Source organism: Rattus rattus, chromosome 4 (genome assembly GCF_011064425.1).
Source record: "Rattus rattus isolate New Zealand chromosome 4, Rrattus_CSIRO_v1, whole genome shotgun sequence".
Classification (NCBI taxonomy): Eukaryota; Metazoa; Chordata; class Mammalia; order Rodentia; family Muridae; genus Rattus; species Rattus rattus.
Window position 1 is genome coordinate 151763009 of NC_046157.1, and position 72089 is coordinate 151835097.

The window sequence follows — 72089 nt, forward strand, 5'->3', positions numbered from 1 at the left end:
TCCCAGGAAGCCATTGCAGCCCTGAGGGCTGCGGGAGCAGCCGCAGTGCCCTGCCGTCCTGCTGAGGAATCCTGCAGAGAGAGCGCTGTGGAACCCACTACCGCAGTTCACACCGTGTGACCTGAGCCAAGGTATCTATGAATCCAGGCTTCGTGGATCCTAGCCTAAGAGAAAAGCTTAGTCGATGGCAGAGAACCGAAGCTCGTGGGGGAAAAGTCAAGAGCCTTTGCCCTTAGAAGGCAAAGGCTGACCGCTTTGCTCTCCCAGCTTCGAAGCAAACAGGCCTTTTCCTTCTGGCTTCCTCCCCCCAGACTCCCTTTGCTCTTGCTCTTCTACACAGTGGAACGTGAAAGGGCATGGATCTGGGAGCCAGCCTGTGCTACGGCTCTAAGGCTCGCCCCGGAAGTACAGGACCATAACGCTGCAACTCACGCTCAGGCTCACCTGCACCCCACTGGGATCAGTTTCTAGTCTCCAGGACAATCTGGAGACCACAAGGAGAAGGGATTTAGCCTGAAGTTTCCAGAGACATACTGAGGTTTAGTCAGGATGAACTGCTCTGGTTTCTTTTCTACCTGGTCCCCACGTCCTCTTCCTTGCTCTCTTTTCTCTATTCCTCCGGGCCCTTTCTGACTGATTTTTCCTGCCCACTAACCTCTTCTCCGGACTTACCCTTTGTTTGGGCCGTTGCAGGTCCCTAGTCAGGAAAGATGGGAAACCAGGCAAGTCACCCTTCATCCTGTTGTGCTAGCTTTTTGTGTACATGTGTGTGCATGTGGAGACCAGAGGTCAACCTCAGTCAGGTGCCACCCCTCAAGACGCAGTTGCACTTTTACCTGGAACCTCAACAATTAGGCAGGCTGCAGTGCACACTAGGGAACCATCTAGCTGTCTCCCCAGCACTGAGTTTACAGCCATGGGCCACTATGCTTGGCTTCTTCTTATGTGGATTCTGGGGATCCAACTCAGGTCTTTGTGCTTGCAGGGCAAGCTCTTTGTGCTGTGTCTCATGGTGCTTTGCTTGGTTAACTTCTGTGCTGACTATATACGGACCCCAGAAAAACTCATTGTCCCAGACCTGATCATCAACTACAAGCGTGTAAGCTTGAGAAAGCTGGGGACCAGATCCTCAGGTAGACGGCCAGAATAATAAAGGAATGACCTCTATCCTCACTGCCCTGTGGATACGTTTTAAACATGGAAATGTTCTCATATTAATGCTAATTTTTAGTACGGAAGCCAGGGCTTTGTACATGGTAAGCAAGTGTATTACCAGCTGATCTACCTCCCCGACCGGAACCATTTCTAAGAGTATGTTTTGGTGTCATTCCATTCGTTTGGGGAGAAGTCTGATGTAACTTGGGCTGGCTTTGAACTCAACTGCTGCAGATCACCCAGGGGAGTGTGTTAGCAGAGGGACCAAGGCTTGGATTTCAGGTAGAGAACGGATTCGGCGTGACAGACAGACACAAACTCGAAGTGTGTGCTGCTGTGAAAAGCTTTACTTCTTGGCACAGATTTAAGCAGTTAGAACAGGAACATCATAATCAGCAATCATCCAGCTCTTATTCATCACCCCACCAATGTCCCTTGCAGAGAGGAAAGCTGAACATACAGTCTAGGAAACTGTTCTCAGCCGCAAACAATAGTTTAGAAAACTGCAGTTATACTGCCAGACTTGTGGGCACCAGGTATGCATTCATCATTTACCTTTGTTTTAATAAAGTTTAAACTCTGTATTTATGGCCCCTCAGAATAATATGGAAACTTTTGTAACCATAGTTTACTCTTGATAAGTTTATTCAGCTTGTTGGAACTTGTCTATGATCTTTCTAAAAGAATCGTTACTGCTTTGAATCATGCTAAACAAAACTTATCCAAAAGGGGGGCAAGGCTTTTCTGGAACAGTCACGTTGTTAGTAACTGTAATTAATTTCTCTCCTATTTACTGGGAGCTAATGGGTACAGCAGTTGAGCTCATCGCAGCCGTTGAGTTCATCAGGATCATGATGGTGTGAGACGTTTCCGTCTCGGAACTTTCAGTTCCTGAGACATCTAAAGGTACATGACCATCTTCCCACACTGCTATGTTCTTAAAATCAGATATTGTTGACAGGCTTAAAGTTGCTAAGATCACCAAGGCTAGAACACAGAAGGCACCTCCACCGCAAGCATAGACCCTGGTCATCATCTATTTGTAGGGAGACTGCAGGGACCTCCAGGAGGCCAAGCCATTCCAGGCACAGGCCTCTGTTCTGGATAGAAACGAAGCACAAGAGCTTCAGGTCACAGAGACTCCACTGGAGTGGGTGTGGCACTCAACTACATAGCTGAGATTGACTCTGAGGACATGATCTTCCTGGTCCAGATCCAAGTGCTGGGATTACAGGACTATGCCCCATCACCTGACTTTGTTATTGTGTTTATATGTCTGCATGTCCATCTCCACCGTGGCTACTTTAGTTATGGTTCTATTGCTGCCACAAAACACTATGACCAAAAAGCATTGGAGATGGAAAAGTTTGTCTTATAAGTCCACATCACTGTTCACCACCAAAGGAAGTCAGGACAAGAACTCTAGAAGGGCAGGAACCCGGAGGCAGGAGCTAATGCAGAAGCCGTAAGAGCGTACCACTGACTGGCTTACTTCACATGGCTTGCTCTGCCTTCTATTTTATAGAACCCAGGACCACCAGCCCAGGATGGCATCCCCCACAATGCACTGGGCCCTCCCCCATTGAGAAATACTAATTGAGAAAATGCCTTACGGCTGGATCTCATGGTGACATTTCCTCAACTGAGGCTCCTTTGTCTGATGATTCCAGCTTGTGTCAAGTTAACACAAAACCTGCCAGTACGATGGCTAAAACACCCTCAGTACTCTAAACAGAAGCTATAACCAATAAGCAATAATGTCACATCCCTCCCTCTCATCCCCACCCTGCGGCAACCACTAGTCTGCTTAATGAACGTGACTCTATAGGTATGCCATATAGTCGGAACCTTACGCTATTGTCCTTTTGTTCTTGTGTTATTGATGCACTATCAAGAGCGTTCATCCACACTGCTGCTTATATCGGAGCTTCCTTTATGCGTGGCTATACCACATTTGTTCCGGGATCCGAGGAGCCATGGAGGTTACTTTCGTCTTTTGGTTAATCTGTTGAATGCTGCTGTATCACCCATCTCTAACCTCTGACCCCCGGTTGCCAGCACTAGTGCCTGCCACCACACTGGGTGTCCTAGTCAGGTGCTCATGTTTGCATAGCAGGCGATTTACCAACTGAGCCTTCTCCACAGCCTCGACCTGCAGCCTCGTAAGGGATCACAAACTACTTCCACAGTGGTCGTGTCATTTTACATCCCCACCCATAGACTTTAAAAACAAATAGCTATTTCTACCTTGCCTTTTTATTTGATTATTTCCCCCAGTTTTTCATAAGAAACAGATCCACCATTTTCACCTCAAAGGATCATCAGAAAAACTTGCTGGTTATTAGGCCTGCTGCAGGGAGTGGGGTGGGGATGGGGGTCTTGGAAAAGTCTCTGCAGGCAAAGGTCAAGGGAAGTTTTGTGGCATTTGAGGACACAGGCACAGGAGCCTGAAGCCGGGTCTAGGAAGCGGAGGGATTAGCTGGTACAGGGCAGAGTTTATGATCCATGGACCTGGTGGGTACAGGGAAGCAGGCGTTCCAAAGCTACTCCATGGGCAAGCAGTCAGTTTGTCTTTCTTTCCAGGAGCAAATGTTTACTTCCTGGAGCAAAGAGGTAGATTCCCTATGTCACTTAAAATAAGTACAATAGCCCAGTATTGTTTTACCCAGACACAAGACATAGCATGGGTTTCTATCCTCAGGCAAGAAAAATATGCCATTATTCCTATATCTACTTATTTATATTTGTTTTTAATTATTTTTATTTTCGGTGGTAGTGTGTATCTGTGTGTGTGTGTGTGTGTGTCTGTGTGTGTGTGTGTGTGTGTGTTTGTGTGTATGTGTGTTTTGGTGTGTGTGGCTGTGTGTGTGTCTATCTGTGTGTGTGTCTGTGTGTGTGTGTTTTGTGTGTGTGTCTGTGTATGTGTGTGTGTGTGTTTGTGTGTGTGTGTGTGTGTGTGTGTGTGTGTTTTGAAACAGGGCTCATGCAGAAGTCCGCCATGCATCCTTAGCCCCCCTGAATGCTAGCAATACAGGTATAAGCCACTATACCTGGCTTCTATCGTTGTTTTACTATCAGACATTCATAAAGGAGATCTGCAACAAGGCAGGGTAGCAGGACCACCCATGAAGGTCACGAGAGCGAATTGGATGAGAATTGTGGCCTTATGGTTCTCCCCTTACCCCACTGTGAACCTAGGCTGGCCTTGAACTCACAATCCTCCATCTCTCTCTCACGTAAGGATTATAGACATGGGCACCAGGTCCAGCTCTTCATTTAGACTCTAACTTGTGTATCTGTATTCCTCTCTATTTACAAGTTGTGTTGCCAGGGATTTCCCCAGTGTTTTTCACTCTTCTCAGGTTTGGAGGTAACAGAATTCTCTGTCTCTGTCTCTGTCTCTGTCTCTGTCTCTCTCTCTCTCTCTCTCTCGCACACACACACACACCACATACACACCATGCTTCCTCAATACCAGCACCTATTTATCCACATGCCATACATACTATAGACATGTGAAATGCACACACTCATGCATACATCTCCCTTTCCCTCCTCACATCTCCTTAACACACCCTCCCTTAGTCAAAACGTGACGAAGAGCAGTGAGGAAATCCAGGCCAGCATCATGAAACACTGCATTGTTTGGGAAAAGCAGGCGCAAACAGCCCATCCGTTCCCTTTAGTCTGATGTATATTCATGTGAGCTGCTCTTTCAATACAGTCTGTGTATTAAATTTTCTTATCTCTGAAAATCACATTTTTTGTCTATGACTGTAGTCCGTAGCTATTGTCTGTAAATAAAACTTCAAATTTTAACCCAATCAGTAGGAATGACCAAGAAGATGTTAGGGAAATTACTGAGCTTTCTTTGTGGAGTGCCTATTATTACTTTGAAAGAAATATCCAGAAATATGCATTTGAACTGAGAAGGTCAGATCTCAAGGTCATGAGTAAATAATGATATAATAATAATCTGTCTAGTGGAGTCTGAACATTGTTCCAGGAAAGCTCAGAGATGGGCTCTGTACATAGAAATGTCTGTATATGATCAGATGTCTCCTGCGTGTAAAATCACTCCCTGTTGAGAGCCACTGTGTTTTGCTTTTAGCCAAATCTACTTTTCTTTGTTTTCTTTTAACCTCTGAGAAAGTTTTTTTATTTTCTCAGAAAATGTATGCCTTTTAGATAAAATTTATTTGCCAGGAAGGACGATCCCAGCATACTTTTGCTATGACCAGTTCATGGCCTCCTGTTTGCTGAGATTCTGTGTTTGGTTCCAATACAGCCTGTCCTGTGCTTCTTGTATGTGATGCTGGAAACCGTCCTAGCCAGGACCACACAGAAGTTTAGGCTGTTCTCCTAATACTCTGGTCATATGTGATACCCAGGTCAATGGGGTCTTGGTTCTAAAACCCAAGTTGCCAGAATCTGAGAAGTTACTTTTCCATAAGTAACTTTTCTCCTGCACCTTCAGACTCCGGGATTTCTTGTGCCTCGGCTCTACTCACTGCAGTAATCATCGATTGTTCACTTCTGCTGCTGCCAAAGGGCCTGGCTGTGTATTTAGCCTTGGAATATACAGGTGCCTGACCTGGGAGCTGCTCTCCACTCTCCCACCTACAGATATTGATCAAGGCAGTGTGTGGATGAGAAGTTCCTTAATGGGGTTCTCCTTTCCACCTGATCCTGTGCCCAGAAAAAAGAAAAGTCAACGGCCAGCTACCCAGATGAATAGTATTCTTACAGTTGGATACTCTTTTTTTCTTTTTTAAAGATTTATTTATTTATTATATGTAATTACACTGTAGCTGTTTTCAGACACACCAGAAGAGGGCATCAGATCCCGTTACAGATGGTTGTGAGCCACCATGTGGTTGCTGGGATTTGAACTCAGGACCTCTGGAAGAGCAGTCAGTGCTCTTAACCACTGAGCCATGTCTCCAGCCCAAAGAGGATACTTTTACAGTAAGAAACTGCCCAGGAAACTACCCAGATAAAAGCTCTTAAAGTGGGAAATAGGAAGCTACTCAGATGAGTGCTCTTACAGTCGTAGTTAACAGGAAGCCACCAAGATGAATGATGCTCTAACAGAGGAAACAGGAAGCTTCCAAGACGAACGCTCTTACAGTAGGAAGTGCGAAGTGACTAGAGGCTTGGTGTTCAAGGACTTTACTCCTGTGTGACTACTGGTCACCTAAGTCACAGTCCTATCCACTCAAGTTTTTAACAACTTTGACATATTTTGCAAAAAGAAAAGTAGTAAAGACTCTGGTGTAGTGTGTAGTGGCACATACTTGAAATTCCAGCATTTATTGTGTGTAGGCAGGAGGATCAGAAGTTTGATGCCGTCTTGGGCTACATGAGGCCCTGTCCTATTTTTCAGGGGTGGAATGAGACAATGGTTTTCTGTGTATCCCTGGGTATCCTGGAACTTGTACTGTAGATTAGCCTGGGTTCAAACTCAGAGATTTGCTTGCCTCTGTCTCTTGAGTGCTGAGATTAAAGGCATGCAGTACCACAGGCTGAGACCCCGTCTTTAAAAGAGATTTCCAGCATGGATTGTTGCGGGACTCTCAAGGCCTCACCCCTAGCTGAGGATCTATCCAGAGGTGACGACTACTGGAGAAGTGATGTTACCCACCCTCCATGGTCCTGGGGTACAAGGTAAGCGGAAGCAGACTCCTTTATTGTAATAGTGGTGTGTGTGTGTGTGTGTGTGTGTGTGTGTGTGTGTGTGTGTGTGTGTGTGTGTGTGTGTGTGTGTGATGGATACCCGGGGACTCAAGTTACAGAAGGTTGTGTGTTAAGTTAAGGTTGGGATCATCCAGTGGGGCATGGGCAACCTACCATTGGCCATACCTGCAGTTAAAAGTGAATGTCACTTTGCGGGAGGAGTGAGTCAGCACACTCTGACTAGTGATCCGAAAATGGACCATGCATGGGCAGCAGGCCGCTTCTGCATTTACTAACCCCAGAATCACACACACACACACTCTCTCTCTCTCTCTCTCTCTCTCTCTCTCTCTCTCTCTCTCTCTCTCTCTCTCTCTGCTTTAACGTTCTTATAGAGGTTTTATATGAGAATTATCCTCTATAGGCTCTGGTATTGGAGAACTTCTTTCACATTGGGGGAGGGGTGAACTCAGAGAGCTAGAGAGCTTAAAGCCTCACCCTACTTTCAATGTGCTTCCTGCTTCATGACTGTAGTTGAAGTGTGAACTCTCGGCTTCTCTCCTGCTGCCTGCTGCCACACTTCTCTGCCACGATGGACTCCTATCCCCCTGGAACCGTCAGCCCAGATAAACCCTTTCTTTTAGAGGGTGCCTTTGTCAAGGTGTTTTAACAGCAACAGAAAATTCACTAATACGGTCCCATCCTGGAGTGCTGGGATCACGGGGCTTCGTCACTATGTGCTGAAGCTCTTTGCTTCATTTTCCCCTCGGGTTACCTCTTGTGCTTCTTTTTTCTTTTCCAAGTTGTGTAAGTTCCTTATGTATGTGGGCAATAGAACCTTTGTAAGATAAGCAGCTGGCAAATGGTTTCTCCCGTTCCCCTCGGGTTTCTGTTCCATTTCATTGTTGTGCATGTACACAGGAGCCTTAGGGTTTGGTAATGTTGGCTTATGCTGTTGTCCCTGCTTTTGATAACACAAAGCCAAAATGCTATTGCCAAAACCAGTCTGAAGAAGCTTGCCCCTGCTTGACTTTGCTGGGATACAGGTGTGTCACCACGCCTGCCTCTCTATTCTCTTGCATGTGGGTATCTAGTTTTCCCAACATGAAGTGTTGACAAGATTCTCTTTCCCCAGTGCGCTTGGCACTGGTCTTAAATGTTAGTGGCTCAGCCAGATGTGATAATACCTGTAATCTTGTTACACACAGTGTCGGAAAGAGGGGGCAGCCCAGTTGACTGTACTTGCATAGGCTTATTCTGAGCACTCTCTTTTATTCTATTGTTGGATGATCTGATTTCATGATACTTCCATACTGTTTTGATTACTATAGCTTTGTAATATTATTTGAAATAAAAAAAGAGTGATATTTCCAGCTTTGTTCTTTGTCAAATTTTCTCTGAATGTTTGGGATATTTTTGAGGCTTTGTATGTAGTTTTTGTTGGATTGTTTGTAACGAGGTGTCACTGCGACTTTTATAGGGATTGTATTGGAAGCTTTGTAACCTTGCACTCTATCACCTGACATAATACAATGAGAACATGCTCTTTCTTTCCAAGAAGGCAGACCCACAAGACTGGATTTAGTGATCACTGAGGGCTTTTATGAGGCAGGGAGCAAAAGGGGGTGAATTTTTACCAAGCAGCAGAAGTCACTGCCTTCTGTAAAGAAGACTCATAAAAAAAATTAAAATTGGAAGTGGGGAAATGGCTTGGAGGTTACGATCACTGGCTGAGGTCCTGGAGAGGTGGCTCAGTGGTTAAAAGCACATACAGCCCTTCCTGAGAGCCTGAGTTTGATTTTTAGCACTCACATCAGGCAGCTCACAACTGCTTGTCACCCCAGCTCCAGGCGGATCTGACACCTCTGACCTCCTTGGGCACTTGCATTTAGTTGCACTCCCACCCCCACCCTGTTCAACTCCTATGCTCACATAGCAGCTCACAACTGTCTCAAATTCCAATTTCAGGTGATCCAATACCGTCACACAGTTATACATATACATGCAGACAAAACACCAGCGCACACAAAACAAATATATTGAAATTAACATTAAATTCTGGAGTCATGTCAACAGAAGTGGAAGCTTGCTTCAAATAGCCATTGCCTATGTTAAAAGCCAAGGAAGTTAGAGGAAACTGTGCAGCTAAAATAATAGCAACTGGATTTGAAATGAATGTGGCTTTAAGATTTTATACTTTTTTTAAAAACAGGATCACAAGTGCTGCACTGTTAATGTCAGCTTCAGCACAAACTCAACACATGCAGGTTGCCTGCTGTGTGCTAAGCTCTGTAGGATCACATTGGAGGTAGCACCCATCATGTTGTAAGGGTCCAAAAATTGCTAAAAGAAGATGCCCAGGCTCAGATAATATGTAAAGACAAAGAGTGTTTATTAAACAACCAGCATGCAGGGGTCAACCATTCTCCAAAATGGCAACCCCAGACAAAGGCCTTCTTATACTGAACCAGGGGAACGCTATAGAAGGATGAGGTAATCTCTAATGTGATTGTCAGGGGCCAAAGTGGTGGCATTAGTATAACTTTGATTATTGGCTACAATGTTAGTTCTTTTATATTTAGAGAATAGATTAGGTGATCTTAAATTTTATAGGTGGGTGCTGGGGAACTCACAGGGGTCAGCTTCTGATTGGCATCTGGTGACATGTGGTGTCAAGGTTAAAACTTTTTTGGGGGGGAGGTCACATTTTGGCCCCCTGGATATCTCCAGAGAACATGTGGGACCCTGACCTCTGGATGTACCTTCTCTTCCTAGCCCGCAAGCCTGAGGTACAGTCTGGGATTACCCCTCCCTTGTTCTTTGTCTCCACCTTCCTTGTAGTCATTGCCAATCATAACTCTTCCCCAGAGGAAGTGCCAGGATCAGGCTAATATTCACCTTCATATTACTGACTTGGTCCCACTTTCTCTGGGCAAAGGGGATGACCTCAGTGATGAGGATGAGGGTACCTTTGCCCTAGCCCTCCAGCTGGCAGGCTCCAAGCCGTCCTCTAACCCTACTGTCCCAGGTTCCTCCCTCACAAGCTCTTTTGCTCCTGTCCCATCAGAGGTACCCCAACTTACCCCTAGTGTGATCTAGGGGGACTTTGCCTTCTGGTGGTCGCCCCTGTGATACCTGTCCCTTGTACTGGATTGCCTCTGCCCAGGGGCCTTATTCTCCTCAGGTATATCATGAGGCTTTTCTTGCCAATCTTGGCCCTAATGCTTTGGCAACTAGGCCCTGGATTCCCACTCCTCTGAACGACTTGACATTAATCAGAAAACTTGCCAACAATTCTGGCCTAGATTCCCCTTATTTTGAAAAGGTATTGAAGCAATGGGCCATGCACCGCCAGACCTCTTACTTCTGGTATAATCTCCTTAAGGCGGTTCTCAACCATACCATGTTTCGTGGTTGGAGGTTTCCATATCATGACTTGGCTGAAAATCAGGCTAGGATTAACCTGGAATATAACCTTAATGTTACCTTTGACACGCTCACTGGTTCCCAGGCATACATTAACCCTCTTACTCAGGCCACTATCGGACTGCATGCTTACTTTAACTGGGTGGATGATCTTGCCTTTAAAGCCCTTAAGCCTGCGTTCTTGAGACCCCTGTGCTTACTTTCTCAACCTTGTCCAGCAGTCTGTGGACCTCCTGTCTCGTGACTGAGACATTGGAAAGCTGGGTCTATGCTGGCCCAACCAGAGACATGTCCATCAAGCAGCTTGCCTGGGAGAGCCTTAACGCCCCCTTCACCATGCTGTGGCAGCCATAAGGAATGATGACATCTATAAATGGGTTTCTTCCACTCATGGATGTGTATAGAGGACACACCCTTCTCCTGAAGGACCCTCTGATTGCTCCCGTTGAGGCTGTAGCAAGCCTGGTCACCTCAGATGGGGCTGCCCCTCAGCTAGACCTGATACCAGATGTCCTTGTTATAATAAATGTTTCCACTGGGCTGAGGATTGCTGTTCTCAAAAGCAGGAAGACTATTTAAACTCCAAAAGGGGCACCTTTCAGTCCTACCAGTTAGAGGGAACCCTGCTTAGCCAGGAGTCCTTTGGATCTTGCCTGTGCTTCCTCGCTCCCTGATGATGACTGTACATTTAGAACTGTTAATGGGTTGGGTGACACAGGGGCACATGTCACTATAATAAAAATGAATCGTTGAGGTTCTCCCATTGGAGATTCCAACCTGGTCCCTCCATTTCGGGAGTTGGAGGCCATCCAGACACCAAAATGACTACCCACCCTGTCCGTTGGCAGGGTTTGTACTGCAATCATGCATCTTTTACATCTGTTGTGTCTGATGGTCCCCACAGCCTCTGGGGAAGAGTTATTTTAGTGCAGTCCTTACTACAGACGATCATGCCTTTTTTGATTACATTATACAACATGACTAACTGGGTCATACAGGTCAAAGAGTCAGGGATCAACCCCAATTCTAATGGCCACTGTCCACCCGGCGCCAACTGACATCATACCAGGCTGATACCACACCGGCTGTCTGAAGCTGATATCTCAGTGACCAGTGGCCCATTTTGGAACATAAGCTTTCTGCTCTCAAGGAACTGGCCTTGGGACAATTAGCTTTGTCATTTGGAACCCTTGACCAGCAGACATGACACTCCCATTTTTGTCACTGAAAAGAAGTCAGGGAAATATAGGGTTCTACAAGATCTGAGAACCATTAATGAACACATGGGAAAAAGGGGACCGCTTAAGCGAAACTGCTGTCTTAGTGCTATCTCACCCAGGTACCATGTGATACCTAGATAGTAAGGATTGCCTTTTCCAGATCCCTCTGTCTCCCCAGGGTAGATGCCATTTTGCCTTTACAGTATGGGAGCCTAATATATATAGACCAGCTAAAAGTTATCATTGGACAGTCCTGCCTCAGAGCATGAAATATAGACCTACCATTTGTCAACTGTATGTGGCTGAAGCCATACAGGGTGTCCCCAGGGATGTCCTTGGAGTCCATTACACAGATGATATTACCCTTGCACACCCTAGACTGACCTGTCTTGAAAGGGCATCCTCTCAATTGTTATTTAATTTACAAAACTTCAACTTGAAGGTTGCTCCCAAAAGGATTCAGAGAGTTCCCCTATATGCCTTCCTGGGCTTTCCTATTTCTGACAAGATTAAGCCCTGGCCGTCTCCATCATGGCAGAAGAGTCCTACTCCCTTTTGGAACTACGACAATTGTGTGGAGCTGTTAACTGACTCAAATCTTTCCCCTATATTCCTGACCAGGAGAGAGATCCTTCTTCACTCTCTTGGAGGGACCTAGCAGCCCTTCCACCAGGATTAAACTAACATCTGAGGATAGCAACCTATGACAGAAAGTTATGCCGTTCCTCTCTGAATCAACTCTGGAAAGGCGTGGTCCAGAGAAACCCCTCCTGGCCATAATTCTGTGGTCCCTTGAGGGGGTCCTAGGAGTGTTGTGGCAGAATGGGCCCCTTATGTGGTTGCACCCGGCTCACTCTGATTTACTTATGGTTACCTCAAAGTTTGAGATTGCCTTCCTCCTCACCCTTAAGACAAGAGGCTTAGCAAGGAGAATTTACAACAGAGAACCAGACAAAATGATTCTCCCATTCTCCTTAGGATATTCTCAACCATTGTGGGCAGATTCCATCAGCTTTCAAGAAATGGTGGCGGGGTTCAGAGGCTCGTTGGATAATCACCCGCCACCAGGCAAGCATCTTACTGCTTCGTCCCAGCTGCCAATTACAGTAAAACCCCATCGCATACCTAGCTCTTGCCCCATCCCCAAGGCAACCATGGCCTTTTCTGTTGCTAATAAAGACCAATATGGGGTGTGTGTGCGTATGCGTGTGTGCGTGCGTGTGTATGCATGTGCGTCATATGTATGCGTGTGTGTGTGTGTGTGTGTGTGTGTGTGTGTGTGTGTGTGTGTGTGTAGGACCCAATTCATGTTCTCCCTAATTTGGCTCAGTACAACTAAGTGAATTATTTGGCCTCCTGAAAATTTTTGAGTACTGCCAACAGGGGCCAGTTACTATTTTCTCAGATGGCCAATACACAGTACAGGCTATCCGCACCCTGTCCTTCTCCTATATTTAAGAACCAACAGCCCTGTTCATGTCTGCATGGGATCTATCCAAGAGGCTCTCGGGAACTGGGCACATCCCTGGTTCATCTCACACATAAGATCACACTCTAAACTCCCTGGCATAAAAAAAAAGGAAACGGGAGAGCTGATGCCCTGATTATGACTGTAGACATGCAGTTGCCAGAACAAGCCAGAATGTTACACCAGCAATTTCACCTTTTCCCCCAGAATTTTCATAAGCTCTTGCCCGAATTGCCTATGTCACAATGTAAACATCTCGCAAGGTCTTGTACAATGTGCATGTAACCTGCGCACCTCTTGCACCACTGCGGCCTTTTGGCAGAGTAGGTGTTAACCCTGGAGGTCCACTCCCCAATGCAATCTGGCAAATGGATGTCGCCCATTACCCAGCCTTTGTTAATCATGGATACATACATGTGGTAGAGACTTGCTCGGCCTTCTTACCCGTGGTGGCCATGGCAGGTGAAAAGCCCTCTCATGCTTTAAGGCCATGAAGTCAGCAATGCTAGTCATGGGAGAGCCTTGGACACTCAAGACTGACAATGGACCTGTCATTCATCTCAGCAGTTCAGCACCTTCATATCCTCAAGGAGGATCAGTCACTAAATCCTCAGGGCCAAGCAATTATAGAAAGAGCAAATCGCTCCTTGAAGGAAGAACTTACTGGGGTCACCTTCCCAGAATCTAAAAGAGATCCATACCTAGCATCTCAGGTGAACTTTCTCTTCTTCGATGAGAAAGGACTGAGCTTTGCTTACAAGCATTGGGCATTTTTGCCAAGGGACACTGCCCTCCCATTGGTTAGATGGAGGGATCCAATAACTAACCTCTTAATGGCAACTGTCCACTCTACTTCTGACGAGGGGCTGAGTTTATGTTTGTGTTTCCTCCCAGGATGCAACTGCACTGCACCAATATGGATGCCCTCAAGAGATGTTTGCCTGGCCACAGATCAGGGGGCAATGAAGGAGCCAGAAGAGGACCAGGACTATGAGATATGATATATACCGTGTGCCGCAGTCCACCCAGGGGAGTGTGTCAGCAGAGGGACCAAGGCTTGGATTTCAGGTAGAGAACAGATTCGGAGCGACAGACAGACACAAACTCAAGGTGTGTGCTGCTGTGAAAAGCTTTACTTCTTGGTGTATATTTAAGCAGTTAGAGGGGGTTGGGGATTTAGCTCAGTGGTAGAGTGCTTGCCTAGCAAGCACAAGGCCCTGGGTTCGGTCCCCAGCTCCGGAAAAAAAAAAAGAAAAGAAAAAAAAACAACAACAACAAAAACATATCCTTGGCTTTTGGGGTTGGGGATTTAGCTCAGTGGTAGAGCATTTGCCTAGCAAGCGCAAGGCCCTGGGTTCAGTCTCCAGCTCCGAAAAAAAAAAGAAAAGAAAAGAAAAGAAAAGAAAAGAAAAGAAAAGAAAAAGCAGTTAGAACAGGTACATCATAATTTGCAGCCATCCAGCTCTTATTCATCACCCCACCAAATGTCCCTTGCAAGGAGGAAAGCAGAACATACAGTCTAGGAAACAGTTCTCAGCCGCAAACAATAGTTTAGAAAAACTGCAGTTATACTGCCAGACTTGTGGGCACCAGGTATGCATTCATCATTTACCTTTGTCATAATAAAGTTTAAACTCTATATTTATGGTCCCTCAGATTAGTAAGGAAACTTTTGTAACCATAGTTAACTCTTGATAAGTTTATTCAGCTTATTGGAACTTGTCTATGATCTATCTAAAAGAATCGTTACTGTTTTGAATCATGCTAAACAAAACTTTTTCCAAAAGGAGGGAAAGGCTTTTCTGGAACAGTCACGTTGTTAGTAACTGCAATTAATTTCTCTCCTATTTACTGGGAGCTAATGGATACAGCAGTTGAGTTCATCGCAGCCGTTGAGTTTATCAGGATCATGATGCTGTGAGACGTTTCCGTCTCTGAACTTTCAGTTCCTGAGAAATCTAAAGGTACAAGACCATCTTCCACTCGGCTATGTTCTTAAAATCAGATACTGCTGACAGACTTAAAGTTGCTAAGATCACCAAGGCTAGAACACAGAAGGCCCCTCCACCGCAAGCATAGACCCTGGTCATCATCTATTTGTAGGGAGGCTGCAGGGACCTCCAGGAGGCCAAGCCATTCTAGGCACAGGCCTCTGTTCTGGATAGAAACGAAGCACAAGAGCTTCAGGTCACACAGGCTCCACTGGAGTGGGTGTGGCAACTGTGTTTATTAGTTTTTTTTCAGCCCTGGAGAGCCATTGAGCTCTGGGCTTTGGTGCCCTTGCTCCCATTCTTTTCCCTGTGGCAGTTAACTCCCCAGCCTACCCTGTTCTTTTCTCTTCCAATGTGATGTGTGCGTTAGCCCTTCATGGACTCAGTCACTACTACATGATGATTAGAAGGGACCTGGCCCACAGAGGAAATTCTCTGCTTTACCACCAATGTCTCCTTCATCGGCCCTTGTATCCAGCTACACACTGTGACCACAGGGGACTTCCATGGTAATCTAACCTGTGGCACCATGTTAGGCATGGAACTTCATGATCCCTTACTGATTACAAATCCCCAAAGGATCCCCCACTCATATCATGCCCACCCCTGCCTTGCAAGGGTCCCTCAAATGCCCACTTTCGTGGGACCTCCTATCTCTTGGGAGCACTGTCAGCCTGCGCTAGGTGTAAGATTTGCCAGGGACTACCCAATATTGTCATCTAAGCTCACACTTGTCATGTGGAGCTTCACCTCACAGGATGCTTCCAATATCACTCCCTATGTTAACAGGGATCCCAATAGATTCTGATATGGCCCCATTATGAACAATAGGGATTTACGTAGCCCCTCTAATTGGCTCGATTTACGTCCCCTTAGTCTCTTAAAAGGTGGATGTCTCTTTAATGGGACTTATTTCCATATAAACCAGTCAGCAAAAATGTGGACTGGGGCAACCCCCATGAATGTGGCAGCCAGGTTGGCTGGAAAGTCACCTCCGTCTGTATCCGGTTTCCCTTTTTACTTTCTGGTCATTAATACCTCCATTGTCAGAGACAGCCTTAACTGCTTTAATGAGAAATGTCTCCTGACTTTCTGCTGGTGAGATGCTTGTGGTAAATACCACTGACTTTCACGCTGTCACTCTGATGGCCCAGACTCACTCACAACCCCTACACCAGGGAAAGAGGGATCTTAGTATTACAGCTGCCATCACTGCAGCCATCACTGTAGGCATTGCAGGGCCAACAACAGCTGCTGTTGCCTTGACCCAGACAGCCACTATGGTGGAGACTGTCAATGCTGTAGTCTCTAAACTGAGGTGCTGCAGACACAGGAGGTACTAAATCAACCTCTTTATCAAGCCATCCACATTTTACAACAGATTGACTTACTGGCAGAAGAGTTGGCCCTTGTTAGGGACATGTCTCTATGGGCCTTCGACCCCAGGTTTCACTCAATCCTGCCTAATCCCTTACCAGGTAAATAACACCACTGAAGCCCAACAACAGTTGTCTCAGTATCTTGAAGGTACCTGGTCAGATAAATTCTTTAACTATTCTGTGCTGTTAAGGGAGAACATAGCCAATCTCGATGCAGCCAGGATATCTGTGTTCCCCCTAGATGCTGGATTCTTGGAGAAAGTGTGGGACAATATTAAGAGGCTGTTTGACACCTCGTGGATAGCCACTTATGCTGTGATGGGAGGAATTGTCATACAAATAATTATTTTGTTTAAGTGTCTCACACAGCATATTCCCAGGCAGTGCTCCATAAATAAGATGATCCTCCAGGTGCTGATGGCTCTCAAAACTCCTGATTGAGGTCCCCCAAAAAGTGATCAAAGCTTGGATGGCAAAGATGCATGAGACCACCACGTAGGCTGTTCCACATCTCCCCCTTGTGTAACATGCTTCCAGAGTGATATCTCTTTGAGAGCTGGCAGTTAATAACAGGTAAGATCCTAGAAGACAGGACAACCTAAGACAGGAACAGTCCTGTATTCTGGGAATCCTCTGAGGTGGGATCAACAATGTCAAGGCAATGGTACACTGGCCTGGCTCCCACCAGGCTGTCAAAATCTAAAAGCAAAAGGGTAGAAATGTAGGAGGAACAGTGGTGGCCACATCTGCATAAATGCTGGGGTCCCACAGCCACAAAGGCAACTCCTGCAGGAGGACCTAATTGAAGACTGCCTGAGAGACCAAGGATTGCTGACACAGACAATGCCAGCCAATCAGGAATTGCTGTTTGGAAGAGATGCTTGCTGGGAACCAATGGGACATGGGTGGGGTTTGCAGCAGTGTTCATAGGAAATTGCTGTGGCATTCTCACTTGTTCCTGGATTCTGTGCTGTTGATTCCGAGCGCCACCTCACCTCTAATCCCCAAAGGCAGGTAGTGTTAAGCAGTGGGCTGTCCAGGGCACAGGCAGCAGTGCTACGTCATGAACATTTAACCACAGGATGAGACAGGACTGCCCAGCACAGATGACCCATCCTGGGATAAGATATTTTCCCATTCTTGTGGTTATCCCCAGGCTGTTCTTTGGGAGGGGATTTTTTTATGACCTCGTTTCTGGATTTTATCGTCTTTTCCTTTAGCTGGTGCCTTATGACCTAGTTCCTGGGACTTGTGATCTGTTCCTGGAGCCTTATGACCTTTTCAAAACCAGGCTTCGTCCTTAAATGGAGAAAAATGGGGTTTGTGTGGTCCTTTCCACGTTGTTTGTGGACAAGTCAGAGGTGCTACCCACATATCTTCAGGAATTTTATAATTAGTTTCAATCACTAACTCACTACATTCCAGGATTGCCTAGAAAAAGACACATTCAACCAGGGACTATCTAGAACTCCCATGTCTGTGGGAGACTGTCTCCCTTACTCATTAATTGATGTAAAAAGACTCAGTCCACTGTGGGTAGCACCATTCCCTAGGCAGAGGATTCTGGACTATATTAGTATAGAGAGGGGGCCGAGCACAAGTGTGCATGCATGCATTGTCTCCTTGCTCTTGACTGTGACTAGCTGCTTTTGCCTTAACTTCCCTGGAATGACAGGCTGTACCTTGGAACCATAAAATTAAATTAAACCCTTTCTCCCCAAAGTTGCTTTTCATCAGAATTTCACAATAGAAATGAACCAAGAAAATGGGCTCTGCCAGAGATCTTCTCATTTAGTTCCAAATTTAATTTTCCAACATTTAGTACTAAGTTTGCCAAAAGGGTCTACAATGTTGACACAAGAATTAAATGTGACCTACTTAAGAGTTAGATTTCTCTTTTCTCTTAATCATGTTCCATGGAAATTCTTAAGAGTTTTCTTGGAGTGAGGCTCAACCAGGTAAATAAATAGTTTGTCTTGTCTTTAAAATAATCATATGGCTTTAGGTTAAAGAGGCAGAATCAAGGCCAGTGTATGCTGCCTGGCTACCCTATCCCAAACAGAAGGAGAGAGAGAGAGAGGTTTATTGGGCTCCCCCCTCAGCATCTCTTCTAGCTTGCTATCAGCATTATATAAGTAAAGAGGCTGCCCAGATCCCTGTCACTCAAAACATTACCACTAGCACACATGGCTTCTTGAACACAGGAAATGTACTAGTTCCATTTAGCTCTGTTGAGAGATGCTGCAAAATACTCATGGGGTTTTGGAGTCTTGCTAAAAAGTAGAAACTACAAAATTGCTCATTAGTTAAGAATTGACAATTGTATGCCAGAAGGGAAAAAACAAAATATTAATTCAAATTAATTTCATGCACTTCTTTTATTCTTGCTAGAGAAGACGAGTGGAAAATTTTAAATAATTTTAAATAAATACCCTGGTGGCTCACATTCTATTCTAAAGTATGCTGCTCTCTCAAGGCACGGGCTATTCTTAGCACCTCTCCTTTGTTGTTTCCTTCGGCAGATTAAGCTGCTATTTGGGGGTTTAGGGAGGATTTCCCAGCAGGATGGAGGAGGTGTCTCAGCAGGCCAGGGTGTTATACCCAAGCCTAATGCCAAAGACTTAACTGGGCTAATCTGTTTGAGCTGGAATTTAACCGCTTTGGTCATTAGCGGAGCCTTGGCCTTTGCAAACCCTACCTGTGTCTTTAGATTATATTTTAGGGAATTAAAAAAGGAGAATGAAAGACTGAAAGGAAGAAAACCAGATCCTCACTTCACATCCTGGGATGATGGTCCAGAGTTACAGGGTTCTAAATTTATCTTGAGTTTACCTGTAGCAAGCTGAGAGCTATTTCAGGGCTTGCCTTTGTCTATAATGGAACTGTCGGTGGCTACGAACGACCTTCTTTCTTTTTACAGCTACAGTTGAAAGGGCTGGAAAAGTACATTTGCTTTGGAGAGGTTGAGAGACAGATCGAAGCCCTGCGGGGAGTATCCAGTTACCTCCTCCAGCTGGGAAAAAGACTGCTGGTCCAGGATGGGATTTCAGCCCTTAAAGTTACATAAGCAAACAGCTGATCCATCCCATGCAATGATAATTATATGAAAGGGGCTAAATAGATCCAGGTCAGCTCCTTGCTAGAGATGGAGAGGCGGAGGCTGAGGTTGGGCTGAGAGAGGTCATTGTCCTTTGTCAGCAGTTGGTACAGTGGGACGAAACCTCACAGATTACCTAGCCCGGGGGTGGGGGGTTGGGGGGAGGCACTGTGCTCTGGATATTAGAATTACCTGGGGACTGTTAACGATCGCCAGGTTTAAAGCTGAACTCCAGACCAATGAAGTCATCGGCGTTTGGAAAGTTTCCCAGGTCATTCCAATGCTCAGCCAAGTTCATGAACCGCAGATCTAGGTCACCCCTTGTTTTTGTGACACAGAGATACAAAAGATCAGGGAACACAGCTTCAAGTTCCTCCAGCTGTCAAGTAGCAGAACAGGGACAACTCTCTTCTTTCCTCGGCTTTGACTTTATAGTCTCCTTTTCCCATGGTCTCAGCTCACCACTCTTCGGTGACATAGACCTTACCCTGCTTCCCTTCAAAATGGTTCCCCAGATCTTTGCAGAACTATCTCAGCTTCCACTCTTGAGGCCAAGGTCAGCTGCAAGCAATGTTTTAACAATCGAAAACACATTATTGTCTTTCTTTGGGGCACGTCTCACGCTCTCAAATCAAGGGGATGTGTCCTAGCTGCCATCCCACATCTTATTTACCAGGGTCTCTGCTCTCCTGGAAAGACCCATAAATATGCCTAGTCTGGGTGGGTTGATTCTTAGCAGTAACACTGAGTATCTTCAGGGCAGTATAGCTAGCCCTCTGTTATCCACAAGGTCTACTTCCACACAGCCAACTTACCTTGAAAATATTCAGAAAAAAATCAGGACCTGGTGGCTCACCTCTGCAATCCCAGCCCTTAGAAGACTAAATCAGGATAGTTACAGATAGGAAATTGAGGCTAGCCTGGGCTATATAGCAAGTCTAAGGCAAGTCTGGTCTATATATGCTTAGCTACATGCTGAATCACACAAACACATGCACACGCACACTAATCCCCCGTAAAAATAATTTCAAAATCTATCTGTATATAACATTTACAAACATTTTCCTCTTTTTCAAAAAATATGTGGAAGTATGTTGTGTATGTCGAATATATCTTCCCCATATCTACCGAATTCCCTCCCTTTCCTCTCCCCTCTCCCTCCCACTAGTCACATCTGTTGCCCTAGGTACTTTGCCTGGTCTTGTATTGTGCATGTACACATACAAGATTTCATGTATTTATATAAAATCAAGGAACCACAAATGAGGCTACTTTATACAACTCTCCCCAACCCCATTTACTTTCCTGCAAATGACATAATTTCTTTCTTCTTTATGACTTAAAAGAGTTCCAGTGTATATATCCAACCTTTTTTGTCATTATTCTAAGCAGCCTGGTTGAAACTCTTTTGTGACATTTACACTTACATTGTACAGGTACTTTAAGTACTCTGTGTGTGATCTAAAGGGAAGATGAGCATAAATCATATGCAAACAGTACCCATTTTTATATAGAGGACTTGAGCACAAACAAATTTGAGAACTCGCAGTCCTAAACTCAGTCATTCCCAGATACCAAGGGATGACTGTGGTCAACATTCATTAACTTTGAGAACTATGACTTCCAGTTCACTCTTGCAAACCACATCTGTTCTTCTTCTACACAGGGCTCATTGGCTGTAAGTTTGACTTCTGTACTATTTAAAGAGACGACAATTTCTGTCATGATTCAGAATGTCCTTGGATAGATGATATAGTGTGATTATATTAAGGAAGCATCCCAGCAAAAAAAAAAAAAAAAAAAAAAAAGCGTTAGCTGCCAATAAAAATCAAATTGCAATTGTTCTTGTAGCTGAAAAGATTAATGATTTGTTCATTAAAGAAAAGAATTCCCAAGTGAATGATATCACATATACAAATGAATAATATCACATATACAAATGAATGATATCACATATACAAATGAATGATATCACATATACAAATGAATGATATTGCATGTATAAATGAATGATATCGCATGTACAAATGAATGATATCGCATGTACAAATGAATGATATCGCATGTACAAATGAATGATATCGCATGTACAAATGAATGCAGCAGGAACTCCAGGCTAGGATTCTAGTGACCAGAGAATCTGTGGGTTTATATAAGAACTGACCCTGTAAATAGTCAGAAGTCATGGCAATTCTTAAGGGCCTGCATAGAATATCGTAATACACATATTCCTTATGAGATTCAGATCAGTACTGGCCGTGTGCAAGGATTAGAATCAGGGTTTTGGGGGATGTTTTCTGATGGGAATGTCTGTATTACCTGGAAGCTGAGACAAGGGCTAAGTTGCAGGTTCTGCAGCCCAGGCTTGCTACCAAAGCTTCACAGGAGTGAATCTGCATTTCAACAAGGTCCCTGGGGAATTCAAACGCACAACTTTTGAAGAATTGGTGTTGTCTTCAGTTTGCTATAGAGTGTCCGGAGACAAGAAAGTTCAGGAGCAGGTGTTTGTGCCTGCTAAGGACATCTTTGTTACATGCTGGGTGGCATTGGAAGGACAGGGAGGATCAGAGCACATGAGACAGTAGGGCTTGAGGCTTGACTCAGCCTATTATCAGAAGCCTGCTCCCGTGATAATTAGTGCCATGTGGATAGTGGCATGAATTCATCCATGAAAGCAGAACCTATTCACATATCCTGTTCACATCTTTAAGGTCCACTCGGTAGTGCTTCGTGTCAATTAAATTTTAATGTAAGTGTTGGGGATGTAGCTCAGTTAGAGTACCAGCCCACACACAAAACTTTTGTGTGTTTGACCTCTATTGCACACAAAGGAAGAGGGGCTGGCTGGTTCGTGCATGCTGGTAATCCCTACCTTTGGGTAGTGGGGATAGGAGGATCAGAAATCCAAGTTTATCCTTAGCTGATAGCAAGCTCAAGGCCAACCTGGGTTACTTGAGACCCAGTCTCAACAAACAAATGAATAACTCCGAACATACAATATTTTGACATAATTTGGAGGACAGATCATTGAAATCACAGCAGAGGGTCTAGCCTGAGACTAGATTTCTAGACGTGGGGTTCGCAAGTGAGGACAAATCAGGGGATTCAAAAGAGACTTCTCATCATATTCTGGTTTCTTTGCCTGGAATATGCGTTAAGTATACACAAGACAAGTTAACAGGAAAAGAGCCATAATTACATTTGTATGTATAGGAATTCCTGGAACCGGAAGGACTGCAGAAGGGCCAGGTGACTGAAGCTGAGACAGCTGGCTGAGACACACACACACACACACACACACACACACACACACACACACAAATACATACATATATATATGCATAGACAAAGGGAGAGGGGGCTTGCAGCTGGCTGAGACACACACACACACACACACACACAAATACATACATATATATATGCATAGACAAAGGGAGAGGGGGCTTGCAGCTGGCTGAGACACACACACACACACACACACACACACACACACACACAAAGGGGGAGGGAGCTTCTCGCAGTAGTCAATCTCTCTGTCTCCTGTGACCGGGTTGATTTCAGGATTCTGGAGTCTGACTACCCTTGAGTTCCTTTTGGAGTGTCCTCTTCAAGCAGGTGATGGGTGGAGCTTGGAGGAACCTTCCACTTCTTTGGTGCCCTCAATACCTACAAGCTGGCAGGCCCTAGCTGTATATTTTGGGGTGTCATTTCCTGGGTTCACATCACCCCCAGGCAAGGTTACAAACCTCTGCTCCCGAGGCCGCTCTAAACTCAGCCTGTTCTCAGAGCCTTATCTCTCCCTCAGCATGACGGTGGCTTGAATGAGAAACATTCCACCATAGCTCTACACACACCCTTCTAGTTTGGGTTACAAACCAATTGCTGTCATTTCCCCAGGATTGGACAGTCTGAGGGCAGGGAGGTATGACTTTCTTATCTGTTTGGTTTGTTTTGGGGGGGACAGAGTCTCACTGTGTAGCCAGGCTGGCCTTGACTTTACAACCTCAAGTGCTGGACTTATGGGCACGCACAAGGCACCACAAGTTGACAGGCTTTTCTTATTAGTGCTTGTTGCCTAATCTCTGACACGTGCTCCAGTGCTCAGATGGGAGACCATTACTAACCTGTCGAATTTGCTTCAACAACGAAAGCAGAAAACAAAGTGTAGTCTGTGGTGAAGACAGCCTAGAGCCTTGCAGGGCAGCGATTGCTGGTAGCCTGCCACACGCTGCTTTTTCTGAGTCACTTTGTGTCTCGTTATGCTCAGCGCTGTCCACTGTTCTTTGTTCCCGGGTGACTCAAGAGCTATGTTTTGATTGAAATCAAAATGACAGAGACCAGCGAATTGTCTCTTACGTTCAGGTTGTGAGGAATTGGCTCTGTGGGAAGGGTAGAAGGAGCAAAGGTGGCACAAATGTAGCAGCTTTGCCTTTTAACAAGGAAAACACACAACTGGAGTTGCCCTCCCCCGATCCCAGCGGTGGCATTTGGCAGGTAGATTTTTAACACTCTTGACTCTATCTGAGAGTCATGTTCTTCCTAGACTGTACAATAGGGTGGAGATAGGAGGATGTATAAGCTCGAAATGTGCTAACAATTACTTCACATAAAACATCAACAATGGGACTGGGGAGATGGCTCTCCAGATGGATAAGAACACTTGCTATGCAAGCAAGTGGACCTGAGTTTAAAGGACCTGAGTTCAAATCCCTAGCACCCATATAAAACTCAGACGTTGCAACTGTAGGTGCCTGTTACCCCAACACTGTAGGGTGGAGATCCCAGGAGCTCTCTGGTCAGTCAGCCTTTCTAAACACCAAGCTTCAGTTCAGTGACAGACTCTGTCTAGAAAAGCCAGACGAAAATGATGGGCCTCAGGGTGCACATGCACAGATGAGTTTACTTGCACACATGCACACACACCTCATACACAGATTCCACCCATACATGCATATACACATACATATACACATACATATACGCGCACATACATGTATACTCACACATGTATGTATGCATGGTAATACACACACATATGCATACACAGACATATATACATGTATATTTACACACGCAGGAATCAGCAGAAGTTCCATGCATTTGCTCATCTATTATCCAAACAGCATAATAAAACCCTGAATGGCAATCGTGGAAAATTAGTTTTTGAAATCAACTATTCAATCTGCTTAAACAAAGCAAATTTTAAAACACCAGGGGCACAAAAGAGGCGATTCACAACCTCAAAAGAGAAAGCAAACACTGAGTTCTGAGCAGGCGGTGTCCTCACCTGAACTCACCGTCCTTGTTGGCAGTTAGGATAGGGAGGCTGGTAACCCAAGCCTGCTCCTGCTTCCATCACATCTTATTCTCACGGGGACTCTGCACTCTTTGGGCGAGAGCTGTTTTCAACGGTCGGCAGACAATTGTTTGGCTCACAGGGAACTGGGTTTTAAAGAAACAATGAACCATTTCAGTTGCATTGCTACAAAAATGGGACAGTGCCGTTTGCCTCGGTCTCCAAGACAGACTTGAGGTGACACCATGACTCACACACAGTTGAGTGCAAGCTAAATGAAGCCCAGTGTTTGACTCTATCCTAGGAGAAGGTTGTTCCTCACCTCTGGAGTCGGACAGATCCCTTTATGTGGCCTCAATGAGGCTGCACCTTTCAGAGTCTTTGTCCCTTGTTCCACTAAATAAACCTTTTGCCGGTGTCGTGTTACACATGAACTGTTACATATAAACATGTAGCCGGCACATAGCAAGGTCTCAATAAACATTAGAATTATGACAGTTCCACATCACAATCTACGTGACAGTCCAGAGTATTCTGGATTTAGTGTGACCCTCACCCACAGGTAGACCCGCTTGATTCCTTTCTCATGTCTGGAGCTGGGTTATAAAGAAATTCAGAAGCCCTGCAATGGTACCAAGTGAGGCAGGAGGATTGCTGCTGGTAAGTAACCCAGGCTGTATGGTAGGTTCCAGGGCAGCTAGGGCTACAGCATGAGACTCTATCTCAAACCAAACAGAAGAGCATTGTAAAGGTAAGATACGGGGATGGAGAGATGGCTCAGCAGCTAAGGAACCTTACTGCTCTATCAGAGGACCCCAGTTCAGTCCCCAGTACCCACACCAGGTAGCTTAGGCAACCTATACTCCAGCTCCAGGGAATCTGACACCTTCCTGACTTTCCTGGTACTAGGCATGTATGTGGCCTGCATACATATACATGCACATGCACATTATACATTATACATACAGGTATTACATATGCATAGGCAAAACCACTTATACACATATATCATATACTCAGGCAAAGCAATGCCTAAATCAGAATATAATAGCAATAAAAAAGTAAGATCTAGAAAAAAATTTAAGTTAAAACCTTCCCAATAATGTCATCTATCCAGAAATCATAACTCAGTATTTTGTGGTGGTGTTTCATGTATTTGGGTATTTTTAAAAAAAAAAAAAATACTATCAACCTTTCTAAGGATTTTAACAGAAAATGTGCATGATTCCTTGGGAGTCACTTCATTAAATGCCCTTTCATTTCATAAAGTATTAAGTCCTTTTCATTTTGTTTTAAAGATATAATTGATATAAACTCAAATTGACCTGTGAATGTCCATGTGTGTGCATTGAGCATTCCTCGTAAGGCAGAACTCTCATCCAAGGAACGATTGGACCCTTCTAAGTAATCCCCCTGTACACACTAGGGAGGGTCAGCAGCAGGGGGATTCCTGGGAGTTGCTGGCCAGCTGGTTCAGCCTCATCAGCAAGCTTCAGGTCAGAGAAAGAATCCTGTCACTTACACCCACAGACACACAGATACACAGACACACAGACACACACACACACACACACACACACGGAGAGAGGGGAGAGAGTGGGGAAAGAGAGGGGGCGGGGTTCATAGGTCCATAGAACTCCATCTTTTCCAGTTATAGAACAGAATAAGCTATCAGTTTGCAGCAGCTTGGGGGAGACCCTCGAATACCCAACACAGTGCTGAAGGATGGGATGGTTCAACTGGGAGGTGTCTGTGCTCTCATATCCCTGCCTGCCCCTCATTCTATGCCGGGGTACATTCCCATAACCGCTCAACAGATTCTTGATCTCCCTTGAGCTTTTCCCTTTTACAAACCAAAACAACACAGCAGAACTCCAGCAGACCGGAAGTGCCAGACAGTATCCTGTTTTTTAACCTGGAAAACAGACAGAGCAAACCTCGATGTTTTTTCTTTAAGCCACAGTAGCAGTGTCTACAAGCCTTCATTAACTCACACGACAACTTGAATGCCATTACAATCTAGTCCTTTCTGGGAGTCCTGAATGGACATCTGCCCCGAAGTTACACATCCCAGTGGCAGTTGCCTGCCTTGTTTCTATTCCTTGTTTTTCAAGGAGCACTGCCCAAGAAAGTTCCAGAAAGAGCCTGACTCCTCTTCTAATCTGGCCCCACACTGCAAGATGCTGGTCTTGCCAAGGGCCATGGGGACGTAGGAAGAGCTGCTCCCATCTCTGGCAAGGCTGATTGCTTTCCTCTGTGATGCCCAGCCCTTACCTCCATCTCAAAAGTTCCCCCTTCAAGTCAGTTCTTTGGCTTCTAGCTCTCATTGCTCTAACCAGAACTGGGAATCAGCAGAATGAGATTTGCGCTCTCCCTGATTGTCCCCAGCATCCCTCTTTAGTCCCCAAAGCAATCATACCCATTCACTCAAGAACAATACTGGCTCAGCATCCACAAGGGACCTCTTTTTTTATGCCTTTGGCAAGACCTCTCAGATCTCCCTTTTTCTTTAGAGACAAGGAGGTCTCGTTCTACAGCTCACACCATCTTCTTGCCTCAGCCTCCCTCCCAAGTGCTGGTTAGAATAAACTTGATTAGGGGTTGGGGATTTAGCTCAGTGGTAGAGCGCTTGCCTAGGAAGCAAAAGGCCCTGGGTTCGGTCCCCCGCTCCGGAAAAAAAAAACCAAAAAAAAAAAAAAAAAAAAAAAACTTGATTTCTGTTTGCATTTGTTTGTTTTGTTGACACAGAGTCTTGTGTAGCCCAGGTTGGTCCCAAACTTACGACGTAGCCAAAGATAACACTGAACTTCCTCCTCTGTCCCACCCTTGAGTTCTGGGGTTATGGGTATGCACTGGCATACCTAGCTCAGCGGTATATCTCTACACAAAGATTTTACAGAAACGGGTGTAACCCTTGTCATAAGTACTGACCCAAAGGACAGAGTCACTCAGACTGTAGCTAAGCCAGCAGCAAAAGGAGCCTCATAATGGACAAGAATCACAGTTAGCTGAGGGAGAGCAAGAGCTCTGGCTGAGAAGATATGAGAAACAGAAGACAGGTCAGAGGGGCCTGGATTTAGTGACAGATCTTAGGGAGTGATGAATCACAAGAAGAGCTCATAAAGAGGTCCATGGTCCACACAGGACTGAGCAGAAGCTGAGTGTCCTCTGCTATATTGACGGCACCCACCAACCTCTGATGGCCTATAGCAACTGGGCTGTTTTTGACATTTCAAACAAAATATCTTTCCACCATCAGTCAAGGTTATGAATTTCTTGACACGACACAACAGATAAAAATAAATCATATCTGAGAGCACCCTACTGTGACTTGGATATGTGCCTCAAGCATTTGGGTGTTAGAAATTAATTTCCAAATTCATATAGCAACAGTACGAGGAGCTGAGGCCTTTGAGAGGTAATTAGGACTGCTGCGATCTTGGGATGGAGGTCTGGCAATGACATGTATGCTTCATAAGAAGAGGAAGAGAGGTGGGCTGGTACACACATGCCCTGTCTTCCCATGTGTGGTCCTCTGCCATTATGATGTAGCAAGAAGGATATCCCCAGATGTCAGCACCTTGGTATTGCATTTCTCAGTCACTGGAACCTCGAGCTACATAAACCTCCACTCTTCCTAAATGACCCAATATATGACACCCAGTTATAGCAACAGGACTACGTGAACCTGCTGCTTCTACAGAAAAGGTGTTTGGATTTGCTAAGTCAGCTCTTCCTCCCAGGGCAAAGCTGGTGCTGCCCCTGTGAAATCAGCACAGGGCTGGAGAAGACTTCCTGGAGATTCCCATTCATCTCCAGCTCAGCTCACCCTGCCCTCCGCAGAGCCCTCACTTGCTTACTCGCCTGTGGTCGTTTATTTTCAGCCCCTCGAGCTTTGGGGGAGCTCTGAGGATCTGGGAGGCGAAGAGACAGTGGATGTAACCAATTGCAGCTGCATTGTCTTCCATTTGGAGTTTTACAAAACCGCATAACCATACAAACGTGCTAGAATCTCCTCTGCCTCCCTCCACACTTCCCAGCACCAGGCCTTGGAAGGTCCCAGCGTAAATAGATGTCACTTGCTCCGTGGTAAGCCCACCTCTGGTTCTCATGACAGGAAAGCAACGGCAGGTCAAAAAGGAGGGAAATGAAGCTGTGCTTTCTCCATGTGGGGTTATAGCAGAATGGATCCACCCCTCAAGGTCACAGGTCCCATGATACGGCCCTCTCTACACGGCGATCTCCAAACTCCACTTTCTGTTTCCAGCTCCCTCCTCATGCTGAATCAGGGCTGGTAGCAATGTCACACTGTGTCATATCTTCTGGCTTTCCTTTGACTTCCCTGAACCTTTCTTTCGTTGTTCTTTTTGTTTTATAACTTTTAATTTCAGTTTACAAGTTTTAAGGTTGTTCTGTTAACTTTTTACTTATTTTTTTTAAAGAATTTTTTATGTATATGAGTATACTATAGCTGTCTTCAGACACACCAGAAGAGGGCATCCAATCCCATTACAGATGGTTGTGAGCCACCATGTGGTTGCTAGAATTGAACTCAGGACCTCTGGAAGAGCAGTCAGTGCTCTTAACCCCTGAACCATCTCTCCAGCCCCATTGTTTGTTTGTTTGTTTTAAAAAATACTGATTTTTGTTATTTTTAAGTGAGTTCTAGGATTACAAACGACCATACTTAGCCATAGGTTAGTTTTTGAGCCAATGTATACACTAGATAGCCCAGGATTGCCTCCTAACTCACAAGTCGGAGGCAGTCTCCCAAGAGCTGTGAAGGCAGGTGTGTGACAACATATCTAGTATCACTGAACTTCTAAAACAGTGGTTTCCTAACCTGCCTTCCAGTTACACAGTCCACTGTTGCTTTTGTATATGGAAGGAACCCAAATGTCATTGAGTAAACAAATAAATGAGTGATTGAGTGAATTTGCAGGTGGGTTAAAGTTTAAAACCAGCCTGAGAAGATAAGAGTTAAGGGGAGCCCATGCACACTGCACCATTCCTGTCAACCTTCACGATGCCTTGAGGTACAGCATAAGAGCAAGACTCTATCAGTCAGAACAATTAACTAAGCCCATTGGGATACTTCTCACCAGAAATCCCAGCAGCACTCCAGAGGTGGAGGCAAGAGGACCGGGAGTTCAAGGTCAGCCTTTGCAAGTTTGAGGCTAGCCTGTGCTATATGAGACCTCGTTGATTCTGGGTCTGGAACCCTGGGAACTCAGGGTCCCCTCTTTGATTCTTAGTCTCATTAATAAAAGAATTTAAGAACAGATCGGAACAGAAGCTCCAGGGGTATTTTACTTTTGTTTTCATTTGTTTGTTTGTTGGTTGGTTGTTTTGTTTTATTAGTTTGTTTGTTTTTGTTTTGAAACAGGGTCTTTCTGTGTAGCCTCAACTGTCCTGAACTTGCTATGTAGACCAGGCTGGCCTCAGACTGAAAGAGATCCACCTGCCTTCTAGTTCAAAGTGCTAGGATCAAAGGTGAGTACTGACATTCCAGAACCACATTAAATATTAGAAGACAAACCCCAGGGCAGGCAAACTATAAGGGTCCGCAACTGCCCCAAGGAGAGCGAAAACAGAAGAAGAAAAGGAAGAAAAAGAAAAAGAAAGAAAAGAAAGAAACCCATGCCATTTGAGTTCAGCCGGTGTGGAAGTTAGATACATGGTGGTTAAATAGCTATATGGCAGGAAGGGGAGCGTTAGAGAGAGTGTACAAATGTACAAGTACCAGAGAAACACACCCGGGCTCTGGCCAGCATCCAAGAAAGAAAGACAAAATGAACAGTTAGGCCTTTTTGCGTCGGAAACCAGAAAGACTGGCAGATCTGGTCAGACCTCAAGGTAGACTACAGCACTGCCACAGGGCAGAGGTGTGGTCCCATTCAAGGAAGAATTAATCATCCTATCACTTTAGCATAGCTTACAGTGGGCCTGCTTCTCTGAGGGACGATCTCTTGGTCAGGGGGGGTGACCTCTTTAAGTGTACGAACTCTTAAGGGAGATACCCATGGCAGGTCTCCACTGGAGGGGAGGGTCTATTCTTCCCTGTAACCATGTCACAAAATGAGACAGAAAAAAGTAATAATGAATAACTGACCCACCAGAGGGGTTATAGGACTGATGGAGCAGGTGAACTGGACAGTGAAGGCTAGGACACTATCCAAACGGTCACAGCAAAGACTGGAGGCGCCTGACAAGTGAGGAAGCTTTTCAAACTAAGCTCCTCCAGCTCGTGACCTTGGGCATGTTTGCATATTTATTGTTGATTTAGTTATTTTCTCCACCAGCTGCACTGACCTAGTTTTCGGCAGCTTCTCCTGTTACAAGCTTCTTTATTCTTCTCTGGCTAGCAACCTTCAAGGTCCCAGTCATGAATATTCACCTTGTCAAGATTCCGGCTAAGGGCCCTGAAGCCAACCCGGTGTTCCTCAGAGAGTCTTGTAAGAAACTTTTGATTTTCTTTCTATTTTAATCTTGGTATGGCCAGCAAGAAAATGTTAGACCAAAAATACACTTCCAGGCTTGAGGCTGTCCAAGGAACAGAACTTGTCTCCAAATAAGAACCAGAAAGGATGCTTATGTCATCAAACCAGTGACTGCTATTGCAGAAAATATGTCTAATGTGAAGAAGCGCTGATCTGTTATGGGGGGGTGGGGGGCGTTGCTATTTTAGCATAGCCCATTTATTTACAGAATAAAATATCCTACCCTGGCCGTCTTGCACCTGCCTATCAACCCTGCAGAATCCCCGTCATTCTGTTCTGATGCCCACCGCTGATCATGGAGATTTATTTTAATTCTGTTATAGTCGAAATTCCTAATTCTCACGGACGTGTGCCTGAGGTCAAGAGTACATTGGTCTTCTGGTGGATGTGCTGACCTTGTAAGAAAGGCCTCCTTGCAGGTCAAGCACTTGGCTAGAAGGTCAAGCTCTTGGGGTGCAACTGATGGTTCCTGCAACATATTTTCCTCCTTCAATTTCTTTTTTTTCTTTTTCTTTTTTCTTTTTTTTTTCTTTTTCGGAGCTGGGGACCGAACCCAGGGCTTTGTGCTTGCTAGGCAAGCGCTCTACCACTGAGCTAAATCCCCAACCCCCCTCCTTCAATTTCTTATCCATTCAATCTCTCTTACAATTACTGTTCACTCCTAAGGGAAAACGGGATTTACATGTGTGGTCAGTACCAGCGAAGATGCAAATACTTCTTCAGCCTTCCCAGAAACCAGCCCACTGACCGTGGCATAATGCCAGATACAGACCACAGTTTAATGGACACTTAAGAGGACTCCTCTTAACATTTTCATGTAAACAGTGTTTTAAGACAATAACCTGTGCTCTAGCTCCTGTAAGCTAGGCTCAACCACCCATTCCCGTCTGCCAATTAAGCAGATGAGAAATGATGACAAGCAGAGAGAAGAGGTTCAAGGAACACTTTGGGAAGTTTGTCAGGTATGGACATGAGATTTAGGTTTAAAGAGAGGAAGAACAGAGCTACAGGATGAGAGGGTGTCTAGTGATGCAGTCCTGGCCAAAGCGTGGTCTCGTGGTCAGCCTCCACATCTAGAGAAGCGCTAACCGTCGGACGGGCAGTCTGTCTTGTGATCACCTGTTCCGAGAAAAGATGGGAGAAAAGATGGTGCTGTCAGAGAGCGAGAGAGCGCTGTAGAGAGCTGAGAGTTGCCTGCTTTCGTCACTTTTATCCTTGGAGGCGGTGAGACGAGTTAGACAGACACGCATGCCGTGGGTGGTCCCAATGTCTGAGCAGAGTCTAGCAGGAGTCTGATCCAAATCAAAAGAGACAGACAGAAAGGGAAGGCGAAAAGCCCTTCCTGGTATGACAGTCGGGGCAAGCAGAGCTCACATCTTAGCACGTAGGAAGAAAGTGCAGGAGGATCCGGCGATCCTCAGCTACCTGGCAAGTTCAAGGACAGCTAGGGTTACCTGTGACTCTTCCTCAACGAAACAAAATGCAACAAATCTAAAACCTAAACATAAAAAAATAAGTAAATAAATAAGAAGGCAGAGATACCTAGATTTATTAATGCATGGGGGAGGGGTTAAATTGTGCTTCTGGGCTAGGGAAATGGCTCAGTGGGTAAGAAAATTTGCTCTACAAACATGTGGAACTTAGTTCAAATCTCACCACCCACGTAAGAAAGTAAAAGTCAGGTATGTATGGCTGTGCATACCTTTAACTGTAGTATTGTAGGACAGAGATGGATGAATTGGGGATATCAATGGCCAGTTTGCCCAGGCAAAAACTTCCGGTTCAAGAGACTCTCTCCAGGAAGTAAGGTAGAAATCAATGGAGGAAGACACTGAGGTCCTGCCCGGCCTCTGCATCTATGTATGTGGGTGAACATAACTGCATACTCATATGCATATACCACATTCTCTCTTTCTCTCCCTTCCTCCCTCTCCCATGGGGGATAAGAAACTCAGGAAGTGTAGCTATACAATAGGCTTGGAGAATATCCACTGGTGGGAGGCAAGACTCATTTGTCTTGCCCATGGTGGTTTCTAAATGACTCTTGCAACAAAATGGAAAGCAAACACTGCTAATGGTCTCTCCTTGTCAGTTGACTGACTTCTGTCTTCCTTCAGCATGGGTTTAGTTGAGAAAGGACTAGAGGTGATTATGTCTTTTGTTGAGTATGGACTTTGGGCAGATAAGAGAATGTTACAGAATACTTCTTCCGGGTCAGGAAAGAGAATAGAGATGGAGGAAGGTCAGAGAGACTTCCATCTGGAGCAATTTTAAAGTTCTTGTTTTCTTTAGCTCAAATTGCTTGGTTAGAGGCTGGGGTGTAGCTCAGTGGTAGTGGATTTGCCCAGCATGCACAAGGCCCTGAGGTCAGCTCCCAAGTCCTACATAAAAAAAAAATAAAAATAAAGTTGATGGAAAAATGCAGATTTCAGGGTGTAGTTCAGTGGTTGGGTGTGCTTAGCATGCACAAAACCTTGGGCTTAACCTCTAGCACCAAAATGAAGGAAGAAGAGGAGGAGAAAGAAGAAGTAGAAGAAAAAGGAGGAGGAGGAAAAGAGGGGGAAAGGGTGAGGGTGTAACCCAGTGGCAGAGTATCTTATTAGCATGAAATACCCTTGGTTTAATCCCACAGGTGCCCAACAAACAAACAACAACAAAAACAATAAAAACAAACAAGCCCAGCACCTAGGAGGTGGAGGCAGCAGGATGGTGAGTTTAGGTGACGCTCTGAAAAGAAAAAATAGCAACAGAAGCGCTGGCTTTTGTCTCCTCGACATTGTATAAACTGAGGGCCTGACTGATCCACAGTTAGGGTTAAGTGGAAGGTTTTTATTGTAGCTATGAGAACAGCCAGAGAACAGCTTCTGGAGAGTCCAGAGAGGGGGACGGTGGACGGAGGAGAGACAGAGAGAGACAGAGACCCAGAGAGAGAGACAGAGACATAGAGACAGAGAGAGAGGCAGGATCAGAGCAGAGAGGTAGAGAGGGGTGGGTGGGGAGGTGGGGGAAGCATATCAAAAATAGCCTGGCTATAAAGAGAATGAGTAATTAGGGGAGGGAAGCCCATGAGCTGGAGGGAGTTTAGAGTAAGGGAGGGCAGGGATGTTAGCACGAACTTTAAGATGTGTAACCTAAGATGTACTTACTTGGGATGCTGAGGGAGCCTGGAGGCCAGCACATGCTTTGATATGCTAATAGGTACCACAAACAGCCACTTGTGATAGCCTTCTGCCAGTGATAAGGGAAATCTTCCAGAAGAGGGAAATAGGCTTCACAAGCCCCTGAGGAATACTGGCTTTTAACTAACCACCCAGAAAACCTCCCTTGGACTACCTTTTCGGTCTGGGGAATTGCAGTTTCCTTTGACCCTGACAGGCACAAACCGGGGTGATCAGGAAAGAGGAACCTCAACTGAGAAAATGCTTTCATCAGATTGACAGGAGGCAAGTCCGCAGACGTTTTTAAAATTAACGGTTGATGTAGAAGAGACCACACCACTGTTGTTATGCCACCCTGAGCACGAGGCCCTGGGCAAACCATGGTGAATAAGTCAGTAAGCAGCTTTCTTCCATGGTCTCTGCTTCGGTTCCTACCTCTAGGTTCCTGTCTTGCTTGAGTTCCTGCCCTGTCTCCCCTCACTGACAGAGGGAGAGTAGAACAGGGAAGCCAATAAACCCCTTCCTCCCCAAGTTGTTTTTTGTCAGTGTTTTTTCATAGCAGTAGACAGCCAAGTAGAACATCGGACATCGTTGTGATAGAATTTCGGCTCACATCTGGACAAACCACGCCAGGTCAATATGGTCCCACGTAGAGGTTTATTGAGGATGATGGAGATAAGGGACAGGGGTGGGGGAGAGGGAGAAGAGAGAAAAAAGAAAAGGAAGGGGGCAGAAAGGGTCTGCCTTTTTTTTAGACTGTGACATCATTGCTCCCAGGTGAAGGTGGGGGCTGAACCAAATGTATGTTGGGAATGTATGGCCATTGCCATGGCAACAGATGCACAGGTCTCTGTCGCCTTCGGGTGACATCACTGCTGGAGGTGAAAGCGGTTCCTGATACCAACACACATGTCAGTGTGCACCTAGTTTGGTCGGCAAAGTGTCAAAAGGAATTCTGAAGCCGGAAAAGAGAAGTGATTAGGGGGTGGAGGTGGGGGTGCCCGTGTGCCGGCGTCAATGTGCCATGGTGCACGTGTGGAGGTCAAGATAGCTTCGAGGAGTTGTTTACTGAGCCAGGATCCCTGTTGCTTTTTGTCAGTGCTTCACAGTGAACTTTAGGCTACCTGCCACCCCTTCCCGCCAGGCTTCTGTCGGATTCTTCCCTCTCGGCCTCCCAACCTGCCATAAAAGATCTGTGATTGCTGCCGTCCACCAAATCTGGCTTTTTAATCCAGACTCTCTGGGTTGAATTCTGGTTGTTGGGCTTGCTCAGCAAATGCTAGTACCCACTGAGCCCTCTCCCTGTACCCCCATGTTTTGTGACTCAGTCTCATGCAACCCAGTGTGACCTCAAATTTGGCATAGTTAAGAATGATACATCGAATTTGAACTTCTGATCCTCCTGCCTCCGCCTCTGGGGTACGGGAATTACAAACAAGTCATACTGTGCTTCCGCCTATGCACTGCTGGGAACTATCCCAGGACTTCTTCCCTGTCAGGTAAGCACATCACCTACTTCCTCAGACACCTGGGAAGTAAACTGGAGTTACTGAAATGGGACAGAAATAATATATGATCGGCTCTTGACAGAAGCCAAAAGGGGGACCCTCCAGGTGGCCTGAGAGCCTTACATTGGGGCATTACACTCAGCTGGAATAGGGTATTTAGTGACTGACATGAATTAGAGCCACAGAGTAGGCACTGGCAGGAGGCAGAGGGTTCAGGTTACGCGGAGCAGGACCAGTCTTGGGTCCATCCTCAGCAACTGCTACTCTTGACCTTCTTCTTTGGGGTAAATATTACATTTTGCTTTTTTGAGGCTATCTTTTGTTAATCCCAATTAGTCTCAAGCTCACTCAAGGCAATCCTCCTGCTTCAGCTTCCCGAGAGCTGAGCTACCATTTTAGCTGTTCTCTTGAGTTTTAGTCAATGGCTCTTCAACTGTGCCTTTAAGAAGGGCTCAGAGGCCTGCCATCACAGACCAGGCCATGCAGCAGTAAGAAGAAAGCTGCAACTTTTAAACAAAACCGATCTTCCCGTCTACCGAACACAGGGCTTGAAGGCAAATCTACCACTACAGTCCTTAGAGATAGCAGAACTTAGGGGCTAGAGAGATGGCTCAGCAGTTAAGAGCACTTGTTCTTGAAGAGGATGGAGTTCGATTTCCACATCTACATGGCAGCTCCAGGGGATCCGATACCCCTGTCTGACCTCCCCAGGCACAGACATACATGTGGGTGAGGCACCAACCCACATAAATAAAATAAATAAATCTAAAAATATTTTTTAAAAGATTAAATTTATATTTCCTTTTTAAAAAATAGTTATTTATGTTTTATATTAAGTACACTGTTGCTGTCTTCAGACACAGTAGAAGAGGGCATCAGATCCCATTACAGATGGTTGTGAGCCACCATGTGGTTGCTGGCAACTGAACTCAGGACCTCTGGAAGAGCAGTCAGTGCTCTTAACCGCTGAGCCATCTCCCCAGCACCAAGTTTGTATTTCTAAATGCGGGGAGCAGATGGAATCCTGAGTGAATGTGTACTATTGGCATGGGTACAGCCATGTTGAAGATCCCAGTGCCTCAGACCCATGGGAAGCACAGCCTTCCCTAGGTCGTGCTCAGAATGGCAAAACCTTACTTCAGTCCAAGTACTGTTGCCAAGACGCTTTTAACCTTTAGCTAAAAGCAGTGCGCTCAGAATGTATCAACTGAGGCTCTCTCATCCTCACAGATGCCAGCTCCCTCCAGAGACTTTCCACAGAGATTAGCTAACCCTTGGTGACATGAAATAAGTACTCTGAGGTTCTGAGCTGCTCTCTGTACACCTTCATCACAGAGCCCAGCCCCTCTGTTCCCAGCACCTCCCTACTTCCGTGTACTGTTTCACCCATCACCTCACTTGGCTGAGTCTCTCAGCTGTACACGTCACTTAGAGAAATTCAGGTGGTGCTCAAGAACATATGGGCCACGAGAAATGATGACGTATCTATTAGTATTCATGAAATTATTGCCCAAGAAACTGAGCACACAGCAATAGTTTGCTCCAAGAGCTTCCTCCAAGCTCTATCCAGGAAAAGTTTGTTCCTCATCAGGAAATGACTCGCTTACCCGAGGAAAGAGCTGACCTGTCAGAAAACAGATTAATCCAGGTAACCTTTGTCCCACTGTGCCCAGCGTTTTTCCTCAGTTATGTCATGACCAGGGCCCAGTGTTACTGACTCACTCTTTGAAAAGTCAGCCTATGGAGGCTGGCGAGATGGCCTCAGGAGTTAACAACACTGGCTGCTCTTGCAGACGACCAGAGTTCAGTTCCCAACATCCACAATGACAGCCTTAAACTTGCTGTAACTCGAGCTCCAGTGGACCCAATGACCCCTTCTGGGCTCCTTAGCTTTGCACTCACATATCGACTCCTATACATACATACATACATACATACATACATACATACATACATACATACATAAATACATAAAATAATTTAAACCTCTGAATTTATGTTAAAGAATGACAATCTGCCTGTGGCCACTTGAGTCTAACCCAGAGGTTCACAGCCACTCTAAGACTGGGACCCTTTAACACAGTTTCTCGTGTTGTGGTGGCCCCCAACCGTAAACTTATTTCTGCTGCTACTTCATAATTGTAATTTTGCTACTGTTAGGAATCATATCGTAAATGTCTGTATTTTCTGATGGTCTTGGGTGACCCCTGTGAAAGGGTCGTTCTCCTCCCCATTTCAAAGGGGTCACCACCCACAGGTTGAGAAACACTAGTCTAACCGCATCTCGGTGACCTTCCTTGAAATCTTCCTTCTAATTCGTTATCGGTTATTCCCCAAGGGTCTGTTGTTCCTTCATTCCTTTCTCTCTTTCTTCTTCTCCTTTCCCCCTGCAGGAAACGGAACCCTTATGCATATTAGGCAAGAGCTTTGCCACTGACTTGTATCCCCAGCCCAAGGTGTTTATTATTATTTGCTACAACAAATCTAACAAAATTAGCTTTGGGGGAGTCAAGAGTCAACAGCAAGAAGGAAAACAGCTAATATTTATTGAGTGTGGTGTAGCTGCTCATTCTGTGTCAACTCTTCTGGGCTGTGATTCATTTCGTAGGAAACACTGGCCGGAAGCCAGGGCTAAGCTGTGCTGAGATTTAGAATTGAGAGAGCCCACTCTGCTGTGTATTCTGGTGTCTAGGAGCCACCGCGGCGCATAAAGGGATGGGACACATAAAGCCTGCATATGGTTTTGTTTGTTTCATTTCTGTTTTCTGAGACAGGATCTTACCCTATAGCTTAGGCTAACTTGGAACTCACTCTGTAGCCCAGGGAGTGGTGAATACCTCAGTATGCCAGGTATGATGCAGGTCTCAGAACTCAAGGGCAGGGATTGCAGACGTGAGGCACCACAACTGGCTTCTTAAGTGTTAAGGGACTAAACGTAGCAGCTGGATGATGGAAGGGCTCTAATCCCAGCACTTGGGAGGCAGAGGCAGGCAGACCTCTGAGTTTAAGGCCAGCCTGGTCTACACAGTTAATTCCAGGTCAGCCAGGGATACATGGAGAAGCCCTGTCTTAATAAACAAACAAACAAATATTAAAAAAAATTTAAAAGAGAGCAAAACAGCAAGCATAACAAGATTTTACGGCTTTCTTACTGCTGCTGCTACTACTGTGTGCATCCAGCATTCTCAAATGCAGTGCTCGCTGGTAAAAAGTGGATATGGAAGAACCCTTCCTTGCCACTTCCCTCTTCTGTCCTAGTCTCCCTCCAACCGATGTTGGCTTTTGTGGCCATTATTCTTGTTCTCTGTCATCTTAGGATGGCCACATAATCTTTGTTCAAACCCAATGATGTGAGCCAAGCTGTGTCTCTCAGGAAATCTTAGCACCCAGTATCTCAGGATGAGACTACTTGGACACAGGATTTCTACAGAGGTGGTCTTTTAAAAAGGAAGTCACTGGAGTTGAGTCCCAATCTAAGGATGACAGACATATTTATAAAAGGAAGAGACTTAGATACAGGGACAGAGTCACAAAGAAAGAGTGCTGCTGTGTAGAGACATACAGAAAAGCCAGCCATGTGACTGGAGCCATGCGTTTAAAGGAACATCAAGCCCATATAAAAGACAGAAGGCGGGGTTGGGGATTTAGCTCAGTGGTAGAGCGCTTGCCTAGGAAGCGCAAGGCCCTGGGTTCGGTCCCCAGCTCCGAAAAAAAAAAAGAAAAGGAAAAAAAAAAAAAAAAAAAAGACAGAAGGCAAGAACTAACTCCAAACTTGTCCATGCATGCGCGCTCACACGTGCACACACAAACACACACACACTACACAATAATAACAATAAATAGAATTAGGAAATTAAGAGAGACTAGGATTCAAACTAAGCCAACATAAACCAGTTGTAACAAAAGGCAGGAGTGTTTTGTAATTCTTCACTTTTGTGTCGTTCACTTCTAGAGGTTTCACGAAATACTTTAAATATTTAGCAACACACAGCTATTTGAACCTTTACCTAGTGATTTTCTTTGACCACTGACTAAAGGGTTTAAACCATTACTGCTGTTGCTGAGCTCAGTAGCTCAAGCCTGTAATCATCACGAGGGACGTAAAAAGGCAGGAGGATTGATGCAAGGTTGAAAGTTTGAGGCCAGTCTGGTCTTCATAGCAACCTCCAGGCCAGACAGGGCTGGAGAGACCTTGTCTCAATAAACAAAAAAGATCAGAACAAACAAGACAAAAGATTGCCCGTGGCACACCATCACTGGTGTACTTTGTGAGTCATGGGGACATCTTCAAAGATCACTTCAATTATACATAATCTCTGCTTTTTTTGCTAACCCCAGTTTAATGTGCAATTTCGTAACTATTTGTGGGCTCCAGCTCCAAATTTTAGTCTGAGTTTACTGTTAGAAGGGCAGCAGGGTCACAGAAAGCATTAATTCGAAGAACACAGAGTCTCTCTTTCTCTCTCTCTCTCTCTCTCCCCCTCCCTCCCTCCCTCCCTCCTCCCCCATATCTCCCCCTATCTCTCCTTAAAGAACACACAGTAAACAGGGACTTGCTAGCTAGCCCAGGCTGGCCTGGAGCTCACTATAAAGTTCAAACTAACCTCAAATTCAAAATCTCCTTGTTTCGGTGTCTGCTGAGACAGTAGATTGGCAGCAGGAATGAGACGGGCCTTCCCACCCGCCCCACACACACACACACACACACACACACACACACACACACACACACACACAACTATATGGCCCTTAGCTTCCCAAGCACTGAGATTAGAGACGTGGTCGCCATATACATACAGCTTACTTTTCCTCATCTGAACTTTTACAAATGGGTCGAAAGAGAGTCCCACGGTGTCCTAGGACCCGGGTGGAGTGAGAGTTCAATGGTCACAAGGCAGATTTATCCACTGCTGATGTACTTAATGACAAACCAGCCACCTTCACTTTATAAAGACTCTCTTATTGAAAGTATTTGCTGACTCTGGGCATGGTGGTGCACATCTGTGAAACCAGTACTATGGAAGCAGAAGCTGGGGGATTATGAGGTCAGGGTTAGCCTGGGCTACAAAAAAGAAAAAAGAAAAAAAGAAAAAAAAAGTTCTTGGTCAACCAGAGCAATATAAGGACACTCTGTCTCATAAAGTCAAACCAATCAACAACATCAGTGATGAAACATGACAATTTATACAGAGTTATAAAGAACATAGATTAGTCATGATAGTTGCAGATACTGTCAACTTTGAAGGAATAACTCACTCTTTGGAAAATAGAATTAAAACTCCAAAAATAGGGCCAGTAAGATGAGTCAGCAGGTGACTCAGCTCGCAATCATGCCTGCTGACTCAAGTCCAACCCCCCAGAACCTATTTCCATCCAAATGCTGTGCCAAATGTTCCCCTCCACAAAGAAATACTAAAAACTTGGAGATAAGTAAATAATCAGAAAAGTATTCAGTAAATTAGACATATAAGTCAAGCCTAGCAGTATAGAATATACTGCTAAAAGTCGATGGCCCATATACAGAATTCCATCTGTTGGAGGTAGAGGCAGGAGAATCGGGACTTTAGCTCATCTCTGGCTACATATGGATTTTAAGGTCACCCAGAGATACGTAAAACTCTGTCTCAAAGATGAAATGTGTCGTGCTGGCACGACAGGACCCGGGAGGCAGAGGTAGGCAGGCCATGATGAGTTCAGCCTGGTCTACATACTGGGTTCTAGGCCAGCCAAGACTACATAGTGAAATCTTCTGAAAAGCCAGCCATGGTGGCACATGCCTTTAAATCTCGGGAGACAGAATCTCGGGAACTTGGGAGACAGAGACAAGTGGGTCTCTGGGAGTTTCAGGCCAGCCGGGCTAGCCAGAGCACTGTAGAGATCCTGCCTCAAAATACATAATACACACACATACATACATACATACATACATACATACATACATACATACATACACACATGCATACATGTTATATAGGTGTGTGTATGTGTGTGTAGTCGATACATTTCTGCAGCGAAGTACCTAGATCAAGTACATAAGTAGAGAATGATAAAGACATAGACAAGAGTTCCTGCCTCTAGAAGCCAGATCTCCTGTACAAGATGCATGAAAGGCAATGCCAAATTCATCAAACAAGTCAGCATCCTCTTGAAACAATGTCGATCAGCATCTGGCTTATCCAACTTTGCGTCATACCTGTTGACCAGAGGTGTTACCTGGAACCCTGAAGCCTAGTTGGTACGTCATTCACCAAACATCCAGGAGTAAATCAAAAGGAAAGAACACAACAAGGACCCAACTGGGGGTCCTTCCTATGTTTAAGAGTCATAGGAGCTGTGGTGGACGTCTTCAAATATTTGTACATCTCTTAGCAAGAAGTAAACAAATTCATGCGCAAAACTGCCACATGGTACAACCAGTACCCACAGGGACCAGTCCGAAGTGGGGCTGAATCTGGGTCCAAACAAAAACATCTTTCTAGAGCTGCCAGGCATGGAACAAGCTGTTCCTCTGCCCTGAAGAGTTTTGAGCTAGCATGAATGCCCCTGACTGAAGAAATCTGGCTGTCCCTCGAAATGGCCTACTTACTATTCATTCTCTCTTTTCTGTCTTTCCACACCTCCGTTCTACTCAGTGGTGCACAGATGACCCTGTGAGAACCTCGGATCCTGGGGAAATTCTCTGCTGGGCCAGTTGGGTGAGTATTGCTTTTCCATAGCGGGGACTGAAGTAATAGGAAGCTACTGTCCCCTTTATTTTGTCTAAAATGAAGATGTGACGCTAAGAGTGGAAGAAGATATCTTCACAGCAGGAGGAAAACGCAAAGAGAGCCCATGTTGACATCACCAAGTGGTGGCTTCACCCAACCAACAGCCTCTTCCCCTTACACTCCTTCCTGTGGAAGAAAACCAGTGCCCTGTTTGCTTGTGTCACCACACTAAGATATTCTGATATTTCTAAACAAATACATCTATCACTAACGCAAGGAGTTAGAATAAAAAGTAGAGCCTCGACTCCTGAGATATTTTAACTCATTACCCAGGTTAATGCATTAAAAATTCCCTACACGGAATCACTGAGTATCCTTTGAAGCACCTGCTTTGTAGATAGATGGAAATGAACTAGGAATATTAATCCTTCCTTGCCGATGCACATTACCCAAGCCTCTTGCCTTTTGCTGACAGTTCAAGAGGAAACAAGAAAACCACGATGATGTCAGTGTGAGGCGAGCTGACTGTAATTGGGGGTGAGGTTTCTTCTCTGTTTGTTTTTCAGTACTGTACAAGGAACCTTGAGTTAGTCAGAGTTTTACCCGTGAACTACGAGCTCCAGTCCAAGAGTGTGTTTCCCAACACACTTATTATAATTACATAGCCTGCAGCCACTGCTTCCCATCCATATCTGTTTCATAAGAAGAAACTGTGAAGACAGTGCTGGGGGTGCATTTAAGGCAACATTCATCCTTCCTCCACGACCACCTCCAGGGAGGGAGCAATCCTGCACATGAAGACTACTGAGGAACTTGTTCTGGGAAAACAGAGTGAGTTCTCAAGCCAGAAAGAACTCTCACTGCTCTGAGACTCAGCCCCAGACATTTGGATGGAGGACCCCTCAGTCATCAGATACCTCCCTTTTGTACAGCTCTGTCAGCACACGATGCTGCAGGGACAGGCCAGAAACACCAGACTGAGCATTGGTTTGCAGTGAGCAGGCAAAGCCCCAGGGGCAAGGGTCTGCAGAGCCATCTGTGTGCTGTAGTAATTTCCAACCCCAATAAGCTCGTATAAAAAGCACACAATCCAGTTCTTACCATTATAAGCCCAGATTGGGCAGATCTAGTGTTATTCTAACCTATAAGACCCTTTGTTACTTGCAGTTTCTCCTGGCCATGTGGGTCTGGTCCTCCATGACTTCCTCCTCTTCTTCCGTCCTCTCTCCTTCTCCTCCCTCACTCTCCCAGACCTCTCGTCCCACCTTTCCCTTCCACTGCCCAATCACCGGCTCTGGCCTCTACTGACCAGTTAGAAAGGGGAGAAGGTTCATTTGAGATCATCTGAATATGTGATGACTGCAACCCCTCTGGAGGGCAACTCCTCTCCAGGAGACAGAATTAACATCAGAATACAAACAGCATCGGGCAACCCACAACATCGATATAAGACTGTAGCAAAGCTACCATCAGAAGAGGAGAAGGCTAAGAGACTCAGTGCTGACATCAGAGAGCTGCCGGGCCAGTTGAGGAGCTATGTCCAGTAGAGAGCAAGATGGTACCTCAGTGGTGTCCAAGCGCAATGCTACTGTGGTGGTTCATCTTGATTGTCAACTTGGAGGGATTTAGAATTACCATAGAAACAAATCTTGGGCCATGTCCATGAGAGACTACCTCCATCAGGTTAACTGAGGTGGGAAGACCCATTCTAAATATAGACAGTACCATTCCGTGGGTCCTGCACCAAATAAAGAGGAGGGAGAGAGCTGAGCACAGGCATTCATACCTTTTCCTGCCACGAAGAACCACATCCCTAGGAACTGTAAGCTAAAATAAATCCTTCTTTAAGTTGCTTTAATCATCTATTTTATCACAGTGATGATCCAAGTAACTGCTACAACCACCCAGGAAGAAGACTGAGGAGAGGAAGCTACTATCCTGAACTTTCTGCCCCTTTTTGCCAGGGACATGGATTTTTCTAGGCAGTTTTGGGAAAGAACAGGAATCGCATTCCCCTGAGAGGTGATATAGCTAGGAAGGTTACTTTACATTCTGGGAACTCTGATTATGGCGTTGAGGTGAATAAAGTCTCCTTTGTAACCCAGGGATGAGGTTTCTCAGCAGAGCCAGGGCAGATGTGCCCTCATAACAAGAACATTGAACAATAGGCCAGCTAATGAATAGCTTTCAAGCTTGAATGGTGTCTCATGACTCAGATGCCAATATTCAGGAAGCTAAAAGCAAGCGGGGAAAGAGTTCAAAGACAGCCTGGGCTATATAGAGAGACTCTCTGTCAAGGAACAAAGATATTTTTCAAACTGGGAGCTGCAACCCACTAGTGAGTCATGAACTCAACTTAAAATGTCTCTGACAGACAGTGAACGATGCTCCTGCATCGGCTCGCCTTGCAGTGCTTTGCTGGTCTTCACTGATCTTTGCCTCTCATGACTTTGCAGAGAGAAATGCGCCAAAGACCTTCTCGTGGCATTCAGGCTGCTTCTTGCCTCTTTCGTGGACTTGTGCCAATTTGGCAGAGCCTTGTGGTTTCTTCTGGATCAAGCTACTGATCAGTCTTTGGTGTTTGCTGATTGGACTGGACTGCCATTACTGATTCATGGTTGATGATTCGGACTGGACTGCTGATATCCTGACAACAAAGATTGGAATTGTCCCCAAAGAACTACCTCTAAACAGGTCCATATCCCCATGTCCTATCAACCATCTTTTTCCACTATTTTTGGTTGGTGGGCTAAAAGGATAGTTGAAGCATTTAAGAACCCTTATTAAAGTAGGATTTAAAAAAAAACAACAAACAAACAAACTAGGGCTGGAGAGATGGCTCAGCGGTTAAGAGCACCGACTGCTCCTCCAGAGGTCCTGAGTTCAATTCCCAGCAACCACATGGTGGCTCACAACCATCTGTAATGGGATCCAATGCCCTCCTCCAGTGTGTCTGAAGACAGCTACAGTGTAATCATATACATGAAATAAATAAATCTTAAAAAATAAGAAGAAAGGGCACAGTGGTTAAGAGCACTGACTGCTCTTCAAGAGGCCCTGAGTTCAAATCCCAGCAACCACATGGTGGCTCACAGCCATCTGTAATGGGATCTGATGCCCTCTTCTGGTGTGTCTGAAGAGAGCAACAGTGTGCTCATATACATAAAATAAATAAATAAATAAATAAATAAATAAATAAATAATAAATCTTTAAAAAAAATAAGAAGAAAAAAATCTAAGCCTACAGATAGCTACTGAGACTCAACTACACTGAGACTGACCTTTGACCGCTCCACATACATATGTACATGAACACTCATACTTAGCACACATGAGCAGTTGTAATCACTGTAAACACACACACACACACACACACACACACACACACACACACACAAGCACATGCACATGTGTGGTATACCAAGGATGACCATGAATTTCTGATCCTCCTGCCTCTACCTTCACAGTCTCTGGATAACAGGCATGCACTTCCATACCTGGTTTACGTGGAGTTGTGGACTAAACCCAGGGATGTGTGCATGTGAAGCAAGCACTCCACCAAGAGGGCTACCAGCCCTGTGGTTGAATGTCTTGAAAGAGGTAATTGAGTTAAAATGCAATCTGTAGGATGGGTTTCTACCCATTCTGACGGTACCCTTATAAGAAGACATTCAGACCCACAGATGTTTGGGATATGTTTGCAGAGGAAATACCATGTAAGGACACAGTGAAAAGGCAGCCAACTATAAATTAAGGTGGCAGACTTCAGCAGAAACCAAACCTGCCCAAACCTTGATACTGGGCTTCTATTTTCAATGCTGAGAGAAATAAATAGCCATTGTCTGAGCATTGTTTTCTGTTTGGGTCTTGGTCAAAATAGCTGTGTAGACTGCACTGCACTCAGTTTCTCCAAGTCCAGCCTGGGCAGTAGGAGAAGTAAACCACTTGCAAAGCAAGCAAGAAGAAAGCAAGCAAACAAGCAAAAGGCTGTCTTTTCTTGAACTTGTTCGAATCGTTTACAAAATATATTTTAGAATTAAAAAGGTCGTTTTAGAGGTTAGCCATGGTGGTACACACATGTAATTCCAGCACTCAAGGGAAGAAGCCAGGAGGGTATGAAACTCCCAGACAAGCCTGGGCAATAGGAGACTGTGTTAAACAATCAAAAACACAATAGCTTCTCACCCGCCCCCCAAGAACAACAAACAAACAAACACCCAACTATTTAAATGAAATAAAAACAAAATGGAGGGATTTGTCATAAGTTTTAGAGTCCAGCCCCTACAACTGATTGTTGAGTCATTTGTTCCCATGTTCTGGTCCATGGGTTTATTTTACGTGTTAGGTTAAAAGAAGAGACGCAGAACGTTCTCATGCATTTTTCTCAAGAGGAACATTCTTTGGACAGAAATGGTCAAACACATTGGGTCCTTGATTAGGGCCACCCTTTGTCTTTGTTCAGGCTGGGGCCTTTCTCCTCATTAGTGTCTTAGCCAGCTGCCTCATTCAAGTTGAGCTGCAAAGAACAAACCCCCTGCCTTTGGCCAGGAACATTCAGCCTGGCCTCTGTGTGCCCCTGACTGCCATTTCTACTTGGCACTAGAGGAAAAGCTTCGCCAAGTCCTCAGTAGTCTCAACAATTAGGCACAATCTCCTAATGTTCACAGCTTCCTTTCTGACTCCCTTAACTCATGTCAGATGGTTTCTGACAAACGTTAAGCTAAAGGCCAAATTGTGTTTCGATGTCTGAAGAATTTCTGAGGAGGAACTCATGAAGCTCTACACACAGTCAAAGGTGGATGAGGGACGGAGACATTTTCTTCAGTGGTATAGCCACTGGTGGGGTGCCATAGGTCTTGTAAGCAAACTCTTGTCCATGTACACACACAGAGAGAGAGAGAGAGAGAGAGAGAGAGAGAGAGAGAGAGAGAGAGAGAGAGAGAGAGAAAGAGAGAGAGAGGTGCTCATGCACACAATGCAAGCACACAAGGGCTAATTAGAAGGCCAGGGTCAGCAAGAGTGAGTGGCACATGAGAGGGTAAGAGAGGTAAAGGTAACAGCTCACACATCCTGTGCATGTATGAAAATGTCAGAATGAAAGCCATTGTGGTATATAATATGTGCTAATAAAAACATTTTTAAAAAAAAGGAGTTTTGAAGCCCCTGCTCCTTCCACACAGAACAAGGTTCCCTTCTCTCCAGAGGGAACTAAACTCAGGAAGCTGGACCTGGGCTTTCACTGAGGGGTTTTCTGGTTGGTCACCGTCACTCCTCAGCCTTGAGCTGTAGAGTGAGGCTATACTGGTGCAGCTCAAGGCTCCCTGGAGACAGGCAAACACCGGAAAGGAATGGACTCTTGCAGAGAATAGATCAAGACAATGAAAATGGTGAAGGGTCCCCAGGCTGAGGTGCTACTTTGGAGTGTCAGGAAAACAGGTCATCTGAGGCCCATCCAGACAGCTGCTCCCCTCTTTCTAAACTTATCCCTCTTCCGGAAAGACTCCCAGATTTGAACCCATGGTAGAAACTGCTGTCTCGCTTTTTTTTTTTTAAATACTTTTAATCTTTATTTCCAAAATTAACTCCTCCTCCTTCAATAAGATGGTATTTCTGGACTTGGCTGGCAGTCAAGATCATACCAATAAGAAATAACCATAAAGTAGAACTTCTTTTTGGTATAGCGTATAATATTTTTAAACCGTAAAGTAGTTGAAATATTGAAAACTAATTTTATCCTATCTCCAGTTTCTCTGAAAGACAGTTACTGTGACCAGCTTCTTGTGTGTATTTTTAGATGGTTTATATACAAGTGTTTCCTGACATGTCAGCTCGAATCTCACAAAAATGACAAAATTTGCAAGTCTTGCCATGCTCCAGGGGAAGGGGAGGCCATGATGTGCTTGTACAACGTCATGGAGCTCCTGGCTATGACTCATATAACCTCCGCTACAGAGGGGCTCCCTGGGTCTGTATCCACAGGTCTGAAGACAGCTCACTCTTGCTTATGTTAGGCACAGAACTAAACTGTGGGGCACAAGTTGAGTGTTTTGGGGGCTCCATCTCTATGCTACAAACGTAATCATTTCCATCTGTCACCACAGCTGAGGAAACACTGTAGACTGTGTGATTTTTTTTAAAATGACATTTACTTGTTAATTTTACTCCCGTGTTTGTGTGCACCCAAGTGCCAGGCACGCTATGCACACATGTGGAATGACAACTTGGAGGAGTCATTCTTTCCTTCCATCACACAGGTCCCAGGGATCAAATTCAGGTCGTTAGGTTGGGACTCCGACCAGTACCATTACCTGACGGTTTGAGCTGAGCTACCGTGACAGCGCTAGACTTGCTGATTTAAACAGCAGATTTCTTTCCTCCTAGGTCTAGATTTTGGAGAAGTCCAACGTTAGGATGCCAGACGTTTCTGGTGAGACTCTCCATTGCTGGCTAACGCATGACCACCTACCTCCTCCTGTGTCCTCACATAACCACGGCCTTCACCAGGTTAGGAATCAGGGAAGGAAGCACCTGATAGTTCTTTTCTTCTTGTATGTTTTTGGTTGTGGTTTATTTTATCATTTGGTTTTTGAGACAAGGTTTTACCACGTAGCCAAGGATGACCTCAAATTTCAATCAATCCTCCTGCTTCAGCTTCCTGAGGGCTGGTTATTTCCTTCCTTGTTACTGGGACAGGGATTGGCTATGTGGCCCAGGCTGGTTTGGAACTCATGATCCTTCAGAGGTAACCAAGATGGTAGGAATCAAGATGTTCTAAAGAGACTTTGTATCAGGGCTGGAGAGATGGCTCAGCGGTTAAGAGCTCTTGCTGCTCTTGCAGAGGACCTGGGTTTGGTTCTCAGCCCCCATGTATCAGTTTTTAATGATTTTTTCCCTAGTTCCAGGGATCTGGTGTCTCTTGATTTCTCTCATTGACTATCAGACTTCAACCATGGACTCCCTGAAATGAAGATTTCCCCAGTTATCTCATGCTGACTCATGCCAGGAGAAAGAAAGGGCACCAGCAAGAGGAGAAACTTACCCCTTCCCCAAAAGATTTCAAACAGGTCTAATAAGCACCTTACAGGATTAGACTAAAAATCACATAGTAAATGAGTCAATGGTGGGCAAAACCACACACATTGACTGGGTGATGGGATTTTGGGTATGTATTACTATGTCTGACTTCATACCTTTTCTTCAGTAAGAATGTATTTATTATTTCATAATTACACACACACGCACACATGTGCACATGACACACATACATGCACATGTGCATACATATACATGCACATATGCACGCACACACGAACGTGCACACATGCACACATACACACACATGCACATGCACACACACGCATGCTCACACACATGTGCACATGACACACATGTGCGTACATGCACACATGCACACACACACATACACACACACACATATATACCAATTTTCATCATTTCCCTTATTTACTTCTCTTACCTTCTTCATGTTGCCCACTAGGAGTCTGGATAGTTTCTTTTTCTCTTCTGATCAAAGAGTTAAAATGCAAGGGGCGGGGCGTTTTGATCTTAACAGGTGGCCGCAGGCAAAAATCTCAAACTTCACAGGCAGAGATGAAACATACTTTTATTCCAGGTGAAGAAACACACATGGTGTGTGTGTGGGGGGGTGCAGAGACAGAGAGAGACCTGCAAGATCCATTAAGCAGCAGACGGGGGACATAGGAAGCTGAAGTCTGGCTCGTCTGGAAAGGTGGGTGGGTCCCTTTAAGGGTTGTTGGTGAGTTAGAATAGGGTCCCCTTTCCCTAATTTAGAGGTGGCTGGTTAAGATGAGAAAAGAGAAGCTGATAGGCTCACAACCTAGGGTACATACATCCCAGCTAGGCCTTGGGAGCATATCTGACCAGTCTGGACCAGTTAGCCATCAGGGAGGAATGGGGAGCTACTGGTAGTAGCAAACACCTGCCAGACCTTTGTCTCAGGTTAGGAAGAAGCCAGACGTTTGCTATGCTCATTATCCACCTGTAGATCTCCTTATATGTCTGCCGGCCAGGGATCTAACCAGTAAGCCATACGGATACTGATTTTAATAAAATGGCAAAGTTCCTGATCCCTTCCTCCCTTCCTCCCTTCCTCCCTCCCATCACATCACTTCTTATTCCCAACACATCCTCCTATACCAGCACGGAGTTTGTTTGTTCAATGTGGCCTGCTGCATTTTATTAGGGTTGCCTGCAGGAGCACAGATGGAAGGTTTGTTACCTGCGCAAGGACAACGTATCAGTGCTCAGTGGCTGTACCACCCATGAATTCGGCCTTCACTCTTTCCCCAGTAACCTCTAACTCCCGCCTGTCCTCCGCAGGTCTCCTGCAGGTGGCCACTGCACCTCTGGTTTCATAAAGGCCACAGCCACGTTATGTGCAGAAGACAGGGCTCCTTCCTGTTCTCTGGCTCTGACGTTACTTGTTACTTAGTCCTTCTCTTCTGCAGTCTGAGCCTTGGGGGAGGCGTTAGAGATGTCTGGCTTAGAGCTGAACACACACACACACACACACACACACACACACACACACACACACACACACACAAAATCACCTCTCAACAATTTGACCACTTAAGAGTCTCTGCATTAACTCACCCCTTTGCATAGGGACACTTCTCTGACCAGAGCAGAGCTGCCCTAGCTCTGACGGAATAAGCATAAGTATTTAGAGAGCAGTTTGCAGCATTTCCTTCATTTAATAAGGATGCCATTCTTTGATTAGACCTACGATCTCATTATATCCCCAGTTCCTACTGAAATAGAGTCAAACTGGCACCGGGGAGTCATCAGGAAGTTGGATGTATGATGGGCTGGGGAGAGGCCTAATTCAGTCCCCGACAGTGTGAGCAATGTTTCTCTCTTTTTTTTTCCTATCAAAGTAGCTTCTAGAAAGGAGCGCACTGACTACTCTAGTGCGTAGCTTCTTACTCTGGCTGAGAAAGAGGTCTACATTATGTCATTACAAGAGCAAAGAGGGGAAACCAGGATGGAGTAAGACTCACGCAGCTAGCCAATGCGGGACCAGAGTCGGGAAAGCATGGTTCTGATACACTGGTGCTTGGTCTGCTGATGCTCTTTGCCAGGGCCTGTCTATGGGAGGTCCCTGTATTTTTCTGCCTCAATGAGTCTTTTTAGATATTTCTCCTATAATTACAGTGCCTGTTCTGAGAGAGGCTGGCTGGGTATCAAGGTCAGTCTAAGCTCAGACTCCTCCTAGAGCTGACGTAGACCCAGGCAGTATTGTCCGTGCCGACTTGCGTCCGACACTGTCTTCAGGGATTCTGTGTCCGGGTTTTTACACCTGAGGCTTTAGGGTTCTTTGTGTTTGACCTTGACCTCTGTGGTTCATGCTGATCCTTGCTCGAGATTCTGATGGTTCTTGGTTCTCTGTTGCTTTTATCGGATCCTATCTTGAGGCTCAGGTTTCAGCCCCATCTTTCATCACAATGCGCTCAAACACCAAATCCAGTTCTTTCTGGGTACTCTCCGTTCAGGTCACCACCCCAAACCTTTCTGCGCTGCTAAAACTTTCTTTCCTTGGTTTTTTTTTTTTAATTCTCTTTCCTATGAAACCTTCTTCTTCTTCTTCTTCTTCTTCTTCTTCTTCTTCTTCTTCTTCTTCTTCTTCTTCTTCCTCTTCCTCTTCCTCTTCTTCTTCTTCTTCCTCCACCTCCTCCTCTTCCTCCTCCTCCTCTTCCTCCTCCTCCTCTTTCCTTCTCCTTCTCTTCCTCCTTCTCCTCCTCTTCCTCCTCCTCCTTCTCCTCCTCCTTCTTCACACCTCTTGTTCTTTTATCATTTGTTCTTATTTTCACATTCTCCGTTTTTTCCTGGACCACTGTGTGCACACATGCTGAGTAACATCATTTTTATCCTGTAGGGTTTGAGCACCCTTATCTCCTGGGCTGTCAGGAGCAAGCTGCATCCTAAGCCACAGGGAAGGAGAAGCCCCCGTAGTTAGCGAATTTGCTCTCATATTCAAACTCCAACTACACCCATCCTTCTTTGCTTCATACATGTTCATGTGCATGTTCATGTTTATGTGCATGTGTATGTGCATGCCCATGTGCATGTCTGTAGTAGTCTTTCATCCTATGTCCTGTTATATAATTCTTCCTGGAACAAATAACTCAAGTGCAATTTTGTCCTGAACATAAACCCAAAGGCTACTTACAACTCTGACAAATATTAAAAAAAGAAAAATTTTTTTGTTTTATTTTTGTTTTCAAGACAGAGTTTCTCTGTGTTCTAGAACTTTCTCTGCAGACCACACTGGCCATGAGTCTTCTTAAATATTTAATATAGTCTTTTTAAATATTTAAACAGACCACCCTCTGCCTCCCAGGTGCTAGAATTAAAGGTATGTGTCACCACTGCCTGGCATAAAAAGACATTTTTAATTGTCCTTTTCCCTTTAAAACAGATTCTTTCTGTAACCTGGGCTGATGGCTGATTGGCCTTGAACACAGTTTAGTTCATCAGGCTGGTCTTGAACTTGTATCCCAAGTGCTAGGATGACAGGCTTGAAAAACCATACCTGGTCTTTGATTCTTTGATATAGATTAAAGTGTGTGTGTGTGTGTGTGTGTGTGTGTGTGTGTGTGTGTGTGTGTGTGTATGCATGTGTGTGTGTGTATGCATGTGTGGGTGTGTCTGTGTATGTTCTGGGTTCTACATAATAAATAAATTTCAGGTTCTCCTTGAAAGAATGATAATACATTGTCTTAAGCCAGTGACCAGAGAGCCTTCCCCTTCCGGAATGAAGTCTTAGCCTCTAAGTACCTCACTGGAGAGGGTGAAGACCTTCTTTCTTTTTGAGACAAATCTCACTGAGTAGTACCCACTGTCCTGGAACTCACTATGGAGACCAACTTGTAGAGATCACCTGCCTCAACCTTTCAAGCTCTACGATGCTATTTTGTTCGTCACCCAACACCTATATTCAGTGACTCTTCTGCACCACATTGCTGGCAAATAGCCAAAGGGGTGAAGTGGGTATGGAGGGGTGGGAGTGGGGAGGTGGGAATCAGCAGGATCCCAGGGAGTTTTTTTCCCAGGTGGTGGCCCTCAGCTTCTGGTATTGGGTCATCACCTTGGGCAGTGATGTGAACACACTCAGGTAGAGGGCACTGAGCTGGTCCTGTAAAACCATATCTCAGGCCACAGGGAGCCTCCCTGGCTGCCCCAGAGCACAGCAGGTGACACCTGTTCTTGAAACATCAAAGACCTTGGTCTTCGCAGATGGGGAAAGGTGAAAAAACAGTATCTCTTCTTCCTGGTGCAGGACCTATCCCTAACATTAGAGACCCAGTGCTCCTGCGTCAGAAATCATTTTCAGAAACGTTTAATCTCTTTAGGAAGCCTTTGACGGCAGCTCGGGTCTCTGAATCCTTGGTAAATAAGCAGCGCAGATGACAGGTGCTCAGAGGTGAATGCTCCCTTCAGAAATAGGGTCACATCTCTCCCAGGACCTCTCTTCCCTCAAATCTTTCCTACAGCTTGTCTTATGGGGAAGCTTAGCCTTTCAGTTAAGTTTTTGTCCTTTTCAACATTAATGCCTCCTGCCTCAGCGGAGAATTGTCCTATTGTTACTCTTGAAATGAATCATTTGAAAATGTTAAAACACAGCAGTTCTTGGTCCCATCCCCCTGCTACCCCAACCCTAAGTCTTGCCCAGTTCAACTGACCCTTTTCTTTTCTGCTATTGTTGTCTGAGTGTCTGTTCTTTTTGTTTTGTTGTTTTGGTTTGTTTTTTGGTTTTGTTGTTGTTGTTTGCTTTGTTTTTTGCTATTGTTCCTTGGGAGCGATTCACCTTGGATTTGTTTGTTTAAATTTTTTTTGAGACTTTCATACACTCTATTTTGATTATGTTCTTTCCCCTCCCTTGACTCGTCCTGGAATTTCCTTGCACATCCATGCAACTTCATGGCCATTGTCTTAAAAACCAAACCAAACCAGGACAACAACAATGAAAGCACTATAAAAACCAACCACGGAGTCAGTCTGATCTGTGATGGCCAACTACTCATGAGTATGAGGTTTATATACCCACTGTCAGCATGAGAAGAGAGAGTGAACTTAAAAAAAAAAAAACAAACTCACCCCTTAGGCAAGAAGCTATGTGTAACTGATACCTGGAAGGAGAAGGAATATCTGAGAGAGATGAGAGACAGAGACAGACAGAGAGAGGGGGGGGGGGCAGGCAGGCAGAGATTCCTATTAGGAGCCCGGGACCCAATCCTCTTGTCTTTGCCTTCCTCCCCAGCTCTGGGATTAAGATTGTGTGCCACCTCTTTTTTTTAATGTGAGTTCTAGGGCTCAACTCAAGGGATGGCCTTCTTCATCCTTGCACAGAAAAAAAACTGCTGAGCTGCCTCCCCAGGCCTGCAAAAGATTCGCTTTCAACCTCTATTTGTCGTCATTATCATTTATTTGCTTTAAATAACTGTAGATCTTAAAGATAGGGAGGCTTAAACTCAGCAAGAGGGAGATCGTGACTAAGTTTCCTCTGCTGTTGCAAACAAAGTAAGCTTTCTTTTTCTTAAGTGGAACTTAGGCAGAAATATGATGTTGCGTTCTGTAAAAAGATAAAGGAGAGAGAATCTGGTGGATGTGTAGTTAGGTGTGGGGGAAAGGGGTCCTTCTGTGGGCCCATGCTAAGGCATCCCTTCCCCCTGAGGGGCCAGCCACACTATAGAATAGAGTTTATTCAGTATAGAATAGAGTTTATTCAGGGCTTGGGGAGAGTAGTTGAGAGGGAGTAGAGACAGAGAAAGGCAGAAGAGGGGCAGGGTCGAGGCCAGCCATGAACACATGTGGGGGCAGAATGAGGAGAGGGGCTCAGGGGCAAGAGGACAGAGTGGGAGCAAAAAGGCAAAAGCAAGAGAGAGCAGAGGGGCAAGCAGCCCCTTTTATAGTGAGGCAGGCACTCCTGGCTGTTGCCAGGTAACTGTGGGGCAGAGAGCCTAGACAGAATGCTAACATATGATTCCTCCTTTTCTTCTCTTTTTACCATCCCCATTTTCTAGACCATTTTGAAGAACAAGTGGTTTAGTCTTCTGCTGCTTAGTCTTAGTCTCTCAAAAGTTCTAGTCTATTTATTTCCAGGCAAATCTCCACTTGGTACATTGACAGGTGACTCAGAAGTGTTGGTGGGTGGCTGCAGAGTGCCACCTCTGCCTGTACCCAGTGGCTATGACAATGTATAGATAAACAGCGACTCAGGAGGAAATGAGGCCCCGGGGAAGCTCACTGGACCAGAATCTCCTTCAATAGTCGGCCCAGCCTCTTTCAGAGGTGATCTGCTTCTCTGATGAAGAAGACAAAGCCACTTGGTTCTATGTGAAACTCTGTAACAAGTTCCCATTTAAATCCCAATCCCTGGGGTCTCCGAGGTGAGGTGGGATTAGGTGTCAGGCAGGTTTGTGGCCCAGAGATAGCTGCTGGTACTCCTTATGGGGTCAAAGGCTGGGAAAAACCTTTCCTATCAAATTGTCACTAGCACCTTAAAAGATCTGTGTCTTTGAATTCTCGAAACAAAACCTGAGCTCTGCACAAAGTCTGTTGACTGTTGAACTTTGGTTTGTCTTGCAGTTGGTGGCAAATTGCTGTCCATAGAAAAACATTCCTTTTCGCCATACACAATAGGGTTTCCAGTTTCTAGATTCAGAGAATCCTGTGTGTGTGCCTTACAGAGTTTGAGGATTGGCTCCTTAAAATGGCGTTTTGTCTGATTGCCTGGCATGGCAGATCTAATTTGGAAACCATATTACAACCCCAGTTGACTAAGCTCTTAATACAGAGGATGCTTCTCAGACATCTTATCGGTTATTTATCTATACTGTTTTATGATTGCTTTCCTGGAAGCTTCGATTGCATCAATTGGGAGCTTTTGCTCTTACTAAATGTTTCCCTCTTATTTCAAAAACCATACCTCTTTCTTTTTAAAATGTGCTTGCAAACAGGGTTTGAAGAGATAGCTCAGAGGTTAAGAGCACTCGCTGCTCTTTCAGCGATGACCTGGGTTCAGTTCCCAGCACCCATGCTGGGTAGCTCTCAATTGTTTAGAACTCTAGTTCTAGGGGATCTAAGGCCTCTTCCGGCCACCATGGGTACCCATGTATATATACTGTGGCATGGATTCACAGAGACGAACGCACGTAGACATGAATAAATCTTTTTTTTTTTTTTTTTTCGGAGCTGGGGACTGAACCCAGGGCCTTGCGCTTGCTAGGAAAGCGCTCTACCACTGAGCTAAATCCCCAACCCTGAATAAATCTTTTAAAAAAATAAATAAAAATGGACTTTTTAGACACTTAGGAAGTTAGTGCAGAATAATATATTGACTATGATGACAAAATTCGTGTGGATTGTTGTCTCTATGCAGGTGAGGGCAGGCACAAGATAAGGCAAGGCCTGTGACTGGGCAGTAAAAAAGTAAGGCAGGCGCAGAGTTTTGGAGAAAGGAGAGAGAGGAGAAGGAGGAGAACCAAGTTGGAGAAAGAGAAGGACGACCCGGATCCGTGTGGCTTTAAATGGCCACAGGTGGTTATGAATATTTCATAACGGATGGATTACAGGAAATTTGTCTTATCTAAGTGGTCAGGTTATATCAATATTAATTGGCACTGAGTTTACTGTGTGGACGTTTTGTGGAGTGAGAATTTACTGATATAAATCTGATTGATAAATTCCAAGCTTCTAGAGTTTTGGTTTTACTGGGATGCTGGGACTTGTGATTACAATCACGGGGCTGATGCCGGGAATGAGAGCAGAGACTGCAGAGAGAGCCGTGAGATAGCCGGGCTCCGTATGGGACTGGCATGGCAGCGACCCGCTTGGGAACCAGATGGATGGCAACAGATGGGGTGCCATATCTCATGGTGGTGAGATAGCCCGCAGGGCCCAAGGAGTAGCCGGCGGCAGTGTGGGATGGAAATTGGAAACTTGGGGAGTCGGGTGGAGATGGTTTGAGAGCTCTGGGCCAGAGAGTCTGCTGAGTCCAGCTGACTGAGATAAAAATACCCCACAGATGCCATGTGGCCCAATTGTGCCATGATAGCGTGGATATTTGTCTCAATTTTAATTTATATTATTTATTGCAACAAATTGGGGCTATCTTTACTTATCTAATTAGTTACTTATTCATTTATTGATCCATCCATTTGTTTTTGTTTGTTTGTTTGTTTTAAAACCATAAAATAAAACTATAAAAACAAATGAAAAAATGTTCAGCTTAATCCCAGTACTCAGGAGGTAGAGACGGCGAAGTTCAAAGCCAGCTTGATCTACATAGAAAAGTTCCAGGCCAGGATAGGTTTCATAGCCTAGGCTACATGAACACAACACACACACACACACACACACACACACACACACACACACACACACACACACAAATCCTGCAGTAATAGACGCCATCATTAGCAGTGATGGAATATGAATTAGTCTGGCAGACATCTGGAAATGTTGTCTAAAATTATACAGTAAGCTTAGAGATCAGGTAGGTATAGTGGATATCTGCAGCTTGGAGCAAACAAATCACCTTTCAGAATCCATGTTGGTTTTTAAAAAATTTAGTTTGTGTGCACTCATGTGTGTGTGTATAAATATTTGCATTTTGTTTTGTTTTTTAAAAAAGAAATAAAATAGAATATTTTTTCTTTGACCCAATTGATAAGATATAATTGCCCACTTAAACATACAAAGCCCGGTGCCATCCATCCTTTAGGAACATTAATAACAACCTGTAAATACACAGAGCGGGATCTTTACGTCAGCCTCCATCGTCCTGCCACGGCTTCTCTCCTCTCCTGTCTCTGTCTCCAAAATAGAATATTTTTAAGATGTATTTTTAAATTTCATCTCCTGCGTATGGTTGTTTTGCCTTCATATGTCCATATACCACATGTGTGCCCAGTGCCCAAAAAAAGCAGAAGAGGGTGTCTGGATCCCTTGGATCTGAAGTTACCAAGGATTGTGGGTGCTGGTTTTGAACCTAGGTCCTCTAGAAGGGCAACCGGTGCTCTTAACTGATCAGCCATCTCTCCAGCCCCAAATATCTCTATTTCCTAAGACTACAGGGCACAAATACATTACCTATAAATAGAACCCAGATGTGTAGCTTATACCTACAATGGAAGCACTCAGGAGAGGAAGACAGGAGGATAAGAAGCTCACAGTCTGGGCTAGAGAGATGGCTCAGTGGTTAAGAGCACTGACTGCTCTTCCAGAGGTCCTGAGTTCAAATCCCGGCAACTGCTTGGTGACTCACAACCATCTGTAATGGAATCTGATGCTCTCCTCTGCTGTGTCTGAAGACTGCTACAGTGTACTCATATATAATAAATAAATAAATCTTAAGAAGAAGAAGCTCACAGTCATCCTCAGTCACAGCAAGCTCTAGAACAGCCTAGGCCACATGGGATCCTGTCTCAAGTGAACCATTTTAAAGGTCTAGTAGAGGCTAAAGAGCATGTCCTTCCAGAGGGTGTGAATTCAGTTCCCAGCACCCATGCTGGGCAGCTCACAACCACCGCTAACTGCAGCTCCAGGGGACCCAATGTTGTGTAGGCTCCTGAGCTCATGTACACAGACACACACACAATTCAAAAGAAAAAACTCAAAACATACGGAAAAATCCATACTTCAAAAAATAATAATGCATTATATACTGTTTTGCTGTGTTCTTTATTCATTTAATATTTTTTTCCCATAGCAATCTTGTCTGGAAAAAAAACATTTAAGCCTAAGTTATTTTGTAAAGCTCAGATTGTGTGTATCTGGGGTAAAAAAAAAAAAGTCAGGAAACTATTTGGGACACAGTTTAGCACAGAAGATGTGAAAGGAGAACTGAGCGCCTGGTCTTCCTAATCTAAGAATGGTACATTTTTCTCAGACTCTGGGGTACAGTTTGGATAAAGACGAAATGGCAGCAGTGGCTTCCTTCCTCCTCTTTACATATTCCCAGCTACCAAAGAGTTAAATGGGGCATGGCGATCTTTATATAAGGGTTAATATTATAAGTGCAGGGTTCTAGCACTCAGGAGTATATATAATCACAAACAGTGAGAGTGAGTACCCAGAACACAGGTCAAGAGCAGTCAGTTGTACTAACTGAGCTGCTCCCACCAGCTGTTACACACACACACACACACACACACACACACACACACACATACACACACAAACATACACAACATACACACATACACAAACACACACACACACATACACACACAAACATACACACACAAACAAACACACACACACACTCCTTGTAAACAGTAAATATGCTTGCTGCCTCTGTGAGTTCTGTTCCCAGCATATGTATATGTATATATTATTTTTTTTTCAATACACATAAAATATTTATTTTTTAAAAAAGATATAATAAGATTCTAGAAATCTGTTTCTCCAAACATTGATTTTTTTTTTTTTTTCAAACCTGGTCTAATACTTACAGAAGGATTCAAACTCGCAAATCCTAGAATCTACTTCTGGCTACTACCAAATCAAAGGTAAAGGGAAGGCAGTGTATTTTTTGATGTAGGTCACAGTATTTTAAACCAGTGAGTTCCTAATAAGACCATAAATGAAGGGTGTGTATTACCTCAAGAAACAGAGTGGGTTGTAAGCACATCATGAATATTTTTTTTTTTTTTTAGTAAGAAGATTTTTTTTATTTTTTTATTTTTTATTATTATTAACTTGAGTATTTCTATATGTATATATTATACATATATGATATAACTTGAACCATTTAACCCCTAAACATGTACTTCTTATCCTTCACCACCAATTTAACGTTCTTCTGCCATTTTTAGAGCACATTTCACCTGAAGTCATGTTTCTGTGGTCATAAGAGAGCTGAGTAGCCGGACAATCGGCCTATGAGGAAAGGTCTACTCTGCTGCTGAGGGCAACGGTTCTATAGGCAGAAAATCCAGCAAACACCTACAAAACACAGTGCAAGCTGAGTCCCAGAACACGGGCCAAGAGCTGCTGGTTGTGCTAACCGAGATTGCCCTCCCTAGCTGGCACAGGGGAGACAGCGGAGTGCCTCCCACCAGCTCTTACACATGACAGGATGCAGTGCCAGGTTTTAATCTGCCTCCATTGTAGTGATAGGTTGGAGTTGGCTAGAAAACTGAGATTGTAGTAATATTTTGAAGTCTTCAAATTATAACGTTCTCTTAGAAGGGCACACGGAGGAAGCTACTCTTGATGGTTGCTACTTCGTCTTTCAAGCAGTATTTTCAGTGAATGTGCTTGCTGTCTCTCATGACTTCATCCACTCCCCTGACCCTGTTAGGGAGGTGTCTTAGTCAGGGTTCTCTAGAGTCACAGAACTTATGGGTCGTCTCTAGATAGTAAGAGAATTGGTTGATGACTTACGGTCTGTAGTCCAACTCCCCAACAATGATCAGCAGCAGCTGTGAATGGAAGTCCAAGGATCTAGGGGTGGCTCAGTCCCACGAGGCAGACAGGCAGGCCAAAAAAGAGAGACTTCCTTCTTCAATGTCCTCACGTAAATCTCCAGAAGAAGGTGTGTTCCAGATTAAAGGTGTGCACCGCCACGCCTGGGTTTGGGACTTGCTTTGTCCCACGTGACCTTGAACTCAGAGATCTCTTTGCCTTAAGCTCCTGGGATTCACTGTCACTTTGCCTCAAGATCTCCATACTAAGATCCTAGGTTAGAAACTTGTATCTCCCAGCCTCAAGATCAGGATCGAAGGTGAGCTTTCCAATTCTGAATTGCAGTTCATTCCAGATATAGTCAAGTTGACAACCAGGAATAGCATATGAGCATATAACAGGAGACATATGAGTGGTGATCTGTGGGTGCTAGGAGTCTTATTTGAATGGCCTCCACACACTGACTGGCCTTGAGAATCAAGCCCCGGGCCACATACTCCTTGTTTTAAGGCTGTCCTCATCTGCCCTTCACAGCCCCAGTCACCAAAGAGTTAAGTGGAGCACGTTGTCTTATCAATTCGTCCAGTTTGTTTCTTTACATATTTCTGGATACCACGGTGGTAAGTTCAAGCACAAACATTTCCCAACGGCACAAACGGGCACAGTGTTAGATTCATCTAACTGCCTTCAAGAATTACTTCTTGTGTTTTATTACTATGCATCTGGAGAAGTAACACATTGTCCCAAGATTGAAATACAATGCTAAACGTGTACATTGCCTACATCAATCCCAGGAAATTAATATTCATAGCCAGAGCACTTGAGTTCTGTTTACACCCTCCCTATCTACCCAGCACCTTAATTAGCTTTGTGTACCTTCCCCTCCCACGGTCTCTTTGGGAACGTGATAATGCTTACTTTCCTTCTTTTCTACTTAAAAGGTCTGCCTTTCCCCTTTTGATCAATATATCTCTAGCGCTATATTAAAAGGACAACGGTGGGAGTCAGTTATGTTCCTTCCGCCAAGTGGGGCCTGGGGCTCAAACTCAGGTCACCAGGTTCGGCAGCAGAAGCCTTTACCTACCAAGTCATCGTCCCAGCCCCATATCCTTTTTTTCTAAGAATGACTTTACCAAAAATAACTCATACACTAAAATTCGCACTTGATTCAAATGGATAATCTGGCGACTTTTGCTGCATTCACAGGATTTGGGCAGCCAATGCTGTAATTGTTTTTATTGCATCCTCATTGTGTTTAAAAGAAAGCTTGGACCTCTTACCCATGTTTGCTGAGCTCCCACGGTGCTCCTATCTCTTTGTGCAAAGCCACCTCTGATTGACTTTTTGTCTCTGTTGATTGCTTTTCTGAACATTTTAAACAAAGAGAATTGTGCAGTACGGTCCTTTGCGACTGGCTCCTTCTATGTAATGTGTTTTCAATGTTCAGTCTTGATTTATCACCTGCTATATTTTATAACTTGACATCGTCTGGCCTCAGCCTTCAAAAGAGTGGGACTACACGGTTGTGCCAGTACCCACTGACGGGCATTGTATTTGATTTGCAGACATACTGTAGTTAAATCCCCTATCAGACTCATGGGTTGCTTCTAATTGTTGCTCTTTTGAGTAAGGCTTTAATGGGTAACTCTCAGCACATGTCTCATGGTTCATGTGCATATGGACAGCACATTCCAAGAGCTGAGGTTTCTGGAGCAGATAATAAATGCAACTGTAGCTTTTTTTCTTTTTAGATTATAGAACCACTCTACTGCACTCCCAACAGGCATGTTTGAGAAACCCTTTTTTCTCTGATCTTGCCAGAATTACACGGTAGCAAAGTCATGCATTTTTGCTAATCTATGGGAGCAGGAAGAGAAGGAAAAAGACGAGGAAGCCGTGATGGAGCAGAACACATGACCAGGAGAAACGGAAAGTAGCAAAGGGTCTCACAGCTGGGGAATAAGTTAATAGAGTGTTAGATCTGTCCAATGTAGGCATATAGCTTATAATTATAATAACTGGATTGGGTGTTTTTGATACACAGTTATTGGGGCTGGAAATTCCAGCAACAAATTGGCACCAGTTAAAGGGAGAGTGGGAAAGAAGGGGAGAGGGACTGGGGAGGGACTGGGGAGGGAGAGAGAGGGAGAAAGAGAGAAAACCAGATAGGGTAGTACAAACTTGTAATCCCAAGCCTTGAAAAATGGAGGTCAGGACGTCAGGAGTTGAAAGCCAGCCTTGGCTTTATAGCAAGTTCAAGACAAGCCTGGGTTAGATGAGTCTCTCCCTCAAAACTAAGGAAGATCCAAACAAGCTGAGCTCACCTCTGTCGTCCCTGCATGGCTCTCCTTAACTGTTGGCGTCTTTCTTTGGATAATAGGCAATGCTCCCCCAAGTTGTGTGCCGTCCTTGTTCAGGGCCATGCTAATCTTCCCTGGACTTCTCAGATTTCTCTGTGACACCGAAGGGAACACATCTTTGAATTTTTTTTTTTTTTTTACGGTTGAAACTGATGTCTGTACTCACCTGACAGCTCCGTGTGAGCCCCTTGTTTGAGCCACAGAGTTCTTCGATTTCGTAGACTGAGGATCTGCTGACTACTCTGCTTTGGTTTTCCAGATCATGTTTTGCTTTTTCACACCCTTATATTTTGTATTTTTGCGCTGACGTACAGTAAAGGTATACACTTAAGTAGGGATAATTAACCTTCATAATATACATAGAAAAGAGGTATGATTTGCTTATGCCCAATTGATTTCCCTACATCAGTTGGAAGAGAAATTGTCCTTCACTGTGACAGCTACAACGCCCCGAAAGAAATTATTAGAAAGTATTACCTTGAATAGTGTGTGTGTGTGTGTGTGTGTGTGTGTGTGTGTGTGTGTGTGTGTGTGTGTGTGTGCTTGCGCAAGAGCACACACGCACACATGTGTTTTTAAAACAGGGTTCTTTTTTACTTAGCTCAAACTCACTCAGTAGCAAGCAGAGGATGACCTTGAACTCTTGATCCTCTTGTCCCCACCTTTCAACTGCTGGGATTATAGGTCTGTGTCACCCAAACCTGAACTTTCCACTTGGTCAAGTGACCTTATCCTTTTCGAACTAACATGTTTTAAGAAGTCAGTGGATTTATGTACGTTCTGATTTACTTAAGCTCAAGAACGGAAGTCCGGAGACTTCTGCCTGGGGCACAAGTGCTTCCTCTTAAGCAGCACTTTCTGATAGGGAAATGTCTTCCTCTCAAAGAACACGGTCCAGCGTGAAGGTCTCATTTGCATCCCTGTGTGGCTGGCTAGGGTTTCAAGACCGGACAGCAGGTATTCTCCCCCAGTGTGTTACCTTACCGCATCAAAGGCACAATGGAAAAGGCAGGGCTTAGGGCCAGGCCCTCCAGACTCTGACAGAAACACTCTTCAAACGGAATTAGAAAAGAGCCCGTCTATACCCTGATGCTCTCTCAGAGACCAGGGAATGTGACTAAGCGACTGCAGATAACAGGTGACAGGGGTCAGAGCCAGTGATTCATTGCTGTGCTAGGAGTGAGACAGACAAGCTCTTTGGGTGTGGTTTTGGTTTGCAGAGGAGGGGGAGAGGGTGTGCCCTTAGATGTGCTAGGGTGGTGCCCAGGAAATGCATAAGCTAGCTGACCAGCACTGATGGCAGAAAGCTAATGAGACCCTCCAGCAGGCAATGAACTTTCTAGCAGTCACCTCACCATAGCAACCTGGAGACTGGTTTCTCCTGACAGTTGTGTCCTACAACAACAACCTAAACTATAAATATTAAATCAGCAAATCCTGAGCCATTGTTCCAACTGGCAGTGCACAGGTAGGCTCCCACAAACCTCTGTCCTCGTTTCCCACATTTCTTATGTAACCCCGGTCTTGAGTTTTCTCGTTTGCCTCTTTACTCACTCACTCTTACTTGGTTCAGTGTTTTGAAAGCACTGCATTTCACTCTAGGCCAAGCTGCCCTGACCTCAAGCCCAGGCTGGCCTCAAATTCACAGCAATCTTCCTCCTGAGTGCTGAAATTTTTGGGTGTATGACGCTATTCCCCCACTTCCCTAAATTCTTGAAAAGGAAAAACAGCCAGATCTCCTGACACAGGCCTGCAACCTCAGCACTTGGGAGACAAAGACAGAGTAATCACCCCGAATTCCAGGCCAGACTAATCTACACGGAGAGGTCCAGGATGCATGAGCTGCAGAGTAAGACCCCTTCAAACAAAGGATAAGGCACCCCCTCCTCCCCAATGACATAAATCCGTGTAAGACTGCTTTAAGAAAAATAATATAAAGATGAAAAGATCTCCCATTCCCAAGATAAGTTGACATAAACCATTGCGTAGGCGGAGCTGAAATGCTAACTTACTCTGTCCCCAGGGAAGGACAAGTTCCACCTGGCTTGTGTAACTGATCTTATTGAAGTGCTTTCCCTGGAACCAGCCGGCTTCCTCATCCCATGATAAGCTCTGCACGGGGCTGCTCCCGTCTGGACTTCATTTGTCCTGAGAGGAGAACAGGAGAGGGGGGTTAGGCCCCCTAACAGCAGTGTGTACAGGCAGGGAGTCTAGGAGAATGGATATAGCAGTTCCCCTTAAAGGAGACTGATTTGAGTGCACATGTCTCCCCTTAATTCTGAAATGTGATTTGAAGGATATGGGCTCCTGCGTGCTTTCTAGCTCTAGGAACTACATCAGCTCCCTGTTTCAGCGGCCAGTTTCCTAGGCACATTTGAACAAAGGTTCATCTGATTCAAGAGGCTTGAGTGGCTCATCTGATTCAAGAGGTACCGGGCAAACAGCCTTGACGTGCTGTCCTGTTTCTCCCATCAGCTCTATTAGACATGGGATTCCTTTTCAGTTCATGATCCGAACTACCCAGAGTGATTCAACAGCTGGGATGCTTTATGACAGAGAAGCTTGGGTCTTCTCATTAAGCAATGCGATCCTAAAATAGATTAAAAAGAAAAGCTCAAAGCCCTCTGGCTCTCCTGCCCGGCTTATAGGCAGCATAAACCTGGTTAATATACCTTAATGATTGTTTTTAAAGCAATCAGGTCCCTTGCAAAAACAGTCACCGAAAGCATCGTTGGATAAAGATTTTAAACCTTTTTTATTTATTTCAAGAAAAAAAAATCTCCATACAATGAACGAGGGACTACCTATTGGGTTATTGTTTTTATTACTAAAAATGTAAGCACAGTGAACACTGTTTTAACGTGAGTTCCAGCCTACAAGAGGCCTCCTGTGAACACTGGGTTTGGAATGGTAGCTACGCCTGCTCCATGTGGATTTTCAGAGAACATCTTGCAAAAGGTCACTTCAAAGGAATCTAGAAATTCTAGTTGAGTTGGGGAGGGAGAAGAAAAACAACAAGAATTAAGGAGAGTGGGGGTGGGTGAGAGGTTGCTGGGTGGAGTCTTAGGGGCTACTATATCAGAGACCCTAAGGTAACAAAGGCAGGCAGCTGGCAGGTTGAAGTGAGTCCTGCTGAACTATTCATTAAAACAGTCACAACCCTGTGGGGGAGAACTCAAGCTTAAAAAGTCTTTTGAGTCTGGAGTTGGTTATGAACATTTGAAACACCCATTATGGTCATGACGACACTATTCAAAGACCCGATAATATACATCACTGCGTCCCTTAGATTATGTTATTTAAGACTTTTTCTCAGTACCAGTTAAGTACAAGATATCCAATTAAAGTAGCTCGGATTACTAAAGGGGGACAGGTGACACAGCAGCTGACAGGCTTCCTACTCAGTGTTGCCATGAACCCAAAACTGTTCTAAAAAAAGAAAGACTGTAGCTGGGCTGGGGAGGGACTGTCCAGTCACTCCAGAGTTTTCCTTGAGGGCATAGGTTTATCCACCAGAACCCATTTAAAACAAGTTGAACTCAGTGGCACATGCTTCTAAACCAGCGGTAGCCCTGCAGAGAGAAGCAGATGGCTGGGAGTTGCTGGCTAGCTGGCGAGCCTATTTAGAGAACTCTAGGCGAGTGCAAGGCCTGCCTCAAAGAAAAAAGGGGCCAGTGTAAGAAGACACCGAGGGTGGTCCACTGGCTTCCATGCATAACTGTTCATATGTAAACATGCAAGCCCATATACATACGAAATAAGTAAAGGTTTTAGGACGCGTGTGTATGTCTATGTCTCTGTGTGTATGTCTCTGTGTGTGTATGTGTCTCTGTGTGTCTGCATGTGTGCGTCTGTGTTGGGGAGACCTAAGGTTGACATCTGACTTTTTCCTCACTCCCTCCGTCTCTACATTGCTTACTGAGGTAGAGTGTTTTTTAGCACTCCCCTGAGCTAAACGTCTCTGTCTCTCTCTCTCTCTTTTTTTCTTTTCTTTTTTTTTTTTTTTTTTTTCGAGCTGGGGACCGAACCAGGGCCTTGTGCTTGCTAGGCAAGCGCCTACCACTGAGCTAAATCCCCAACCCCTAAATGTCTCTCTTTAACCACACCAGTTATCCCTGCTTTCAAGAGTGCATCAGGGTCTAATGGAGACTGTTGACATTCCCTTGTAGATGGAGGGCATATGTAGAGTCATTGGTCTTCTACCTGCACATCTGGCTACTCCTCCCAGCCACTTGTATGCAGTCCTGTCCTAATTTCACATGTCTCTGGGAGGGGGTAGGACAAGCTGGGACCCCATTTATAAGAAAGGCTATATGGAAACCATCATCCATGCTTGAAGAGGTCCCAGTGTGGCTGTTTGGGTATCACCTACACTCCTATCAATAACCCTCTTGTACCATAATTAATCCCAATAAACTCACTGGTTTCCCCCTGTTGAACATGGTAGAACTGTACTTTGGTTTGTCTTCAGAACCTTTTGAAGAAGGGTTGACATTTTCTTCTTCTCCAGAGAAGGAATTTTAGTAATATAGGGTACCATACTTACTTTTCTATTCTATGATAAAATACCAAAGCAATTTATTAAAATAAATTAATGAAGTTGGGCAGTGTTGGTGCATGCCTCTAACTCCAGCACTTAAGAGGCAAAGGCAGGTGGCTCTCTGAGAATCTGAGGCCAGCCTGGTCTACAGAGTTCCAGGATAGCCAGGGAGCTACAGGATAACCAAGGCTACACAGTAAAACCCTGTCTTCAAAAACCTAAACAAACAAGCAAGTGAATAAAACCTCACAGTTCCAGAAAGTTACCAACCATGTCCATTGTGGAGGGAAGCATCCCAACTGGCAGTCATGGTGCTGGAGAAGTAGCTAAGAGTTCACAGTGATCTACAAGCAGAACTGTGAATGGCTAGGGCATTTGAAACCTTAGAGCCCCAACTCCCACCCCCACAGTGACACACCTAATCCAACAAGGCCACACCTCCTAATCCTTCCCAAACAGTTCCACTAACTGCCAATCAAGGAAATATATGAGCCCATGGGAACATTTTCATTCAAATCAGAACTCAGGTTTACTTGCTGAATCCAGTGAACCTGGAGTTTTGTTTCTATTAGTCCAGCTAGCTAGTTTGTTCTAGGAATTGCCCATCTTCCCAGCACTAAGATTGTAGGCAAACCAGCATACCCATCTGTCTTAGATGTAGGTTCATACTGCATTGCAAGTGCTTTACCAGAGGCTCCATCTCCTCATCCTTTAGAGTTTGTTTTAAAGAGGCTAATGGGCAGATCTTGGGATAATTGATAATTGTGGGATTTTTTGCAGCCTAGATAAATTATTTAGAGCAACAGAAATAAGACTCCCACCCCACCCCAGAACAATATAGATGCATACAAATTAGAGTATTAGCTCTTCATAGTTTTATAGCATGAATTAATTGTGAAGATGTTGCTTTATGTAATTCTCTTTTGGTGAAAAATTAACCCTCTACATCATTGCACTGCTATGAGGGAATTGTTCTAAGAAGCATTTACGTGAGTGAGACTGACAGGGGGACATTAGGTGACATTTGTATGAATGCCTTGGAGGGCTACTGAGACTGGAGCATGACAAAGCAGAGGGCGGTTGAGACTAGTCTACCTTGGCCTCCAGGTTACTTCATAGGCAAAGGTCTGTTTGGAAGTATTTAGCATCATCAAGGGACATACCAACTGTCTAGGGAAAATCTGGAAGTTTGTTGGACTTGCATAGTGTTGGAATTCAAGAAGCAGGACAAAGGTAAGAACATTAGTATGTGGGAGGCAGAGGCAGGAGGATTCTGAGTTCTAGCTCCATTGCAAAATGCTCCCCCCTCCCCAATTGTTTTGGTTACTTTTCTCATTGACGTGCTCAAATAACGGACAGGGGGTCCCTAAGGAAGGGGGGTTTTGCCATTTGTTTGTCTTTTTTTATAGTTCTAGGGGCTGTAATCCATCTCGGCGGAGAAGGTTTGGTGATAGAGAACAGAGGGTGGCTGGTTATATTGTGTCCATGGTCAGGAAGCACAAAGAGATGAAAGCCAAAGTGCTCAGCTTGCTTCGTCCTTTGTAAAAAAATTACTTGATTGATTGATTGCGCCCATGTATGCTCACAACAATGTGTAGGACTCAGTTCTCACCTTCTGGGATGTTTTGTATATGCTCAGTCTAGAGAGTGGCACTATTGGAAGGTGTGGCCCTGTTGGAATAGGTGTAGCCTTGTTGGAGTAGGTGTGTCACTGTGGGTGAGGGCTTTAAGACCCTTATACTAGCTGCCTAGAAGTCAGTCTTCCACTAGTAGCTTTCAGATGAAGATGTAGAACTCTCAGCTCCTCCTGCATCATGCCTGCCTGGATGCTGCCATGTTCCCACCTTGATGAGAGTGGACTGAATCTCTTAACCTGTAAGTCAGCCACAATTAAATGTTGTCCTTTATAAGAGTTGCCTTGGTCATGGTGTCTGTTGACAGCAATAAAACCCTAACTAATACACCTTTCAACATGTAAGCTCTGGGGATTGAACTCAAGTCACCCAGCTTAGCAGCAAACACCTTTACCTGCTAGCCATTCCATTGGCCCTGCCTTCTCCTTTCTATTCAATCTAGGGCACCAGCCCTTAGAATGGCTCATTCCACATTCAAGATGGGTCTTCTTACATGAAGTAAGCTAATCTACATAATTCCCCTCATTGGGGAAACCCTCAAGCTTGTTTCCTAAGTGATTCTAGACCTTGTCAAGTTGACAATCATTATTGACCAGCACACTATTTCAGAAAACTAAAACCAGGGCTATGTATGTAGCACAGTTAGTAGAGCACTTGCCTAGAATGAATGATGATCCCCAGCACCACATAACCAGACTAGTGGTACATACTTGTAATCGTAATACTTGGGAGGTAGAGATAGGAGGACCGTGAGTTCAAAGCCAGCCTCAACTAGTTAGTGAGTTCAAATCTAGCCCAGGATGCATGAGACTCTGTGTCAAGCAAGCAAACGATCAAAAACCAATAAATAACTGGAAATAAACTGTGAATCATGGACAATAGACCAAAACTTTGACACTTGTGGCACCCTTGGATTTAAAGTAGCTTTGCTACATGTGTGAAGTATGCCTTTCTTTCAAGCCACTAGAAGCAGAGGAGAGGGGGAAATGAAGCAAGAATCCTATATTGACAGAGCTCAAACAGATCGCATCAGTAGCTTAGCCATTTTACAGTGCATCACTGAGAAGCCCATGACCTTGACCAGCTTAGCTCACTGCTACCTTGGTGCCTAGCTTCTCTTGACATGAAACAGAGTGACACAGGACACTCAGCAAAGCCGCTTTTGTAACCAGGAGGAAAGGTGGAAGAAGAGGTGGATGGAAAGAGACCCTTGTGCAAGGACAAAGTCATCTCCCCCAAGCCTCAGCCAAACTACATTAAAGAAAAATGTCTTTTCCTTTTGAAAGCGGATCTCAAGTTTTCTTCAACATCAGCCTGCCTCTTTACTTCCTGTCTGGTTCCCAATTATCTGCTGAGAGTCTTTGCTCAATTAAAAGTAAAATAGATTTGAGTGAATTAACTCAAGTGTGGTTGTGCCCAGATAATGGAATGTCATTTAATACTAAAAAGAAAAGAGCCGGAACAGAGAAGAAACCGGATTGCATTTTGCTGAGTTTAAGAAGTCTATCTGGGCCATGGTGGCACATGCCTTTAGTCCCAACACTTGGGAAGTGGAGGTGGAGGCAGAGGCAGGTGGATCTCTGATTTTGAGGTTACATTGGTCTGTATGTAGAGAGAGAGTTCCAGTATAGTCAGGGCATAACAGAGAAACTCTGTTTCAAACAAACAAACAAAGTTAGGTAGTTATATGAAAAAGAGTGACTGCATAATTCAATACCATTCTAAAAATGTTAAGCCATTGATCCTATACAAAGATCAGGGACACCAATGATTAGGAGACAGGACAGAGGAGCCAGCTGAGCATAGATTTTGGGGGACAGTGAATATTCTGTATCACACTGTGCTGGGAGTGGCCTATGTCATTACGCATCTATGCAGAATTTGTAGCAAGAGAATGAGATGTTCTGTAAACTGTCGGCTGAATGGCGTCAGCCTTAAGATGTGTCGGTGTAGATCGCTCAGTACAACACAGGCCCTCCTCCTGTAGTGCTATTGACAGCGGAGGATGCTGTGTGTGGTACGAGTAGAGGAGCATAGGGGGAATAGCCATCGTCTCCACATTCCTGTAGGTCTAGAGCAGCTCTGAAACAAAGGATGGCTTTTAAAAAAGAAGAAACGTGTAAAGAACCAATCAGCTGAACGCAGAGAGATGGCTCAGTGGCTAAGAGCACTGACTGCTCTTCCAGAGGACCTGGTTTTAATTCCCAGCACATACATGGTAGCTTATAGCTATCTATAACTCCAGGGCCACGAGATCCAACAACCTCTTGTGGCCTATGAGGACACCAGACATGCACATGATGGAAGACGTACATGCAGACAAAACACATACACATTCAGTTAATATTCATTCATTGATTGTAACTAATCCATTAAAGTTGGAAACCCTAAAAAAGGAGGAATTGTCGAGAGAAGTCAGAAATGGCTCCCGACTGACCCAGATTGAAGAAGTTGGCTTTTTATGTTTTTGTTTGTTTTATTTGAGACATTATCTCACTCTCTTGCTTTGGCTGCGCTA

At 44.8% G+C, this 72089-nt stretch overlaps 1 pseudogene; it reads right to left on the reverse strand.

Annotated features, from left to right (window-relative positions):
• Window positions 1–5350: 5350 nt before the first annotated feature.
• Window positions 5351–7015, reverse strand: LOC116898547 (annotated as a pseudogene).
• Window positions 7016–72089: the final 65074 nt, after the last annotated feature.